Source organism: Nicotiana tabacum, chromosome 2, assembly GCF_000715075.1.
Source record: "Nicotiana tabacum cultivar K326 chromosome 2, ASM71507v2, whole genome shotgun sequence".
NCBI classification, from domain to species: domain Eukaryota; kingdom Viridiplantae; phylum Streptophyta; class Magnoliopsida; order Solanales; family Solanaceae; genus Nicotiana; species Nicotiana tabacum.
In genome coordinates, this window is record NC_134081.1 from 84,121,429 (window position 1) to 84,193,517 (window position 72,089).

The 72,089-nt window shown below is 38.7% G+C and overlaps 1 long non-coding RNA gene across 1 annotated transcript; it reads right to left on the reverse strand.

Moving 5' to 3' along the window:
- Positions 1-34,951: 34,951 nt before the first annotated feature.
- LOC107798285 (uncharacterized) lies at positions 34,952-36,496 on the reverse strand. The gene is made up of 2 exons (XR_012698469.1): positions 36,136-36,496; positions 34,952-35,664 (listed from the first exon to the last, which is right to left on the reverse strand). It is a non-coding gene; the product is annotated as an uncharacterized LOC107798285 (long non-coding RNA).
- Between the last annotated feature and the right edge of the window lie 35,593 nt (positions 36,497-72,089).

Consider the following 72,089-nt stretch of genomic DNA (forward strand, 5'->3'; position numbering starts at 1 on the left):
GCACTACTTTTTTCTATTTTGAGAGAAAAGTGCTCCTAATTCAAGAGAATTAACGGATATACTTCAAGGACGACTATACCCTAATTTTGTCGATAAACTTTGATGTTAAGAAGACTTCTTTACCTTATTCAATAAGTAAAGGAATTATTATTGTTTCTTGATCTTAAAAGATTAAAGAGATTTGATTCTTCAACTTCTTGCTATTTGCTCTTGCTATTAACTCTCACTGTCATCTTAAGTTCTAAAATATGTTGTTAATGTTACGTAGGAAATTAAAACAACAGTAGAAGTTTGCTTTAGGATAAAGTTAATCAAAGCCTTTATTACTGTACTCCGAACAAAGACTTCTATTCCCCAATTCTTTTGTTAAAAAAACCGAAAGAGATGATTGTGTATTGTCAGTAGAGAACAAGTATCAGCATAAACACAGTTTAAAAAAAGACCTAATGGTTTAACTCATAGTCGGGGCGAGATTGAGGTCCCCCTACACCAAGAATATTGCAATATCGTATCAAAGGCTGTTGCCTTGCCTATAGGCTATAGTTTTAGTAGTCTATCTTATATTAGTAAGAAATCATTGCAGTGATATTCTTTTTGAATATGAAAAAATAGCATACTCATCCGAAAAGTGTATCTCCTAGGAAGAAAGAACTAGAAGATCTTCTTATATTAGCAGCAAATCATTGCTTCAATATTTTTTTTCAAGATGAGAAAATAACATCCTCAACCAACAAGGGGTGTGTGTACGCATTGACTCCTAGCTACCCTCTTTTCTTGCACGTCAATTTATATATATAAATAGTAATCATGTGTTTGGTATGGATCGAAAGCATTTTTAATGGAAAATGGAGTATGTTTTATGTTTCAATTACCTTATAGGAAACTATCATATTCTAATTATTGGATATCAACTTTTTTAGTAATTGAATATTTAAAAAAATCAAAAGTAATTTCATTAAGAACAATAGTTTTCAGAAAAATGTTTTGCAGCACAATAAACACAATATAAACAAAAAAGAATGAAATAAAAAAGGAGTGGGAAAAAAAAAATCAAAGGTGCGTAATGAAGTGGGTGGTGAACATTAAAAAGAGCAGGACAAAAAAGCAAAGGCAAATGATGTACTGTGAGTAAGATTAGGCTATGTTATAGGGATTGTCATTGATTCTTTGTTCGTAAATGGAAACGCTAAAAAGGCCGACTTCTCTCTGTTCATGTAATATTTGCAGTAACTCGTATAGCCCGTAAAGGAATAAAACAAAAAAACAATGTCTGTCCTTGTGTCCTGCATCCCTATCTACCTTTAAGAAAATAAACCCTTCACAACTCTCAACTAACTTCAAGTACTTACAATTTACTGGAGCATTATTTACTTTTCAATTTTTGAACTTATCACGCTAATTAACCCTCCGTAGTGAAGAATATAACACAACTTTTTAGTAACAACGTACTGTACTAATTTTTTTAAGGGCCGTTTGATACATGGGATAAGGATAATAATATCGGGATAGAATTTGAGATTATATTTATTATAGGTGTATAAGTCGAAATTTACTACGGAACATTTAGGGCGAGAAGGCATTGAGGAAAAATCAGTTGAGGTCGATCAGGAGATGGCGAAACTCGTGGTCGAGATGTTCATAACAATCGAGGACGAAGTCTGCAGAAGAACTCGTAACGGCTAGTTTTTAGAATAGGACAATAGAGGGAATTCAGGAGAATATTCTCCGTACATGTACTATTAGGGTTTACCAGGGGTGTATCACATATAATGAGGAAAAAGATAAGGACAAAGGGTTATGTAAAATGGAGCTGATAAGAATATTTTGGCTGAAAAAAGATTTTCTCTCTAGAAAAGATACAAACGTCACTTTTTTATTAAGATCCTTGTTAATATTATTTCACATTTTTCCATCAGATCTGAGAATAATTCGAACTGTCTTAGAGTCACTCATTATTGTCAAGGGGAACAATCATCTAATCTATTCTTTATTGGGTGAATCACTCCCCATATTTACTTAAATGTCTTCTATTGTTATTTATTACAAGTTACTCTTCCATTATTGCTCATACTTTATGAATATTTAATGCTTGTTATTGTCAACCTCTTATTGGATCAGTCCCACCTTATTCACGCTCTGAGGATTTGCATATGGAGATATTATTATTAACTAGGTTTAATCCATTATTACATACAAATAATAGTTTCAACCAAAAGTTATACTTTTTGATCAAACAATAGGTATTAACTAATTTCGGAGTAAATTTTTCATTAAAATTGTGGGATAGCTAATCCCCTTAGTATATCCTGAAATATTCCATCTCGACATAAGATGCATATGCCCCCCATTCTTAAGTTGCTAGAGATACTCCTAAAATATCTAACCACACATCAAAGACGTTGAAGGACTCTTCTACAATTAAATTGTCAAATATCAATCCATACATTTCAATCTCAAATTAGTTTAAGGTAATCATATTCAGATCTCTGTTCTGCTATAATAAATAATAAATACTAGCTTATTAGACCTACAAGCAAATACGGAAAAATATGGAAAGACGAGAGAGTGGAGTATATTTTGTAGGCAGGGGTTATGCACAAATCCCCAGAATTCAATTTCCATGCAGGGGGAGAAATCTGGGTCAGAGAGCTCCAAAATCCACCATGTCTGCTCTTAAACAGTAGTCCATATTAGCAAAGGAATCCGCTATCCCAATATTGCTCCGATCCGGTACCAATTAATTAAACCCGATCCATTTTCTCGACGTCGCTGTTGCTGGATCTGGATCAGCCGCCTATACTAAGCCATCGAAATCGAATATTTTGCACCTCGTACGACTAAGATATACAATCCGCTAGGTAGATAGAGGGGACCATATCGACTTTAGACCTGCGGTCCCCCCCCCCCCCAAAACCCACCCACCTTAGGTGCCTGGCTAGGTCGTGACTCAGATTCTCTTCCGTTAAATGATGAGGTTTTCTTCTGTTTTTACTGCAAATCTAGAAAGCTGAGAGACCTTATGCCCCCATCTACTTTGGCTGTGAGGTGGAGAGCTTTATTTGTTCAGAACATCCCCCAGTTGTCAGTTGCCGTGGCCAGGTCGGCGCTGTGCTAAGCCCATGAGTAAGAAATTTTGGTATTCTAGTCTTGTAGATCTATTTCACTATCTGTAATTACAAGCATGATCTTCTTGTTCACACAAACCTATAACTAGCTTTTGGTAGCTCACGCAGTTTGAGTTTCGGCTTCTCTGTCGTACTCCATATTGTAAGGGGCTCTGGCCATGGTTTTAGAATGCTACAGCTACAAAGGGTGCTAAACTGTTGATATAATTGGTTTAGAACATTTAAAATAAGCTAATTACTAGTTAATGAATTATCCACTTAATTAGCCTCCGATCCTGTATTATTGTAGTAAGAAATAATAGGCGGATTTTTAAATCGTGTGAGAAACTTTTTAATCTCGAAGCGCACATGAAGTTTATTTAATCTTTATCATATGGCGCAAAGCTTTTTTACATGTCCATACTAGGAATAATCTTTTGCAATTTCTTATTTGTTTGCTTAAATGATAATATGCCACGCAGGCAGTATATGCAAAAGAAATTAACTAAGTATTGTATATAAAATGGTAGCAAACCGAAATTTTTAATTCTTTCTGATAGCTTTAAAAGCTGATTTTTTAATTAATACGAACTAGATTAAAAATCTCACGTATATCGTTATTGAATTAAATTAACCCCATGTTCATAATGGCTCATTTTAAGAAAACAATTAAGTCATGAGAATTAGTGATAGTTTACTAGTGTTATTTCGAAAAAGGCTGTTGTAAACGCTCATTGGACTGAATAGGAAAAAGTAGGTAGATATTAAGGTAGCACACTGGCATCTCTAGCATGGACCACTTATATTAGCCTTCCCTCTTCTATTTAGGACAAACTTACATGTTCAATTCTAAGGTCATGACACGTACCAAACAATTTGTTACACAAATTGGTGTGTGATTTATTTACACCGCGTTTCAGGCTTTCATAAATAATGTTGAAGAGAGGAGGGTTGTTAAGGCTGTGAGTGGTTTTCCCATAAGAATGCCCAGATCATAGAGCAACTGTTGGCCTCTGCACTTCTGCTTCTTGCTTTGAACCCTTATCTACTTATAGCATGTAATAAGCCGCAAGATCCTACTCGCGGTCCTCTCTACCTCAGTACTTTTTTTTTTCTCCACTACTGGTTTCTCTGTTTCTTTTGTCCGCTTAAGGAGACACAAATCTGAGTTACAGATTCATATCTGCATCTGCAAAATCCTTCTCTTTCTTGCATTATCAAGATTCTTACCCTCTCCCTGTTTACCACGCCCTGTCACATTAATATTGGCTTTCAGTACCACATTGAGTCCAATTGAGTTGCATATACAAAGTAGGTAACAGCCAAGAATTAATTGGGGGTGAAGGATTATATATTGACAAAAAATATTATGTACTCCATTATAAAGCATATATCAAGACCAACCAATGACACAAGTTATCTCACTACAAGCAATATAAGCATTCACAAAATTAATGAAAACTCTGGGACAGGGGAGGGCTATTGGTGTAATTTCTTCAATTAGTTACTGAATCTCAATGAAGCAGGTGCCTTGAGAATACATTATCAACGAGATATCATACAAATGAAGGGGGAAAAAGACCCTATTAGCAAAAAAAAAAATTTGAGACGTGGGCTGCCTAACCTGAGTTCATTTGCTCCGAATATGGCCCATCTTACATTTGCACACATGTTACCAACTTGAACTTCTGAGAAATTTTGTTATTCAACTTTGAATACATTACGCAAAAGTCATTTTTTCTTCTTTTTGTTACGTAAAAATCATTCAATTTTGTATTCATTACTCAAAAGTCAATTTTCTTTCTTTTGTTGCACAAAAATCATTTTACTTTGCTCTATTTATCACAAAAGTTACATTAGCCAGATTTGATAATACTTTATTTGAAAAGTCTATTATGCCCTTGACATTATAAATCCTCTCACTTACGTAACACTTTCCATATTACATACGATTTAATATATTTTCATCTAGGTATTTTACTTATAATTAAAATAACTTTATATTATTTTATTTATTATTTTTTATAATATATTCCATGCATTTAATTTTTTCATGGCACTCAATTTGTTTAATCATATTCAAACATGAACATATTTTAAATATAAAAACAATAAAAATATTTATCTTTTAATATTTATTTGAAATAATAAAAATAGATTTTTTTTAACAAATGATAGTTTTTTTTATAGTTAATAAGAATTTTAGAAAAAGTTTCAAAGATATTTTTGTTTAATATTAAGTTTTTTAAAGCTTTATCTGTTAATATTATTTATTTAAAAGTATTAATCCGATGTGTCATTGTGCTAAATGTAAGTATTTTATTTATTGGATTAATGGGTATGGTTTGGCTGATAAACCAGTGAGCTTTGATTTTATAATTTTTATTAAAAATATTTTATTAAGCATGGTTAAGAACGTGGACTTGAGATTTGTTCACGGCAATTGTTACCGACAAATTTAATAATCTTATATATTTTAAAAATTAATGTTAAGAAAAAATTAAATGTATGAATATATTATAAAAATAATAAATAAAATAATATTAAGTTATTTTACTTATATGTATAATTTCTGGGTAAAAGTACATTACATAGCATATAATATATAAGGTATTGCATAAATGGGAAGATTTATAATGTCAAGGGCATAATAGACTTTTTAGGTGAAAGGTTTGTAAAATCTGGTCAAAGTGACTATTGTGATAACTAGAGCATAGTAAAATAATTTTTGTGTAATAAAAGAAAGAAAAATAATTTTTGGGTAATGAACATAAAATTGAATGATTTTTACGTAACAGGTCTTAAGAGAGAAACTCCCTCCCTTCTCTCAACTCATCAACACCTTCTTCACGCCTTGTTCAATGACCAATCCAATCCTTGACAATCCTTCACAGATGCGCACCCTTCCCGTTCCCCCGAAGCCACTAGATATATCTAGTCCATCAACTTCCTTGAATCCTTCACCAAGCTTCAAAGACAAGCTCCTCACAAAGCGTTGCAACAAGGACCCTGATTCATTAATGGATACTACTTAATAGTACAAAAATGGGAAACCAACTTCGTTGCCAGCCAAGCTAAACAAACATTATCCGCCGTCTGGCTAAGAGTACCAGAATTACCAACAAAATTCTATGATGGAACGATCCTTAAAAAGATCGGTAATTTGATTGGAAGACTCCTAAAGATTGATGCTTGCACTAGTGCTACTCTGAGAGGTAGATACACAAGGCTCTGTGTTGAAGTCCCGTTAGAACATCCAGTTAAATCGCATATATACATCGGTTCTCACAAGCAGCCTATAGTGTATGAAAGTGAATATCTATTTTATAAAGGATGCGGCAAAATTGGTCACACTCGACAACATTGTCCAAACCTACTAGAGAAGGGAAAACAAATCCTCACCGACCACATAAGAGGATCATGCCCACCATCCAAAATACTAGACAATAGGGACACCAAACAGGAATGGCTTACAATGTCCTTTTCAAGGAAAAAGAAGGGTCTCTTGCGCAGGTATAACCAGGAACAAAGAGTGAACCAGGATCAATCTACCATACCTATTAATGAAGGTATTAATGTTATGATTTATGAGGCAACATCAGGTAAGTACATTAATACCCAAAAGTTAAATTTTAAACCAAAAGCAATTACTTCATCTCTGAGTCTTAGCAATAATAGTGATCACATTAATAACAAAGGTTCACATGTCATATATCACCAACAGTTCAAAATCCAAACACATAATAAATTTTCGACCCTTCCCATGCAGGAAGAATATTCTAATTATTCCCAGGGAACTCCAATCGTTGCTCCCTCCACGCGCGCCCACTCACCCTCGCCTTTGTTAATTCCAAAAGAACCAACTCTTAACGTTCCGTCATATGGCCAAAACGTGGCTAAGGTTGATATTTCCCCACCAATAGGCCCTAATAGTGATGTAATGATATTATCCCCTACTACTAGTAATGACAGCTCAGTTATTACTAATAAACCTCCTTTAGAGACCACTAAAACCATCTGCGCCGCCAATATATCCATTCCATCCAATGCATGCATTCAACACTTGGCAAATCCTATTGGACAAGTAGACATGCAAGTTGATACACTATAATTTAACCTTACATATACTCATATTATTTCTCCCATGCAAACCAAATCTATCCCTACTGATTCCCTATCATACCCTGATCCCCACGCCCTTCTTTCACCTCATAATGACGGGCTTATTAATTCCCCTAAACAGGAGATCAAATTGACTAGTCCTTCTAACTCATCAGTTAACTCGAAACCCCTCAATGGACAACCGAGCACCACCACCTCCACTGTTTCCGACACCACTTCCCCCACTAATTGCACCCAACATCCCAGTGTATGCAACCCAAACAATCCCACCTTCTGAACCACCTCTATCGTGGATCGGGCAGGGCATGCAAGGACAAGCAGTGTTCTTCAATCTAAGCATCAATGGACAGGAGATAATTTTTATCATCCAAAACCAAAACTTCCTTGCACAACTGATAACCGAGGGAATAATACTAGCAATGGACAACTACATGAATCACATGTGGATGGCCAATGTTCTAGACCCATTAGCTCCGGCAATAGCCCCAACTCTCTTCTACAACATGCATGCCCAATGGACACTACCACATCACTTCAACCTTCTCCTAAACATGAATCAAGTCTTCAACCTACCCTTTTTCACTCCACATGAGACAATCAACACAAATCCCTTGTTCTTTCCATGGCAACCTCAACAAACCCAAGCTCCACAAACACCCCAGATGCCCATGCAGATGGACAATCCACAACCTGCTCCTCCACAAGCACAAGGAGAAATGGAAGCGCACATAACCTCTTCACAGAAATCTCAAGTCTGCGAAGAGCAGCCCTTATGATATTCCCAGAATTGGAGGACAAAAAATACATACACCGCTACCCCATAGCTCTCTACAAGTTCTCCCTCCACATTCGTCTACCTCTCAACACTGCGATAGCAAAATATGCAGTAGTGATGAGTTCATCCTTGAGAGGCTTCCAATTCCCTCTACTGTAGAGCCAGAATAATTTATCTCATCAAACAAATCCCCAAACCATGAATAGACCCACAAGCTTTGTCATCTGGAACATTAAGGGAGTCAATAATGACAATTTTAGGCACAACTTCAGGGAATTAATTAACACGTATAATCCCTGCATGGTCGCTCTTCTAGAAACTAGGATGGAAAGTCATACTACTCTAAGAGACGACTTCAACTTGTCTGACGTGATCGAAGTCCCTGCCCAAGGTAGGTCGGGAGGTCTAGTTATCCTTTGGCAAGATAATGTTGTGGCTGTCACCCGTATATCTCAGTCCCCTCAAGACATTGAAGCCATGATCCAATTTAATCGATTCCCAACCTTAGTTATTTAGTACCATTTATGCTAGTACGTTAGTGGTAAATCGTAATCTACTATGGAATCACATTAGAACTATTTATGATAATTATAAGGGTCCCTAGTTTATGGGAGGCGACTTCAATGACATTATGAGTCAAGAAGAGATATGGGGTGGTAGACCGTTAAATAGAACTAGATCCTCTAAGCTTTGAGCCTCTATTAATTACTGTAATCTCATTGACCTAGGATTTAAAGGCAGTCGTTACACTTGGTCAAATCATAGAAGGAGAAGTCATGGTTTAATATTAGAAAGGCTTGATCGTTGTTTGGCCAATGATGCATGGCTACAACAGTACCCCCAGGCATCAGTCTTGCACCTCCCAAAAACACACTCTGACCATAACCCACTCCTTGTTAATCTCACCCAACCACATACCAGACCTATAGATAGATCATTCCATTTAGAATCCTATTGGTGCACTCATCCTGATTTTACCTCAATTGTTTATAATAGTTGGCAGGGTAAGGAATTCGCAGAAGCCACTCAATTTTTCAAACATAATGTTATCAACTGGAGTAAGAATACATTTGGGAATATTTTTGTCATGACCCAAAATCTACCTAGTCGTGATGGCACATAACCCAACTTGTCAGGTAAGCCAATTAATAACTATCCAATTCGATTAATATTTAACTGACTTTAATACACTCCCCAAGGACTGGTAGTACAAATCATGAGCTTCTAAGACTAAAAATTATAAAACTGGTGTGACATAAAAATACATCATATGTCTGAAATATACATGAACAGATTAAAAATTCTAAAGCTACCATGAACAAGAGGCAGCAAATGGCTGGAACGCATGTACATTTTCACATCCATCTCCCGTCGTACGCAGAACATCAACATCAAAAATCTGCATGTGAGGTGCAAAAGTGTAGTATAATTACAACCGACCCCATGTACTTAATAAGTAACAAACCTAACCTTAGTTGAAAGTAGTGACGAGCTGGAACACGGTCAAGTCCAACAACAGCTCATAACAATATAACAAAAGTGGTACATGAAATAACTCATAAATAAAATGTTCAGCTCGTTCACAGTTCCAGAAAATAGACATGTTTTTCAAGTATAAAAGTGAAAACCCAAATCTTTTACCGAAAACACCAAAATATGAGTAAGTTTGCAAAATTGTGATTTGTCCTTCCAAAATTGTTCAACAGGTAAACGTCCTATTATCAAATGGCATGAGGAAAAGTACATCTATATGCCTACAAGTAAATGTACATGTGAAGTCATGAATGACGCAATATCGTATAGCATGAGAAAAATACATCTCTATGACTGTATGTCAAGTGTGCATGTCAATGCGATACAACTCAGTAATAAAACCATATGTATACTCTCAGAGTATCATTTCGCTCAGTCCTCCCAATCGCTCGGCACTCGCACTCAGTAGGTACCTGCGCTCACTAGGGGTGTGTGCAGACTCCGGAGGGGCTCCTTCAGCCCAAGTGCTATAATCCGCACAGACAACTCACGTGCTATAGTATCAATATCTGGATCCACACTGACAAATCACGTGTTGCACGGACAACTCACGTACTATAGTATCAATATCTAAATCCGCACGGACAACTCACGTGTTATAGTATCAATAACTTAAAATCAGGCCCTCGGTCTCACTCAGTCATCAATCTCTCCAGTCTCTTGGGCACACAATTGTCATGAAACTAGCCCAAAAATAATGATATGATGTATCAATAAATAACAACAGAGACTGAGATATGAAATTGCAATGTAAGCAAATAACTCAACAGTAGTAATGACCACAATAGGTCCCAACAAGATAAGTATATAGTCTGGATATGGTTTCTAACATGAATTACAGCTCGATAATTCTAGTACGTAGAGATTTCATGATTACAGATAAGTTCAGGTAACTACACAGTACCAAGAAATAATGGAGTCACAGTTAACACGGTGCATGCCCACACGCCCGTCACCTAACATGTGTGTCACCTCAACACCAAATACATAACACGTATAATCAGGGTTCATGCCCTCAGCTCCAAGATTAGAAGAGTTACTTATCTTGAACAAGCCGAGTCCAATATCGAGCAAGCTAACAATGCTCCAGAAATTTCATTATGCGCGTATCAACTTCCGAACGACTCGAATCTAGTCACAATTAATTCGATTCAGTCAACACAAATTATAGGAATTAATTCCATATAAAAATATTAATTTTCCAACAAAATTCAAAATTGTACTCAAAAATTATCCGTGGGGCCCGCGTCTCGGAACCCAACAAAAGTTATAAAATATGAATGCTCATTCAACCACGAGTCCAACCATACAAATTTATCAAATTCCGACAACAACTCGACCTTCAAATCCCTAAATATCATTTTCAAATCCCTAGGCCCAAATCCTATAATTTTACCTCAAAAATACGTAATCTAGTCGAAATACTCAATGATAATCCAATATTATTGACTAAAAATAATCACAAGTGACTCACCTCAAGTTTTTCCATGAATTCTCTCTGAAAATAGCCCCAAAACCGTGTTGGAAATGTCCAAAAATGGTAAAAATTCAGAACCCCTTCGAAATGTATACTGCCCAGGGGTTCCGCACCTGTGACTCACTTAGCTCCTTCTGCGGCCTCGCAGGTGCCAGAAACCAACCGCTTCTGCGGTTTGCTAAGGCCTTCAGTGCCTCCACTTCTGCACCCCAAAAGCTGCTTCTGCGGGCTCGCATTTGCGAGGCTCAATCCGCTTCTGCGGAGCTTGCGCTTCTGCGCCCATCCGTCCGCATCTGCGATCACGCACGTGTGGAATTTTCCCTCGCACCTTCGGCCATTGCCCACTCTCCCTTTACCGCTTCTGCACTCCCAGGCTCGCTTCTGCGAACTTGCACATGCGAGCCCATTTCCTCAGGTGAGATTGCATTAGTAGGCAACAACAAGTTTTAATTATTCTAAGTCCAAATTTGATCCGTTAAACATCTGAAACTCACCCAAGGCCCACGGGACCTCAACCAAATACACCAACAAGTCCTAAAATATCATACGAACTTGGTCGAACCTCTAAATCACATCAAACAACGCTAAAATCACGAATTATACCCCAATTCAAGCTTAATGAAACTAAGAATTTTTAACTTCTACATTCGATGTCGGAACCTATGAAATCAAGTCCGATTGACCTCAAATTTTGCACACAAGTCATAAATAACATAACGGTCGTATTCCAATTTCTAGAATCGGATTCCGACCCCGATATCAAAAATTCAACTCCCCGGTCAAACTTCCAAACTTAAATTTCCACTTTAGCCAATCCATGCCTAATTTAACTAAGGACGCCCAAATAATTTTTCGGATACGCTTCTAAGTCCAAAATCACCATACGGAGCTATTGGAATCATCAAAACTCTATTCCAGGGTCGTTTACGCATAAGTTAACATCTGGTCAACTATTTCAACTTAAGCTTTAAATCTCGGAACTAAGTGTTCTAATTCATTTTGTAACCTCACCGACGATTCACATAATTATAATAGAATGCGGGATAAGCAGTAAGCGGGGAAACGGGACTGTAATACTCAAAATGACCTGCTGGGTCGTTACATTCTCCCCTACTTAAATATATGTTCGTCTTCGAACGTGTCAAGAGTTGTTCCTAAGCCTTTAAATCACTGTTCCACCATACCATACACATACCCGGGGGTGATCCTACGTCACCCTATTTTATACAGGCCTGACGACATAACATAATTGAGGATCATTAATTCAACCTTAGCCCATAAACCTTGGAATTCAATTTCCAACATTCAGAATTTCTTTTCAAGACCCGAATCTCACATCTACACACTGTATAAGTCTGAACAAACTGTATCAAGCCATAGCCAAAACCGAAGATGTAATCACATGATATACCACACAATTCGCATACTCGTAGCAATAATTTCTAATCACCATAGCTGCTTAAAAACAAACTCGATACTGGTGATAAACCTCATATCAAATAAAACCTCGTTCAAAAAACTCTGTACACTGCCGATAATGAAAGAAAACACGCGGAATCTCATAACCACTTATCATATCAACAAGTCATGGAGCTCTCTCGCCCTAACCAGAACCATAATTACTTTATAAGCCGACTTTCAATATTATTCTCCCAAATATACCGTAATCAAATTTGATAGTACCCATCATAGGTACAATGACCTTATATTATCAAATATGACTATTCCACAGACATGCCACACCAATATAACTCAAGCCACAAACTGCACAATCCGTGCGTCCAAAAATAGGAAATGTCTTGAAGAAGAGAACCATTTCGCAAGTTCCACAAGCACCACTACAATCGTAATGCTATGAGCTCATCATACATAGTAGAACCAAAACACACGAATCTAAAAAATGGATTATATCCCGACGTAACCCTGTTGCAATGCGTGACCCCATCCAAATCCAAACACTGGTCCATATGAAATACCCCTAGCTACCATGCTCAAGGCCAACAACCGTGCGCAATTTGACATCAAGTTTCCAAGGTGCATAACTATTACCACGGATAAGTAGATAGCACAATATACCACAGTCCGGAGAGAACATAACCAAGTGCACAATCAATCATTCATCACCCAGATATCCATCTCGCTTAAATTCCTCTATAAGGCCCGAACAGAACCGCACTATGTGTGCTTATAACCAACAAATCACAACCCCTCGTAGTGTAGAGAAGTAACACATAGATCATATCAGAGCACGAATAAGATTCGCTCTAACCGAATGGCATATCCCCCAACAATAGTAGTATGGAGTTGACCAATCCAACCCGATGTAGAATACACATCCTCATTGGGCCTACCAATGGACCCCAAATCAGCTCTGGTCACCCACAAATAGATACATACTCCTCTGAAAGTCCACAATGACCTAACCGTAACATATACTATCATCTTGCTAGCTTTGGCCACATTTTCACAGTTCACAGTCACGATACAATCTACTTCTGAGAACTCCCAGTCTCCCAAATTTATAGAACACACAAATCACCATATCTGCTCCCAACTCCACCGCCCGAACGTCTAACACATCTCTCATACACAATCATCCCACGAGGAATACTTCTATAATTATTTCATGCCACATAGCAAATAATTTGAATATCTGCAGTCTATCAATCGGGCGAATACCGCGATACCAACGAAATATCCGTAGGTCCAAAACACAGTGTGCCCTTTTTTGAATGTACACTCTGCTCGGGTAATACCACTAGTGCCAATATTTGAAATTGTTTGTTCTCCATAAACTCATTACCTCCCCTTGAAACTGAATCATATACTTGCACATGCAAATCCCAATCTCCCTCCACTCACCGCCTTTATTAGGCCATCCTGTGAAAACACGAAATCCTCATTAACACTCTGAGTCATGAGCAAATATACATACCCGGTTAGTTAGAAACCTTACATTTGCTCCCATACAGGAGGAAATCACAATACATAACATGTTCCTCTCGCCGGTAGGACATATCCATCTTAAACCGTGATAGAAACCATCGAGAACTCTTCAAAACCCATTTGCACATAACCAAGCTATCAGAACTGAATTCCTCTAACTCGACCAAGCCACACAGGTTTCCAAATCTGAGAGTATTGCCACCAAAATATCTGTAGAGCCTCACCACATCATAATCACCCAAAAGAACCGAGCATACCATTACCATACTGGTCTAGCCTACTACCCAGTTGTCCTATTTTCTCCGAGTTTCTTCTAAATTACCCTCAAGTTGACACTTCTCCTTGTCAGAACACTACGATCCTTATCCAAAGCTTACTATAAGACACCCTTAACATAAAACCATACCGCCTTAAGGCCCATAAGCCGTTGTATTCTTCTTAAGCACCCCATAAATACCACAACCGAGACATCCACTCTGAAGGACCTTATGCGAATTTAAAAATTTTCCTCTTCACTTTCTTATATTAATATGTAGAATTCATAGTCATACAGAATTACCGCAAGTCCTAGCACCATCCAGTGTAAATAAGTGATTCTAGCGATATACGAATCCGAAAAAATTTCAATTGCCACTTATACATTTTTGAATCCATTAGCACCTTCTCGAGAGCCACCCACTTTGCTCAAATCTAAATTGTACGGCCCAAACGGGTCGAAAGACACATGCCCTATTAGCATAACAACACCTAAAGTAGTAATCTTGCCTTAGAACCACCAATCAAATTCATAATATATGCGCACTACATCCTTCAAATAACAACTTAATCATTCCATGATTTTCATATTTTCAAAAAGAGTAATGCTACCCGTATTCAGGAATTTCCTTACTCGAGTCATCCTCGATCTCAACCTCTACAAGTCATAACTAACACACAAATATGCCTCAGACCAAAACTAAAATTTAACATATAAACATCAAATTAAACCATCAGCAGCAGGCTCCCCCACTTGGCTCAAAGTGATGGTAGGCTAGAAACCCGTGTTTTAGTCGGTTATTGCACTCTAATTCACTACACTTTACTTATGCTGAGCTTTAATTAGTAGTGTTTTACACTTATTGGATATTTTATGCCGTGTAAGAATGATTCCGGGTTATTTAGATGTTACAGAGAAAATTCGAGCTATTTGGAACTTTGAAGTCTGAGTAGAAGCCCAAGGGATTAAATCAGGATCACGTTCGGGGGTCGAGTACCAGGTCCGGATGTCAAAAATTGGAGAAACGAACTTACTTTGAGAAAACTACACAGTCGCGCCGCATGGGGTGGCGTTGCTGTGCAAAATGTGCCCAGAATGTAATGTGCCCAGAATTATCCATAAGCGCGCCCCATGGGGCGGCGTGGCATGCGGCGCGATAGTGCAAAAATGTTAGAGTCTGTTCCCAATTCCGCTAAAAAGGGTATTTTCGTCCGGGGTTTTTTGGGGGATAGTTAAATACACGGGAAAGACACCATTTCTGGACTTTTGACATACATTAGACCAAAGGAAGCTAAGGAGAAGAGGGACAAGCAAGAGCACAAGGATTTCATCCTTCCTTCCTCACTCAAGATCCAGGTTTGGATTGTATTTATGTTTTTCTATACTTTTATTTCATTTGTGAAAAACTTCTCCATGTCTATGGAGTAGAACCATTTAGGTTTTGATGGATTTAGTGTATTAATGGTTGTTTGTAGATTATAACTCTAATTTTATGTATTTGAATCGTTTTGGGAAGATTAAATTGTTGCATCTATGTTCACTTGTTCTTTTAATCGAGATAGGCATAACTTGTGATATATTTGTACTATATTATTGGTTGTGTTCATAGATTCTTCGAAGTAATCAAAAGAGCCTAGTTGAAAACCTAGTTAAGAGGATAATCGAAAAAGGTTCTCCTAAAGACCAATCCATTTCGAATTCTTGCATATCTTCACCGAGCTTAAATTGGTTCATATTGTGAGGTTGAGACTTAATCGAGAGAGGAGTTTCTACTAAATAATTGTACTGATAATTAATTGAATTCGAGAGACTCACTTGAACATTAGAAGTCAATTATCTAAAGTTAGATCCCGAACAATTGTCTTGCACCTATCTTATCAACCCATATTTTCTCCCACTGATAACTCCCTTACTTACCTTTGTTGCGATTGTCATTAGTCAATAGCTATATATTTTAGATTATTTATTATATAAACCTCAACTGTTGATCCTTATGAATAGCAATCTAGCTACAAACTATGATAATATTATTTAAATCCAATTCCTGTGGATACGATAATTTTACTATACTATCTTTGACTAGCGAGTACAATTTAAGTATGTATTTTGCGCTCGTCAAATTTTGGAGTCATTGCCGGGAATTGGATATCAATAGTGTTTGAAGTAGTTTGTAGTGCTAATCCAGGAATTAGCTTTTAATTTTTCTTTTATTTGTAGTTTGTTTGGTTAACTTCTATTCAAGATTTTTTTTTTGGTTGAAGAAATCTCGAAGAGCATATTCTTGTTATTGAACTCTAAATGATGTGAAGATGGAGTACAACCAGCCTAAGAAAATGGTTAGAGAGTTTGCAGCTGAATATTATCAGTGGTGTGCTACGTGTTTTAAATGCGGTGGAAATCATCTATGGGTTGATTGTCAAGCAAGTAGGTATTCTTCCTATGGTTCATCTTTTGAACACTCTCACTTTGTCTCTAGTCCGTACAGGTATGAGGATTCATATGGGTACAATTATGACTCTGGTTGGGATGAATACCCTTATTATGACTCGAATGAAAGCGAAGTGAGACAATCACCTCAAGAGGAGAATAGTAGTTTAGAAGAGATTATGTATAAGTTTATAAATAAGGTAGAAGAAAAATTTATACAAGATGATGAAGCCACTAACAACCTAACAATGCAAGTGAATCAATTAGTAAATAGACTTAGCTCGTTGCATTGTGATGGTGAATATATGGAAGATATACCGTGTGAAAATGAGCCTACCCGAGATAATGAACATCTACCGAGAGAGTTTTCTACTTTGCAAGAGGACTCTGTTTCAACTGAAATGATTGAAAATGATGCTTTGGTTGATTATGAAGCAATACAAGAAGAGTTCAAACCCTCATCCACCTATCCACAATTATAATTTTTAGTGGAAGAGAATGAGGAACAAATGGTCTTGGACTTACCAGAGGAGTACTCATATGACCCTTCTTCTTCATTTTCTTATTCTAACCTTGATCATGTGGATTTTAATTTTGGGGATTTACATGAATATGCATGGATTGATCTTGTAAATGAATGTAGAAACAAGTTGAGGATGATCCTACAAGAACAATCCACCACTCAAAATGAGCCCAAGAAAGAAAGAAAAGAGCGGTTCTTTCAAATATCCTTAAAGGACTTTGGCCTAATGAGCTCCATACAGAATCCCAAGGAGCGAAAACGAAAAATGAATTCAGAATTAGGGGTGGAGTTCACAAGTTCTCGGCAACGGAAAAAGTCCAGGGGGTTTTCTTTACCTTTTGCTTTTTATTTGTGTAACATGGGGACATGCCACAATTTAAAGTGTGGGGAGGGGATGTAAATATGTAAATAACTGTTTGTTTCCGTTTCTTGTGTATATTTTCGTTTCTTTTGATTGAAATTTTTAAAGTCGAAAAAAATATTATTTTCTTTAGGTAGTATAATAATCCCCCCTTGGTTTTCTTTGTGCCATGGTTCTTTTCCAAGGGTTTTGCTTGAACCAGGTATAGTTAGTTTTTCTTTTAGGAGTAGGAGATCTTGTGTTGTGATTTTAAATGAAAGCAATATCTCTTAACTTTATTATGCCTTGAGAATAGTAAGTGCTTTAGTTGTGACGCTTATGCTCAATTTTTGACTCTTGTATAAGTACCTTAAATTGTATGATCTTAACTTTGCTTAACTGCTTTGACTAGAGTGTCTCGATGAGTCCGATCCTGAATGAGTTATTTGCCATGTGTGTGAGAGGTTTCGTGTATTCTGTGCATTACATTTGATGTCTAGAACTTGCCACATGTGTTTGCAAAGCGAAATAGTAATTTTATTCACTCTTGGAAGTGATGTAGGCGTTTCTTTGTAGAGTCAGTTATATGTTGTTATCCACCTAATTGTTATGTATCCTAGTTGACTCCTTTGAGACCGTAATCCTATTCCTTTGAAAACTACATTACAAGCCTTATCCAATTGTTTGAATTGACCATCTATTTGAACCTTCTTACCTCTCACGAGCACTTGAAATTATTATGATCTTTGTAAAAGTTAAAGTGTGGGGTGTGGGTTTGTCTTTTGAGTGGAACTCTTGAAATAAGGAGAAAGGTGCACTGTTTTGAAAAAATATAAAATAAGAGCCACTTGAATTGAAAAAGAAAATGAAAAAATAGTTGGATGGTTGCGAAAAAAGATTCCTTGATAGTGGTATTTCTTGATGTAATTGTGCGTAAAGAAGTAGGGAGTTGACATTTATTGACGTGAAGGTAGAGTTATGGTTTGACATAAGTATGGAGTTTTAAATGGTTAAATTGTATGTATTAAAGTTCTTAGGGAGGTGTAGTCACGTTTATATCAAATATATCATACTCATCCCGCAGCTTACATTACAACCATATAAAGTCATACTTGATCATTGACTGAATGAGCTCAATTAGTAGAGTAGTACATTATGGGCAAGCCTATGGTGCATCTTTTGTGGCATATGAATGTTGTTTCTGAGAGTGAGTGAATTCTTTCTATCTTGAGTTCCTAATTATTCATAACTTTTATTGTGTGTGGAACTACTTTCTATTGTTGGGTAAGGGCACTTGATTCATGAAAGAAAGGTATTGTCATTGACCTTTGTGTTAGAGTAAGTGAGCGAGTTGTGAAAACATGCGTGGTGCTTTTGAGTTAAATCTTGAGGCGAGGATGTTACGTTATTGTGCTTAATCTGTTCTATTATTCTTGGTATGATGAGTCAGGAGAGTTGTTTAAAAAAGGTCATGTCTATGTGAAGTGTAGTTTGATTGCTCGAGGACAAGTAATGGTTTAAGTGTGGGGTGTTGATGGTAGGCCAGAAACTCATGTTTTAGTCGATTATTGCACTCAAATTCACTGCACTTTACTTATGCTGAGCTTTAATTAGTAGTGTTTTATACTTATTATGTGTTTTATGCCGTGTAGGAATGATTCCGGGTTATTTAGATGTTGCGGAGTAAATTCGAACTATTTGGAGCTTTGAAGTCTGAGTATAAGCCAAAGGGATTAAACCGGGATCGCGTTTGGGGGTCGAGTACGAAGTCCGGATGTCAAAAATTAGAGAAACGAACTTACTCTGAGAAAACTACACAGCCGCACCGCATGGGGCGGCGCGACTGTGCAAAATGTGCCCAAAATGTGTTTTCCAAATTGTTCTGGAATTATCCACAAGCTCGCCGCATGGGGCGGCGCGACATGCGATGCGGTAGTGAAAAAATGTTAGAGTATGTTCCCAATTCCGCTAAAAAGGGGTATTTTCGTCCGGGGTTTATTTAGGGGATAGTTAAATACACGGGAAAGACACCATTTCTCGACTTTTGACATACCTTAGACCTAAGGAAACTAAGGAGAAGAGGGAGAATCAAGAGCACAAGGATTTCATCCTTCCTTCCTCACTCAAGATCCGAGTTTGGATTGCATTTATGTTTTCCTATACTTTTATTTCATTTGTGAAGAACTTCTCCAAGTCTATGGAGTAGAACCATTTGGGTTTTGATGGATTTGGTGTATTGATGGTTGTTTGTAGATTATAACTCTATTTTCATGTATTTAAATTGTTTTGGGAAGATTAAATTTTTGCATCTATGTTCACTTGTTCTTGTAATCGAGATAGGCATAACTTGTGATATATTTGCACTATATTTTTGGTTGAGTTCATAGATTCTTCGAAGTAATCGAAAGAGGCTAGTTGAATTCTTGATTAAACCTAGTTAGGAGGATAATCGAAAGAGGTTCTCCTAAAGACCAATCCATTTCGAATTCTTGCATATCTTCACCGAGCTTAAATTGGTTCATATTGTGAGGTTGAGACTTAATCGAGAGAGGAGTTTCTACTAAACAATTATACTGATAATTAATTGAATTCGAGAAACTCACTTGAACATTAGAAGTCAATTATCTAGAGTTAGATCCTGAACAATTATCTTGCACCTATCTTATCAACCCATATTTTCTCCCATTAATAACTCTCTTGTTTACCTTTGTTGCGATTGTCATTAGTCAATAGCTGTAGATTTTAGATTATTTATTATATAAACCTCAACTGTTGATCCTCCTGAATAGCAATCTAGCTACAAACTACGATAATATTATTTTAATTCAATCCCTGTGGATACGATAATTTTTCTATACTATCTTTGACTAGAGAGCACAATTTAAGTGTGTGTTTTGCGCTCGTCACAAAGCCATAAAACAAAACATTCCATAACTCACAATACCCATACTCTATTACTGTCATAATACCGCAGTCAATTCAATGGAAATTATTCTTAAGCTCATGCAACACCAATCATAAGATACCTTAATCATCCACTAAACTTACATTTATTCTCTTGACAGTCAAGTCAACTTTCTCAACCGGATTCAAATTCAAATCTCAACACATACACCCCGCTGGTAGATAAGAAACTCTCCACTCAACATTATAAGGAACACACTTACGTAGATTACTCCGCAGGAGATAACCCACCTGTTTAGCCTCAAATTGGCATCTTGTTATACCCTTTCGCAGCCACAATTTCTATGCAATAACTAAATCTTTCTGAGTCTGAACTCATCAACATAACATGAAAATCTAATTAGATCCACAATTAAACTGCATGATAGATCCTTCAACATACTCACAATTCGAGACCGCACATCACATCAAACGAAAATCAAGCACCCAATGGCCCTCTTTACATTCCAAGAAAACACTTCTCGTCATATCCAAACCATCTTAACACATCTCGCAATCACATCATACTTATCATATAGCCATTTGATCGCTCATCGAGCCATAAGTTCCACTCAGAGGGACACTACCGGACATATGAGTCCAAATGTACAAGTTACAACTGAAGCTACCGAGCCTAAGCTGCGTTCTAAACCGGGCCTCAAATCCTCCAGACTAGCCCATCACCAAAACACAGAATACACATTTCGAACCCCGTTCATGGAATCACAAGACGGCGATGCACAGTTGATACCGAGCACTCACATGCCCACACGAATGCGTGGAAGGAATTCAAACAGTTATGTTTCAAGCTTAATCAATTCCGCACGATAAGGAAAGAAAGATGGAAAATTATCCTAAATGCCATGCAGCCTCTCGAAGATAAGTATGGACATCATCATACTGATCCGCAAGACTCTGTTAAACACTAGCTCATGACTTGTAGAACCTATGAACCTAGGGCTCTGATACCACCTTGTCACGACCCAAAATCCACCTAGTCATGATGGTACCTAACCTAACCCGTCAGGTAAGCTAACTAACAACTATCCAATTCAATTAATATTTAGTTGACTCTAATACACTCCCCAAGGATTGGTAGTACAAATCATAAGCTTCTAAGATTAGAAATTACAAAACTCGTGTGAAATAAAAATACGTCATCTGTCTGAAATATACATAAACAGATTAAAAATTCTAAAGCTACCAAGAACAAGAGGCAGTAAATGGCTGGAACATAGGTACTTCTTCAGATCCAGCTCCCGCCGCACGCAGCAACATCAACATCAAAAATCTGCATGCAAGGTGCAGGAGTGTAGTATGGGTACAACCGACCCCATGTACTCAATAAGTAACAAACATAACCTTAGGTTGAAAGTAGTGACGAGCTGGAACACGGTCAAGTCCAACAATAGCTCATAGCAATATAACAAAAGTGGTAGAGGAAATAACTTAGAAATAAAATGTTCAGCTCGTTCACAGTTCCAGAAAATAGACATGCTTTTCAAGTATAAAAGTGAAAATCCAAATCCTTTACCGAAAACACCAAAATATGAGTAAGTTTGCAAAATCGTGATTTTTCCTTCCAAACCTGTTCAACAGGTAAACGTCCCATTATCAAATGGCATGAGGAAAAGTATATCTCTATGCCTACATGTCAATGTGCATGTGAAGTCATGAATGTCGCAATATCATATAGCATGAGGAAAATATATCTTTATGACTGTATGTCAAGTGTGCATGTCAATGCGATGCAACTCAATAATAAAACCATATGCATACTCTCAGAGTATCATTTCGCTCAGTCCTCCCAGTCACTCAGTCCTCCCATTCACTCAGTCCTCACGGTCACTTAGTCCTGCCAATCACTCGGCATTGGCACTCAGTAGGTACCTGCGCTCACTGGGGGTGTGTGCAGACTCCGGAGAGGCTCCTTTAGCCCAAGCGCTATAATCCGCACGGATAAATCATGTGCTGTACGGACAACTCACATGCTATAGTATTAGTATTCGTATCCACATGGACAACTCACGTGCTGCACGGACAACTCACATACTATAGTATCAATATCTGGATCTGCATGGATAACTCACGTGCTACACGGACAACTCACGTTCTATAGTATCAATAACTCAAAATCAGGCCCTCAACCTCACTCAGTCATCAATCTCTCCAGTCTCTCAGGCTCATAATGTCATGAAACTAGCCCAAAAATGATAATAACAACAGAGACTGAGATATGAAATTGCAATATAAGCAGATAACTAAATAGCAGTAATGACCACAATGGATCCCAACAGGATACTATCACGACCCAAACCGATGGGCCATGACGAGTGCCCGAGCCTACCTGTCGAACACCCCTAAGCATACATCTAAGATAACACATGAAATAAGTGTAGGAAATGAATAATGTCTGGCAGTAAACTACTGAATTGTGTGAACAACATACGCGATAAAACGTGCCCAAAAGACATATGTACATATATATACAAAATACGGTAGGGCGAGGCGACAAGGCCACATACTATCCGACTATACATGACTATCTACAGACCTCTAATAGAGTGTACATCTGTATAAGGAACAAGACGGGCCCCTGTCATACCCATATATGTATACAAAAATATCGTACCAAAACCCAAAAGCAACTCCTAATCAAATGGAGCACATCAACTCTCGTTGAGCAAGGATCCTAAGAAGGGGGACCGTCAACCTGTCTACCTGCACCTGCAGGCATGAAACGCAGGTCCCAAAAAATAGGGGCATCAGTATGAATAATGTACCGAGTATGTAAGGCATGTAACTCAGTACATAGAAGACATAAAAGAAGTATGGAGTAAAGGAATCTGCCTGTAAGCGTAAATAACTTTGTGAATCCTAAAATATTTATAATGTCATGCATATGCGTATAAATATCATATCATGCATAGGTATATGCGTACATAACGTTATCAAGCTTCTGAGGGCATCCTATCATATCATCTCGGCCTCAGTGGGTGAAATCATCAACGTATACCAACTGATCAGGTGGTGGCGTGTTTATAACGACGTAACCTTTCCCCATATCTCATATACATATAATACACACACACACACACACACACACACACACACACATATATATATATATATATATATATATATATATATATATATATATATATATATATATATATATGGGTCAATGTACATATATAAATGAATGCAATGAAAAGTAAGTCAATAAGATCTCTCGGAATGTCATAAAATCAATATGCCTTCGGATAAATTTTATCAACTACATATTTTTCTGAGACCCATGAACATAAGATATAATAATAAGACACATTGAGAGTCAAGAACATAGGCACCCCTAGTGCTTCTATGAATAAAGGCATTTATGAAAGTTGTGCGTTTGCTCGTTTCATTTGTATCATAGGGATAATGCCAAAAGGAAAGAAGGGATAGCTTTAACATACCTGAGCCGATTCACTTAACAATCCCTCTAACCCATGTCTTTTGCGATAAAACACGTAACGGCGGCTCGAAATAGGAAAAAATTCATATGATATTCTTGAGAAAGATTGTACCGTACTCCCTTAGAATTTGCAACTCACGCTGCTATAGTATTATGTAGTTTCGTATGAATTCTTTTGTGGATCCATCCGTTACTTAGAAAAGCATAAACATCACACTTTAATGATGTAGGAAGATTTCTTATCATTTTAGTTTGTGGGCCCCACTTTTTTGGATTACTTTGCCAAAAATCCCTTAAATATGCCACCTAGCCACATAAGCCAAAGAGTCATTATTTGGTCTTAGCAAATATAACCCCTTGCTTCCGCGTGGGGGTGATGTTTCCACCAAATACTTATCCATCCATTTCTAATTAATTTGTTAACTTTCCACTAAAATCAATAATTAACCCTTACCAATATAATTAGGTACTATCCTAATTTACTTAAAATACTAATCACTTTTAACATACTTTATACACCTTACTCTCATGGTCATGTGGTACATTGTATGGCACTAGTCCATAAATATGGGGTATTATAGCTTGGACCGTATTTTATCCCAAATTGTCAAACTTCAACAAAACTCATTTTCTTCGATTTGTTTACCCTCTAACCTTCACGGCACTTACTTATCTCCTGTTATAAATAAAATAATTACCTATATCCTCAAAATTAATCTAATTACTGAGCTTACATTGATCAACTTACGACGAAACTTTAACGTTCAAAATTGCGAAATGTAACATCCTTCCCCCTTTAGAAACATTCTTCCTTGAATGTTAACTCTTAGAGACTTGCGAAAATTTTGCCAAAATCTCTTCTATAAACTGAACTACTTACTAACAACTTGCCACGCAGCATACCAACTAATACAAGGCCATACAGGGCCATATTCATCAACAACGACAATGGCCTCACACGACCAATGACAATAACTAATACAAGAATCCATACACGCACCTTAAGGTTGTGATGTCTCAGTCTGATCCTCCTATGGAAGAGAAAACAAGTGAGGATACCTAGACTTCAGGTCTTCTTCAGCTTCCCAAGTCATTTCTTCCACATTATTATTTCTCCAAAGTACTTTAACCGAAGCTACGTCCTTAGTTCTAAATCTCCGAACCTGTCTATCTAGTATAGCAATGGGATCTTTCTCATATGATAACTGCTTTGTGAGCTAAACATCATCAACTGGCATTATTCTAGAAGTTTCTCCGATACACTTACGGAGCATAGACACATGAAAGACTGGATGTATAGACTACAAGTCAGAAGGCAAGTCTAACTCATATGCTAGCTGGCCTACCTTGCGTATGATCTTATATGGTCCAATGTACCGAGGGATAAGTTTTCCTTTCTTACCGAACCTCATAACTCCTTTCATCGATGATAACTTGAGGAATACCCAGTTGTCAACCTGAAACTCCAAGTCTCGTCGTCAATTATCCGCATAAGACTTCTAATGGCTTTGAGCTGCTAATAGTTTTTCTTGTATAAGCTTAATCTTCTCGACTTCCTATTGTACCAACTCTGGTCCTACTAACTTAGTTTCCCCAACATCGAACTATCCGATAAGTGACCTACACTTCCGTCCGTAAAGAGCTTCGTATGGAGCTAGCTGAATACTGGAATAATAGTTATTATTCTACGTGAACTCAACAAGTGGCAGATGATCATCCCAGCTACCCTTGAAGTGTATCACACAAGCCCGTAACATATCCTCAAGTGTCTGAATAGTACACTCAGCCTGTCCGTCTGTCTGGGGATGAAATATTGTACTAAGATTTACCTGAGTCCCCAATACTTTTTGGAAGGACCTCTAGAAATTAGCTGTAAACTGAGCACCTCTATCCGATATAATAGATATAGGGACACCATGAAGTCGTACTATCTCCTTAATGTAAAGCCTTGCATAATCCTCTGCTGAATATGTAATCCTAACAGGCAGAAAATGGGCTGATTTTGTAAGTCTATCAACAATCACCCATATAGATCGAACTTACGCTGGGTACGAGGTAAGCCTATGATGAAATCCATATTAATTACTTCCCACTTCCAAGTCAGAATCTCTGTAGCCTGCACTAATCCACCGGGTTTTTGATGCTCAATATTAACCTGCTGGCAGTTAGGGCACTAAGCAACAAACTCCGCTATATCCTTTTTCATTTCGTCCCACCAATATATTTCCCTAATATCATGATACATCTTTGTTGCTCCTGTATGAACAGAATAATAAGAATAGTGAGTCTCTCCCACAACCTGCCAGCGCAACCCTGCAACATTAGGGACACGTAATCGTCCTCGATATCTGAGGACCCCATCTCCTGTAATCTCAAATGGTGTCTTCTCTTTCTGAGGGGCTGTATCTCTGTAATGAGCTAACACAGGATCCTCGTACTGGAGTCCCTTCACTTCAGTTACTAGAGAGGATGTTGTCGTGTCCTGAATAGTAACTCTGGTATCACCTGAGTCCAGTAATCGAACTCCAAGACTAGCTAGCTGATGAATCTCATGGACTATCTCACTCTTCTCTGGCTGTAAATATGACAGGCTACCCATAGATCTACAGCTGAGGGAATCGGCTACTACATTTTCCTTCCCCGGATGGTATAAAATATCAACGTCATAGTATTTTAGTAGCTCCAACCATCTCCTTTGGAGTAAATTCAATTCCTTTTGCTTTAAGATATACTGAAGGCTCTTATGATCCGTATAGATATCAACATGAATGCCACACAAATAGTGCCTCCACATCTTTAGTGCATGAATCACCACGGCTAACTCTAAATCGTGGGTCGGGTAATTCTTCTCGTGATTTCTTAGTTGTCTAGAAGCATAAGCTATAACCTTACCATGTTGCATCAGTACACAACCCAATCCAACGCCCGAAGCGTCACAATATATAGCATAACCATCGGTTCCCACTGGGAGTATTAGAACCGATGCTGAAGTTAATTTGCCCTTCAATGCCTAGAAACTCCACTCGCAAGCATTAGTCCATTGAAACTTAGCTCTCTTCTGAGTCAACTTTGTCAATAGTGCTGAAAGAAAAGAAAACCCCTCTACGAATCTCCTGTAATAACCTGCTAAACCGAGGAAGCTACAAACCTCTGTCAGTGTCGTGGGTCTAGGCCAAGTCTTCACTGCCTCAATCTTTTGGGTATCAACCTGGATACCCTCACCTGAAATAATATGCCCAATGAAAGCTATAGAATTCAACCAGAATTCACATTTAGAGAGTTTTGCGTACAACTTCTCTTTTTGTAGAACTCTAAGCACCGTACGCAAATGATCTGCATGCTCAGCCTCTGAACAGGAGTAAACCAATATATCATCGATAAATACAATCATAAAAAAATCAAGAAAGGGTCTGAACGCACGGTTCATCAAGTCCATGAATACTGCTGGGGCGTTGGTCAAACCGAATGACATAACACGAAACTCAAAGTGCCCGTATCTGGTCCTGAATGCTATCTTCGAAATATCTTTCTCCTTAACCCTTACCTGATGGTACCCAGACCTCAAGTCTATCTTTGAGAAACATTTGGCACCCTGCAACTGATCAAATAAAATATCAATCTCGGGGGTGGGTACTTATTCTTGATCATCACCTTATTCAACTGTTTGTAATCAATACATAGTCGCAAGGAACCATCTTTCTTCCTCACAAATAACATGGGTGCTCCCCACGGTGATGTACTAGGTTTAATAAATCCTTTTTCAAGCAAATCCCTTAGTTGTTCTTTCAACTCTCTCAGCCTGCCCGACATGCTGCTTACCACACTGAGCACATCGTGGCAAGGGTGGCCTCATCTAACTTGACTCACCCCTATACTGAGAACTAGAGGCCCTGAAACTCTTACTGGGCCCTGAATATGCGAAACGATCAAATCTCTTACCGGCAAACTGAGGGAGTGCACTAGCCGATGGCTGGGCGGAATACCTCGGGTACTGCTGTCTCTGACCACCTCGAAACTCACCAGAAGGACCTGAAGATCTCGCTTTCTTACTCTGGCCCCTATCATGCTCACTATCGGCCCTTTGCTTCTGCTTACGCTCATCTACACCCTGAGTGTATGCCTGAATACGAGAAATATCCATGCATGGCTAAGTGAGACCGACATACAGTCGTTAAGCAAGTGCGTCTCCAACCTCATCACGAACCGGTGAACCCGATCATCCATCCTATCTACAATAGTGGGAGCATACCTAGCCAAAGAATCAAACTGAAGGTTGTACTCTTGAACACTCATATTACCCTGCCGAAGGGTCAAGAACCTATCAATTCTGGCCCGTCTAAGTTCTGGTGGAAGATAATGACGAAGAAAAGCCTCTGTAAACTCCTGTCATACCACTGGAGGGGCATCCTCACCTCTGGACAACTCCCAAGAATCGTACCAATTAACTGCGACATCCCAAAGTCTATAGAAAGCTAGCTCAACTGACTTAGTCGCAATGGCCTTCATTACCTTCAAAGTCCTCTACATCCTATCAATAAATACCTGAGGGTCCTCGTTTGGATCTGCTCCAGTGAATGAGGGTCCAAATTAATGAAATCACAAACCCTCGCATTGATGGACCTATCTGAATGACCAATACCTATTTCCTGACGCCGAGATTGTGCGGCTACTAATCGAGTCAATAGCTGAATAACATCTCTCATCTCCTGACCTAGTGCATCTAGCTGAGGAGCTGGGTGTACAGCGGCCGGTGCTGGAGCTGGTGCCCCTCGGAGCTCCTTTGGAGATGGCGGGGTATGTGAAGTCTTAGATGGAATCTCACTAAAAGACTCTCCCCGAGCCCTCGTAACTCGTGGCGCTCGACTAGCAGTCTTATCAGCCACAGACTTGCCCTTTTGGGCGGCTGTAGCCTTCGGAGGCTTCGCTGAAAACATAACATATCATTAGGAAAATGAATCCTTATTTCGCACGATCTAAGATAAGAAGGGAGGATAACATCCTATATGTCATGTAGCCTTATGTTTATAAATGTGGTGCACAACACACTCATAAACAAGACTCTACTAGACACGGTCTATAGACAACCCTAGGGCAGAACTGCTCTGATACCACTTTTGTCACGACCCAAACTGATGGGCCACGACGAGTGCCCGAGCCTGCATGTCGAACATCCCTAAGCATACGTCTAAGATAAAACATGAAATACGTGTAGGAAATGCATAACGTCTGGCAGTAAACTACTAAATTGTGTAAATAACATACGCGAGAAAACGTGCTCAAAAGACATATGTACATATATATATACAGAATACGGTAGGGTGAGCCGACAAGGCCACATACTATCCGACTATACATGACTGTCTACAGACCTCTAATATAGTATACATCTGTATAAAGGATGGGGCTAGGCCCTGTCATACCCATATATATATACAAACATATCGTACCAAAACCCAAAAGCAACTCCGGATCAAATGGAGCACACCAACTCTCGTTGAGCAAGGATCCTAAGAAGGGGGACCATCATCCTGTCTACATGAACCTGCGGGCATGAAACGCAGGCCTCAGGAAATATGGGCGTCAGTACGAATAATGTACCGAGTATGTAAGGTATGAAAATCAGTACATAGAAGACATAAAATAAGTATGGAGTAAAGGAATCCGCCTGTAAGCCTAAATAATTTTGTAAATCCTGAAATATTTATAATGTCATGCATGTGCGTATAAATGTCATATCATGCATAGGTATATGCGTACATAACGTCATCAAGTCTCTGAGGGCATCCCATCATATCATCTCGGCCTCAGTAGGCGAAATCATCAGCGTATACTAGCTGATCAGGTGGTGCTGCGTATATAACGTTGTAACCTTTTGAGGGCATCCCATCATATCATCTTGGCCTCAGTGAGCAAAATTATCAACGTATACCAACTGATCAGGTGGTGGTGCGTATATAATATTATAACCTTTCCACACATCCCATATACATATAATATATGTGTATATAATGCCATCTGGTCATGGGTCAATATACATGTATAAATGAATGTAATGTATACGAAAGTAAGTCGATAAGATTTCTCAGAATGTCATTAGATCAATCTGCCTTCGGTTACTATCATGAAATAAACTTCATCAACTTATGTATTATCTGAGACCCATGAAAAGAAATAATAATACACGTGGGGAATCAAGAACATAGGCACCCCTAGTACTTCTATGAATAGAGGCATTTATGAAAGTTGTGTGTTTGCTCGTTTCATTTGTATCATAGGGATCATGCCAAAAGGAAATAAGGGATAGCCTTAACATACTTGAGTCAATTCTTTTAACAATCCCTCTAACCCACGTCTTTTGCAAAAAAAGACGTAACAATGGATCGAAATAGGGAAAAATTCTTATGATATTCTTGAGAAAGATTGTACTGTACTCCCTTAGAATTTGCAACTCACGCTGCTATAGCATTATGTAGTTTCGTATAAATTCTTTTATGGCTCCATCCGTTACTTAGCAAAACATAAACATCACACTTTAATGATGTAGGAAGATTTCTTATCATTGTGGTTTGTGGGCCCCACTTCGTGGATTACTTTGCCAAGCATCCGCTAACTATGCCACCTAGCCACATAAGCCAAAGAGTCACTATTTGGTCTTAGCAAATATAACCCCTTCCTGCCACGTGGGGGTGATGTTTCCACCAAATACTTATCCATCAATTTCTAATTAATTTGTTAACTTCCCACTAAAATCAATAATTAACCCCTTACCAACATAATTAGGTACTATCCTAATTTATTTAAAATACTAATTACTTTTAACATACTTTATACATCTTACTATCATGGTCATGTGGTATATTATATGATACTAATCCATAAATACGGGGTATTATAGCTTGGACCTTATTTTATCCCAAATTGTCAAACTTCAATGAAACTCATTTTCTTCGATTTGTTTACCCTATAACCTTCACGGCATTTACTTATCACCTGTTATAAATAACATAATTACCTATATCCTCAAAATTAATCTCATTCCCGAGCTTACGTTGATCAACTTACGATGAAACTTTAACGTACGAAAATGCGAAATGTAACAGATAACTGCAGACTTCTAAATAATTTTTCGGATACACCCCTTAGTCCAAAATCACCATACGGAGCTATTGGAATCATCAAAACTCTATTCTGGGATCGTTTACATATGAGTCAATATCCAGTCAACTATTTCAACTTATGCTTTAAATCTTGGAACTAAGTGTTCCAATTTATTTTGAAACCTCACCGACGAGTCACATAATTATAATAGAATACAAGATAAGCAGTAAATGGTGAAACAGGACTGTAATACTCAAAACAACCGGCCGGATCATTATAATTTTTCATCAAAAGAAAAAACTCCTAGCTAGACTTAACGGTATCCAACAATCTTGTCACTACCCTACTAGTATTTTTCTCCAAAATCTGGAACAAAGCCTCTCACTTGAATACAACACCCTTGCTTACTTCCAGTCTGCTTTTTCTACAAGCCATATATCCACTAATTGGAAAGATATCAACAAGAGTCCTACGAGTTTCAACACTACTGACCTTTCTAACCTAGATAGACCCCTAGGTGACCAAGAAATTATATCTGCTTTATTATCCTTCAAGCCCTTTAAGTCCCCAGGACCGGATGGATTCCATCCTTTCTTTTACCAAAATAACTAGAATATTGTAGGGCCCTCAATTACTAAGCTTTGTCATGAAATATTTAGGACCCAATCAATTCCCAACTTTATTAATAAAATCTACTTATGCCTCATCCCCAAGTTTCATAATGCTAACAATCTCAAAAATATTTGGACTATTGGACTTTGCAATATTATTTACAAGATCATTACAAAAATTATTGTCAATTGTATTAAGCCCTTGCTGGACAAAATCATTGGTCCTTACCAAGATAGCTTTCTTAAAGGGCGTAAACCGTGTGATAATGCAATCATCATCCAAGAAATCATTGGTCATATTCAAAAACTTAAAGGTTCTAGAGGTAAACTCAACCTTAAAATAGATCTCGTAAAAGCTTTTGACAGACTTGAATGGTCCTTTGTCTATCGTGCCCTAAAATTTTTCAAATTCCCTCCAAACATCACTAGATTAATTATGAGTTGTAGCACTATAGCAGTGCTTGTAAATGGAGCCAAAACTAACTTCTTTGCTCCAACTAGGGGCATCCGGCAAGGAGATCCCATGTCCCCGTATATCTTTATTCTATGCATGGAGCTACTATCAGTCTATATTAACCACCAAGTCGATGTTGGCCTTTGGTACCCCATAAAATTATGTCCCACTGGTCCCCAACTATCACATCTCTTCTTTGCAGATGATCAATCACTCGTGTCTAACGCCACTACTGAGTCTGCTAACTCAATTCATCATTGCCTTACTCACTTATGCTCTCTCTCTGGATAAAAGATCAATATCTCTGAGTCCAAAATTCTCTTCTCCAAAACCTGTGATAATTCTATCACTAAAGCCATTACTTCTAAATTTAATATCAATTCTACTGACACTTTTAGTAAATATTTAGGTTTTCCTATATTAAATAAGAGGCCAAAAGCATCTGACGTCCAATACATTATTGACAACATGCGAAGCAAACTTTCGGGATGAAAAACCAACTTCCCTGCCCCATTGGGAAGTATGACCCTTACTCCAGCAACTTTGAACACTATTCCAAACCACTCCATGCAATATATTTAACTCCCCACAAAAACCCTTAAGCAAATAGAAAATAGACAAAATCCACCGAGTTTTTATATGGGGTTCTACTAATAGCCGTAAAACAACTCCACTACCTTAGTTGGAAAAATATCACTCGTTCGAAAACTCAAGGAGGTCTTGGACTTAGACCGGCTTCCCAAACAAATACAGCTTTTTTAGCTAGCCTCTCCTGGAGACTCTATATGAAGCCAAACTCCCTATGGGCTACCACTCTTATCACCAAATATGGTAGAGGTAATTGTTCCCACAAAAACTCCTTTATTTGGCAGAATATTCTGCGTGGCTAGAACATTTGCTCCCAAGGGTTAGCCTGGGTAGTAGGCAACGACAAGCATATTGACCTCTGGAATTCAAAATAGATTCCTCACTCAAATAGACTACGCTCCATTATCTACAGACCGTTACACCACTCAGAACTTAATTCCAAAGTTGAGTCTTTAGGCCAAAACAATAATTGGAACTGCTTTAACATCTCCTTTGAAATTCCGAAGGACATTAAAAATAAGACCATGTCCATCCATTTCCCAACTACTTCTAATTGCACTGACACCCCTATCTGGTCGCTTAACATCAATGGAATATTCACTATTAAATCCGTCTACAAGCTTCTCCAGCAAGACACTCATACTAGACATTCCTTCCAATGAATCTGGAAGCTTCATTCCCTTAATAAGATCAAATTTTTCCTATGACAATGTCTCCACGATAGAATTCCTACTCGTGCTTATCTACACAGACTAGGAATTATTGACAGTGCTATTTGTCCAATGTGTAAAAATGGGAACGAATCAGCCAAACATATCTTTATCGAATGCCCCATCGCCCTTATTTTTTGGAATTCTATAGGGATAGATATGAACAACCTCTCCTCCCCCGATGACCACCGGTTATTAAGCATAAAGAACATCAATGCACAGCTCCACCTTCCCCAAGTAACCTGGATCTTCTTTTTCCCTTTTGCACTTTGGCATATTTGGCTAAACAGGAACCGTAATATCTTTAAAAATCGTTCAAACCCAATTCACATCCAAACTTTGATAATGCATGTGCAAGATTTCATCCTTATAGCTAATAAAGTCACGAGCATGCTACATCTATGTTCCATCCATATTAAATGGTACCCACCCATAGCTGGCTGCTTTAAGCTCAACATTGATGGTGCTTTCAAGAGCAGTGACACTCAAGGAGGCGTAGGAGGAGTGATAAGAGATGACCAAGGCAACTGGAACTTGGATTTACTAAAGCAACTTATGGACACAACCATACACACATGGAACTCTTTGCTCTTCACTCAAGCCTTCAATTGGCCTAACAAATGAGCATACTCCCATTGGAAGTAGAAACCGATTCTACGGAAATCCTACACTTGTTACAAAATAATTATCCGACTTACACAAACATTCTCTCTGATTGTAGGTACTTGATGAAGAAGTTGGGGAATCCAGCACTCCACTATAGCTTTCGTGAATGCAACGAAGTGGCGCACCTTTTGGCTCAACATGGAAGTAAGAACTTACTAGTCAGCCAACTCCACATCCTACCAGCGACGCCAAATTTTGGTTTCTGTTACACTACAAAGGGACAAAGATGGTCATGTAATATCTAAGAAAGTTTCCTCTGGTACTTGTAACATATTAGCACAACTAGGTAATGCTTGTATTATTAGAAACTTCAGGGACATTAGCCCTTGTCCTCATGTAATATCTACCTAGTATTAATGATATTTTCCTTCTTGCCAAAAAAAAAGTGATTTTTGGGTAATGAATACAAAATTGAATGACCACCCATAAAATTTACTCTGAACTTCTCAACTACTTGATAGTTGAGATTAATGAAATCTTCAAACCATTGTAACATTTTATTTCTCTCGCTTAGGGAATAGAAGTTACTATGAAATTATAAAATTTCCATTATCGAAGCATCTAATACGGATCACCTAATTACATGAAGCAGAAGTCATATATAGGATATTATGATGTACCAAAAGAATATTTTACTCTAGTAAACCTAAAGTTGGTAATGGTAAGAAGCCGTAACATGTAAAGAGGACTTCAATTACTTTTCTGGTTCTTTTAAAATATTACTAGCATATAAAATAAACAAACGAACTACATCTAAAATATAATATAAAAATCACCTCTTTCACTAATCTATTATTCTAATTTGTTACCGTTTCTTAGCTATTCAAAATGTTAGCCTCTTAGGTGGTGTTTCTTCCTCTTTTAATAGCACAGTTTAATAGCATAATAGCATATAATTAAGATGACAAGAGAAGTACTACATCTATGCAAATTTTTTGTTTCTTCTTCGTATCATTCTGTAACATATTGTACAATTTAACAATACGACAAATAAGGCCATTGCAATTGCACAGGCTTACATGATATAATGAAAAAGTAAGAAAAAGGATAGGATGGATAGGAGAATATATCTAATTAAGTAGGGACATATATACTTCTTTGTACTACAACAATCGATTATGAGATCTTTCAAAAAACCCTTCCACGATAACATTTCTCTTGTCCTCTTTCGAGTCAATGCGTTTGAAACAACGAGGGGCAAAGTATAACCATGTTGAAGTGCAAACAATGGCAAAAACTTTCCCAAAAAAGATCATAACCAATAAACAAATTAATAGAGAATAGATTCCAACGTTCTTGTTGTAACGTAAGGCAATTTCTTTTTCTTTTATATTGTCATAAACTTGCATATTGTTCACTGATTTCGATTTGTGAAAAGATGGGAATTGCTTTCTCTGCGATGTAGATCTCGAAGATGCACAAGAAGAAGATGGAGGAGATGAAGAGGTTGAAGTTGAAGACGTAAATAAGGAAGAATCATCCGAGCTTATTCTGGAGTTCCCATCTATATTTGAGAAATTCTTTGATGAAGACCTTGATTCATTCATAGAATAAAATATCTTCTCCAACTTTAATGACAACTTCTTACTTGATCCAAATGAATACTTTGGCTCTTTCTTCTGACTCTTCTTCCCCTACGAAACAATTTAATTTGATTGTTTCACCAAATTAATAATTGAAAATGATAACAGCTTAAACCAAAGCAAATTGAAATCAAGAAAAGAGGCATGATATACATACAAATAACGTACGTATCTTATCGAGAAATTCATATATATGATTAAGCAACAAAAACAATATCACGAGTAGCATATCAATCCAACTCGAATCCATTACCTAGTTACTCTATTGCTAACAATGTAATAAAATTACAATTATGGTGCTCCGGGGCTTTGGTCTAGTGATAACTGATAAGAGTGCAACATATAATGTGTACGCGATTGGTGCATGTCATATGCCCAGAGTTTCAAACAATAATAGTAATAATTATGGTCGATAAAAGGATAACGCAAAAACAATTGCATACATATTCAGTAATTCTTCATTTTCTGGACAAAATTTTCTAATTTTCTTTTGTTTCATTCTATGTTTTCCCCTAGACTTACCAATGCTGTCTCGGAAAACACATATTTGAGTGCATCAGAGAAACTTCTGCAAAAGACATTCTCCTTTCGGCTTTGCCGAAAGTTTTTGGTGAAATCTTTGGCCAACATTGAGTCCAACTTTTCTTGTGATCTTACACGCTTCAAGGATGGATCTTTCGACTTATATGCATGACTCCGTTTTATAATGGTGTCATCGTTGAAATTTACGGGTCTACAACAATTGAAAAACCTATTCCTCCCTCGATTTTTCGTTGATTTTGCCACGCCCATCACCAAAGTGTAAAACATATATAGAACCAGATGGGCGCTGCAACGAGGAAGGAGATAGGAATAGAAAGACAAAAAGGTCTCTGGACTAATAATGTCGTCAATTTAGGAAAGATAAAGAGCGCCAACATGTGTTCCATCGGGGATATCCGATAAAACTGGAACGATATAGAGGAATAAAAATAGGGGAGAGGCAATAAAGGAATATGACTCTACATGTGTATAATTTTGACGGCTTATAGAAAAATAAGGCTCACGTTATATTAAATTCGCAATGTCTAATGTGCTGTATTATAATTTGCTCGATGTTTGTTTTTTGTGTTAACTTGCTCTTATTTTTATATTTCAAATGTTTTGTTCTATGCGTGGTCTATGTTAACTTTATCACAACCTTGTTTAATCTAATTATCGTCCAAAGCAATAATCCTCTGCAACTTTTTACGTTCATGACCACTTATACAATATTTTGAAGTTGTTCAGTTTTATCAACTCAAAAAAGATATACAAACATGATATACGAACTGAGGCGGAGTGACTTTATATATATATATATATATATATATATATATATATATATATATATATATATATATATATATATATATATATATATATATATATATATATATATATATATATATATATATATATATATATATATATATATATATATATATATATATATATATATATATATATATATATATATATATATATATATATATATATATATATATATATATATAGCGCGCAAGTTTCCTCTCTTACTGGTTAATGTTGGTTTGAAACCCAGCTTGAGCTTTTCCTCCTTCCTATTTTATTTCTTTGAATTCAATATAACTTAGTATTTAATAGCAAATTAGTTTATTTTTTTGTCTTTTTCGAAAATCAGTTATAGCTTAGTACTATTATATAATAGTCAACTTAATTAATTTTATTCTTGTATAGGGTAAAATATGCTATGCTACGTGGCCGCCCAAAAGAGGGACACGTGGAACCTAAGACGGGATAGCCAAAACCGAAGACAACGGTCCCGTATGTCACCGGAAAGTATAACGCTCATAAGGATGCAATAAATATTCTTCCCCCGGTAGCATTTAATGGAGAATATTTCGCAGTATTAAGAGCGGCGGTCTATTACAGAGAATTTAGAATTTATATTTACCATTTCATCTTCATCAATGACCCTCATAATTGACATTAAAGAATGGCACGATCCTAGGACCTCCTTCCCTAGACACATCTATAAATAGTGAGCTCGATTATCATTGTAAGGACATGAATTTTCCGGCAAACTAATACTACAATCTACTCAAAGCTCTAATCAATTTTACCTTCTTATTTTATGTTCTTATTCTTATTACTGTTGCACCCGGAGGCTTCACTACTAGAGTCTTTATTTTTGTCATTTTGTCTTCCTATCAAGGCTAAGTGTTATATATTTCTTCAATTATCTTGTTATTTCAGGATCGAATTAATTCACTTATCTAGAAACCACGTATAAATTCATTTGTACCGTATTACGGGTAAACAGTTTGGTGCCCACCGTGGGGCCTAGACAATTGTGCAATTAAGTTGATCCTTGCCTTTTTTACTAACGTGTTTTGATTTTTTTTGTGTTAGAAAAAATCATAAGAAATGATAGATAACAGTGTTAACAACACACACAATCCCGAGGTTTGAGAGGATCAACCTTATTTCGAGGACTCAATCAGTGACACCCACAACGAGGGGAATGACGTCACGCCGGTGCATGACAAGCAATATCCTCGATATTTTCGGGAGACAACTCCCGATGATGCTGAGGAGGAACATGTCGTTGACGCGGTAAGGGTCCTACAAGAACAACAGGCGATCATTCTAGGCTACCTCACGCGACAGGATAAGGTTATGACGGAGTTGAAGCAGGCGCTGTCGGGGGCTTCGAATAATGCGAATAGACGAGATTCGGTTCCTCCCGATGCTCCCGCGAATCAAACAATGCAGAGGGGCGAAGTTGGCTCCGATGGAGCTGGGAGGAGCGGATCTGGACCCAATAACGAAAACGATCCCTTCAAGAATGAACTCTTATGATTTATGAGGGAACTGAACGCCCGCATGGACCAAATCTCGGGCGCACCACCGGTGCTGAAAGGTCCGGACTCAAAGAAGTATACTCAGTTGCCATACAAGCCAAGTTAGGCACCAGAATTAATTCCGGAGCAATTTAAAATGCATGATGTGCCAAAGTATGACAGAACTTCAAACCCTCAGGAGCATATTACCACCTATACAATTGCGGTGAAGGGAAATGATTTAGCTCCTCACGAAATTGAATCTATTTTGCTGAAGAAATTTGGAGAGACTCTCACGAGGAGAGCCTTGATGTGGTATTCACTATTGCCCAAGCATTTCATAGACTCCTTTGAGATGATCGCAGACTCTTTTATCAAGGATCATAACGGGGCCAGAAAAGTACAGACCTGAAAGGCTGACATATTCACGATGGCGCAAAGAGAGTCCGAGTTTCTACGAGAGTTTGTTACCTGATTCCAGAAGGAGAGAATATTGCTCCTGGTTGTCCCGGATGAATGGGCGGTTGAAGCATTCACCAAGGGACTAAATCCCAAAAGTTGAGACACTTCCCGAAAATTGAGGAAAGCCTGTTTGAGTTTCAAGCAACAACATGGGCGGATGTCCACAACCGGGTACGAATCAAAAATAAGGATCGAAGATTATCAAGTTGGCTTTCCATCATCGACAAAAGGATGGGAGAAGAACAGAGAAAAATCAAAATATGATTTCGACACGGACAGACGGTCTTCGAGGGACCGATTTTTGCCCCAAGAATGGACCGAAGGCCGCGGCAGAGGCTTCCGGTCAACGGACAGGTTCGCCATCGACAGAAGGACTGATCGCGGTCAGAGGTGTGGGATCCTTCATACCCCAAGCTGTCAGAATACAATTTCAATGTTAGTGTAGTGGAGTTGGTGTCAGCCATGAGAAACATCAAAGAAGCTCGCTTCCCAAAACCAATGAGATCTGATCCTAGCTAGAGGGATCCCAATTTGTGGTGTGAATACCACGGGACGAATGTCCACCGAACAGGGGACTGCCGACACCTCCGGGAAGAAATGGCAACACTGTTGAAGAATGGTGATCTGAGAGAATTCTTGAGTGACCGAGCTAAGAACAATTATGGTCATAATCGGGACAACGCGGAACCCTCGAAAGCAAGAGAAGATTCCCTGCGCCAAACGATCAACATGATCTTCGGGTGGAATGCGATACACGAGTCACCTTTTCGGCACCAAAAAAGACAAAAGTATCAATAACCCATAGTTAGGGGTGTTCATGGTTCAGTTTGGATCGGTTTTCCCTAAAAAGAAACCAAATCAAGTAAGTTAGTTTTTCAAATATTGGAACCAAACCAAACCATTAATTTGATTTTTTATCGATTCGGTGTATGTCAGTTTTTGTCGGTTTTCGGTTATTTATTAGTTTTTTCTTAAATATGAGATATACACTACCAAACACATATTTCGACGACTACATTTTTAACATAATACTGTCAAACCAATTGCTCTTTGAAAATTCTATCATTTAGCAAAGATATATTGATTATAATTGAATCAAATAGTGATGAATAATTTTAGGAATCAATTAAAAATAAATTATTTTTAACGTGAAATAAATTCTTGTATTTAGCAAAAGAAAATTACTAATCAAACTAGAATGTAAAGGCAAAGAACTAGATTATTATAATAGCAAAGAACTAGATTAAAAGAGCAAACTATTAAAATATAACTTAAAATTTTAGAAACTTGGTATAAAAATATACATATATATAGGTATAATAATAAATTTTAAATAGCTACTTCTATATTCGATTTGGTTCGATTTTTTCGGTTATTTTTTTATTAAAACCAAAATCAAATCAAATTTGATCGGTTGGTAAAATTCAAAACCAAAACCAAATCAAACCAAAAGAGTATCGGGTTTTTAGTCGGTTTGGTTCGGTTTTTCGGATTTTTATGAACACTCCTACCCATAGCAAAAGGAAGTCACCGGAGATGATATCACTTTCACGGAGGAGGACGCAGACGGATTGATGCTGCCGCACAACGACGCACTGGTAATTTCTTTAAATGTGCTAGATCTAAAGTTTAAACGTGTTCTAGTGGATCCAGGAAGTTCGGCCAATATCATACAATGGAGAGTATTTGAGCAAGCTAAACTCACCGGAAGCTAAACTCATCGGATTCAACCTCGCGAGCGTGACAACCCGAGGAAAGATTTTGTTACCCACAAGCGCCGAAGGAGTAATGAAAACAACTCTTTTCGAAGTGGTAGATGGTGATATGGGATATAACATTATTCTGGGAAGGCCATTGTCACGACCCAAAATCCAACTAGCCATGATGGCACCTAACCTCACCCTCTAGGTAAGCCAAATAACACAATCTGATTCAATTAATATTTAACTGACTCTAATACACTCCCCAAGGAGTGGTAGTACAAATCATGAGCTTCTAAGATTAGAATTTACAAAACTGGTGTGGAATAAAAATACATCATTTGTCTGAAATATACATGAACATATTAAAAATTCTAAAGTTACCATGAACAAGAGGCAGCAATGACTGGAATACAGGTACATCTTCAAATCCAGCTCCCATCGTATACAGCTACATCAGCATGAGAAATCTGCACACAAGGTACAGAAGTGTAGTATGAGTACAACTGACCACATAAACTCAATAAGTAACAAACCTAACCTTAGCTTGAAAGTAGTGACGAGCTGGGATAAGGGTCAAAGTCCAACTCCAATAACTAGTAACAATTCATAACAATATAATTTAAAGCAACACAAGTAATAACTCAATAGTAAAATGCTCAGCTCGTATAAAATTGCGGAAAATAAATATTTTCTTTTCAATATAACAGTAAAACTCAAACCCTTTGCCGAAAGTCACCGAAAATATGAGTAAGTCTGAAACCTATGATTTTTCTCAAAACTTTAACGACAAATAAGAAATGTCATTATCAGATAGCATGAGGGAAAATACTTCTCTATGCTTACATATCAAGTATGCATGTCTAATGCAATGCAGCACAATGATAAACTCATGTACTCACACTCTCAGAGTACTCAATCACTCAGCACTGCATATGGCCAATCCAACCCAAGGAAGATCCATCCCAAATATATATACATAATAGCTGACATCCAGTCACTCAGTACTGTATATGGTCAATCTAGCCCAGGGAACTTCATCCCAAATATAAATAAATAAGGCAGCTCCATGCCCAGGGAACTCCATCCCAAATATAAATAAGGCAACTCCATGCCCAGGGAACTCCATCCTAAATATAAATAAATACATAAATAAATAAATAAGGCAACTCCATGCCCAGGGAACTCCATCCCATAAGTGAATATATATATGTCAACTCCATCCCAAATATAATATCCATTGCGCTCACTGTGGGGGTGCAGACTCTGGAGGGGATCCTTCAGCCCAAGCGCTATAATAAGCCAATCTGGCCTACTGCGGTGTGCAGCCAGATCCCATAATAATAAAGTATATAAATTTAATATGGCATATTGCGGCGTGCAATCTGATCCCATAAATATCCTCAAAATCAGGCCCTCGGCCTCACTCAATCATCAATCTCTCCAGTCTCTCGGGCTCAAAATGTCATGAAAATCAGCCCAAATATAATAATATGATGTATCAATAATTAGCAATAGAGACTGAGATATGATATGAAATGAATGAACATGACTGAGTATGAAATTATAATTTAAATAAATAATCCAACAATAATATGACCTCTGTTGGTCTCAATAATAACGGCATATAGCCTCATCATGATTTTTAACATGATTCTCAGCTCAATTTCTTTAACACATGAAAGTACATGGATAATGCCAAAATTATTTGATTACAAAATTCTACGGAATCAATTACGTCACAAATTTCCACGGTGCACGTCCACACGCCTGTCACCTAGCATGTGTGTCACCTCCAAACAATTCATATAACACATAATTCAGGGATGCATACCCTCAGCTCCAAGTTTAGAAATGTTACTTACCTCAAACCGTGCAATTCTTTATTCCAATAAAAAATTTCCTCACGATTCGGCATCCGAATGCCTTGAATCTAGTCACAAATAATTCGATACAATCAAAACGACGTGTAGGAATCAATTCCATATGAAAATGCTAAATTTCACAATAAATTCAAAAAAGTCAACAAAAAGTTAATAGTGGGACCCACATCTCGGAACCTGACAAAAGTTACAAAATATGAACGCTCATTCGATCACGAGTCCAACCACACCAAATTTACCAAATTCCGATATCAACTTGACCTTCAAATCCTCAAATCCTATTTTCAAATCCCTAGGCCCAAATTCTTGAATTACACCTCAAAAACACATAAACTAGTCGGAATATTTGATGATAATTCAATATTATTGACTAACAATGATCACAAGTGACTTACCTCAAGATTTCCCATCACTAAAGGTCCGCACCAGAACCTGCTTGCACCAGCAAAAAGGCTCTAACTCCATCATACGAACTCGGAATTCGACGATTCTTATTCCTATGAGTCACAAATAATAATACAAACCTAGTCATTCAATCTAAACCCAATTCGGAGTTTATTTTCTCAATGTGATACCAATTTCGCTCGTTAAACAATTAACTCATGTTTCGCGCAAAAAACTCAATCGCAACTTGATAAAATTAGACCAAACATTCCAGATCATTCCTATAATTCATTATCAAACTCCCATAAGTCTCGAAATCGAATTTCGATCTCTAGAACTAAAAATGGACCTTTGGATCATTATATGCTTATGCTCAAAACACCAAACTCTTCCAAAACTCATCCGAGCCCCATGGGACCCCAACCAAGTATACTAACAAGTCCCATAACATGACACGAACTTAGTCAATGCCTCAAATTACATTAAACAACACTAAAACACGAATCGCACCCCAATTCAAGTTTAATGAAAACTAACGAATTCCAAATTCTACATTCGATGCCGAAACCTATCAAATCAAGTCCGATTGACCTCAACTTTTGCACACAAGTCATACATGACATAAAGGACCTATCAAAATTTCCAGAACTGGATTCCGACCCCGATATCAATAAAGCCAACTCCCGATCAAACTTCCAAACCTTCCATTTCTAACTTTCGCCATTTCAAGCCAAAATCAACTACGGACTTCCAAATAAATATTCGGACATACTCCTAAGTCCAAAATTACCATACGGAGCTATTGGAACTATCAAAATTCTATTCCAGAGTCTTTTGTACAAATGTCAAACTTTGGTCAACTCTTTTTATTTAAACTTCTAAATAAGGATTGTTCTTTCAATTTAATCACGAATCATCCGAAAATCAAAGCCGACAATTCACACAAGTCATAATACACATTACGAAGCTGCTCAAGATTTCAAATTATTGAACTAGATGTAAATGCTCAAAATGATAAGTCGGGTCGTTACAACCATGGTTGCACGAGATGAAAGTTGTACCTTCAATATATCATCAATTGCTGAAGTTTCCAACGCCCGAAGGAGTTAAGCAGATAAGGTGTGACCAACCGGAGGTAAGGGAGATGAATGCAATTTCAATATCTAGTAGCAAAGGAAAGGAACACGCGGCATAGCAATTACAGGAACCGGCGCCCGCTCCCAAACTAGATGAAGTTAGCCCGGGGGCAGAAACTTTAGAATTTTATCAGGTGCCAAGGTATTTCCAGGTTCCAGAAGATACGGATGCAACGAAATCCACAACGAAAGATCTTGAGCAAGTTGCATTGTTCGAAGAGTTCTTAGAAAGGATATTCCAATTGGGGACATGACTGCACCCCGAGCTCAGGTCTGGCTTTATTAAATTTCTTAAATTGTCAATTGTTTTGCATGGTCGCATGTGGATATGACATGTATCCCGATGGAGGTAGTCGTACATAAGTTAAGTTTGGATCCCAACATACCTCCGGTAAGACAAAAAAAATGCCCTATTGCCGAAGCCGGGAATAAATTCGTTAAGGAAGAGGTAACTCGCTTACTTAATATCGGTTCGATCCAAGAGGTAAAGTATCCAGACTGGCTAGCTAATGTAGTAGTAGTTCCTAAGAAGATAAATTTTGCATGTGTGTAGATTATAAAAATTTGAATAAGGCATGCCCGAAAGACTCGTTCCCACTGCCAAACATCGATCAAATGAATGATGATACGGCCGCGCACGAGTTAATGAGTTTCCTCGATGCTTATTTCGGGTACAATCAAATTAAGACAAACCCAGAGGATCAGGAAATGAATCCGTTTATAACGCATTTCGGTACATATTGTTATAATGTGATGCCCTTTGAGTTGAAAAACGCCGGAGCCACTTATCAACGGCTCGTGAACAAGATGTTTGAAAAATAAATAGGAAAAACTATGGAAGTTTATATAGACGATATGCTCGTTAAGTCTTTAAATGCAGGTGATCATCTTAAACATCTGCAAGAAACTTTTGACATCCTAATAAAGCATAATATGAAACTTAACCCCGAGAAATACATGTTTGGGGTCAGCTCTAGTAAGTTTCTAGGATTTCTAGTATCGCAAAGGGGAATTAAGATAAACCCCGATAATATCAAGGCCATCGAAGACATCCGAGACCAATTGTCAAATGTGAAGGAAGTCCAAAGACTCACAGGGAGATTGGCAGCTTTGAGCAGGTTCATTTCCCGGTCATCAGAAAAATGTCGTCGTTTCTTCGCACATCTCAAAAAGAAAAATAATTTCAAATAGATCCAGGAGTGCCAGAAGGCTTTGAGAGATTTGAAAAGGTACTTGTCAAGCCCTTTGTTGCTTTCGAAACCAAAAGAAGGTGAAATATTATTAGTCTACCTCACGGTCTCTGAAGTCGCAAAAAGTGCAGCTTTAGTCTGTGAGGACGATGGTAAGCAATCTCCTATTTATTGCGTTAGTAAAATTTTAATGGGAGCAGAAACTCGCTACCCATATTTGTATAAACTGTCCTTAGCTCTCGTAGTCGCCGCTCGAAAGCTGAGGCCTGATCTCGTCCAAGTCACACCTCTATTCGGAGTTGTAAAATGGTCGATTGCAATAACAATACCCAACAAGGAGTCGGGATCAAATCCAGAGGGAGTTGATATGGGATTAGTGGTATATATTTGGATAAAGCACATAAAGTATCTTGGTTGCACTTCCACGAATATGGTTTTGTTTTTACTTCTAAAATTACGTTAAGGATTACAATTCTAAAGATATAAAACTAGAGAATATTATTTGTGGATGGTTTTCAAATATATACAAAATCCTAGGGGTATGACCTTTACCTAGGTGTTTGCCTAACGGGTTGTAAACTGTAAAGCTTGTTTTGTTGGACGGGGTGTATTATAGCAATCGATACTCAAATACCCACTCAATACCTCTCGGTAAGAGAGTAATTTTGCTCAATCTGGCTTTCTCAAGTCCAAATGGGTTTTGAACAAAATAGTTGATAATATGCTCAAGTCGGGTTTTACTATCTCTAGGTTCAACCATTTAATTGGGACTATGAATCTCTTGATTTTATCCCAAATTCTTGTTATCCAAGTTTTCCTAGACTAAGTCTCTCTTTCTCAAGTTGAGACCAAGTCAAATAGGCATAAACTAATATTTGCAACCATTAATTCTATAATTAAAGGCAAGAACAAGGCTAAATAATAAATACTCAACCATAAACAAGCCATAAATAAAATACCCATTAGGTTCACACACTAGGGTTGGGTCACAACCCTAGTTAGATATCTAGCTACTCGTAATGGGTATAAAAGATAATAAAGAAGAAAAGATAATAAAACTCATATTGCAAGATTAAAAGATAAAAATCCAATGTTAAATCACCAAAGTAAGCTAAAGTTGCACAAAGAGGCAAGTAAAAACGACTACAGGGCTTTCAATCTTCAAAACTTGACCTAATTTCGTGAAAGTAGTCTATTTATACAAAGCTGGAATTTTCGGACAAAATTACCCTTTCGGAGGTTCTGCGGCCGCACAATTATATGTGTGGTCCGCACTTCTCTTCAGATCTTGACAGGAGTTGACTCTGCAGCCACACAATTCTGAACTGCAGCCGTATCTCTCATGTTCTGCGGTCCGCACAATTCTGGGTGCGGCCGCACTGGGCTCTTCTGCGGACCGCACAATTTCTGAGTGTGGTCGCGGCCGCACAATTATTGTGCGATCCGCATTTCTTCTAGAGCTTGAAATGAAACTCTCTGAACTTTGGCTCTTACGTAGCTTCTGTGGCCGCACAATAATTGTGCAGTCCGCACTTTGCACTGGGGCTCTGTTGATTTTCTTTCACATTCTGTGGCCGCAGATAGAAATTTACGGTCCGCCCTTGAGCTTCTGTGCCTGATTTTTGTCTGTGTTCAGATCACTCCTCCTTGAGTTGGATTTCATCTTAGTGGATCATTTTCCAATACTCCTGCAGGTAAGCATATTTCATCAGTTTTCGGGAATATAATTAGACACATTTGGACTAAAACTAAAGCTAAAAGACGCTAATAAGTAGTCAAAATTCCCACTTATCAACTCCCCCAAACTTAAGCTTTTGCATGTCCTCAAGAAAATAAGGTAATTCTCACCTCCACAAGATAAGAGCTATTCTAGCTAATCTAAGGTGAATCAAACACACATCAATAGGAACTAACAATTACCCACAACACTTACGAATTATCAACAAGGCAATGATTTTAAGTTTTAAGCACAAATAGTTTTAATGTGACACTAGAGCATCAAGAGTTGACTTTACTCATCAAGGAAGTTCGCTCTTTCATGTAAGTCATTGTGGATCCCAAACTCCTCCTCCTTTACTCTCCGTTAGCATATCTCACTTAAGAATGTAACACTCACTTCAAGGATTTGTGAAAAGTTCGCTCATCTCTCTCAAAAGAATGTCACAAGTACGGCTCTAAGTACCATATGATTGCCCCTCATGTAAATCACCACTAATGTAAGTTCACTCGGCGTGAAATCACGTAGGGATTTTTTGGAATGTAATGAAGGCTTTTGAACTAAGGTAGGAAATGTTTGAATAGAACGGGTTCATCTTTCCTTAAGCACTCCATTTTCTCTTTTTGGCTCATGCTTTGCCGACTCTTTGATTCATTTTCTTTTTCCTTAGGGGAACTTGAGAGACTTAACATCACTCTTTCTTGGTCATGATATTCATTTTCTCCTTCTTTATTTTCTCCATGCTTTGCAATTTTTCTTTTCTTTGAATCCCTTCAACTTTTCAATTTATTCCTTTGCCTTTCCTTTTCTTCATTTCTTTTCTCTTTTTGTACCTTGATACCACTTTCAAATTTCTCGTCTCTCCCCCAAACTTATGTTTTAGTAAATTGTTTTCAAGAGTGTTAAGGAAAGCTCGGGTGCCAAGAGAGGGTCACTACAAAACGGGTAAAGGCTTGTAACATGGTTATCAAATGAGAAAGGTTTTAGGATCAAAAGGGTTGACTAGGGATAAAAATATTGGTGGTTCATGGAAAATTTCAAAACGGGTCAAGGAGAGCCTACAATCACTTCTCAAGCCAAACAAAACTTAGAATTTCGCCTAGAAACACATTCGGGGCAAGTTCTAGACCATTCGCACGGGTACTTGGACTTGCAACAAAACATCTCACCTCTCAAACAGCCGGATTGTTCGAGAGGATAGAGTCGAGGGCCCACAACAACCATATTCGATATTGAAAATCACTAATGGTTCAACTAAACCACTCGATGATTGCTTAAGTCAACACAAGAGTCAAAAGGTCACTAACTAGAGCTATTTCTTTCCAAGAACTTATTTTTAATCATAAGCATGTAGTTAAGTGTGTTGGTACCAAGTGAAGCATGCTTGGCTCTTCTAGTTCGACTCAATTAGGTCCCCTTATTCATTATTACTATTGTTCTTACCTAAACATCAAAAACGGACTCAGTCCCTTAAGAAGGTTATCACGCCATCCATCGTTGGGAAGAGTCCGGTTCACACAACAAAACCAAAGGCTTATTGATCACTTAAACATGAAAAGAAACTACTAAATTAAAAAGAAATTATTAAAGTAAATAAGAAGTTATTAGACTAAACATTGACTACTGAGAATACAAAATAAAGAAGTTATGAAGTAAACTGCTGAAAGCATAAATGAATATACAAATTGAGAAAGGGAAAGAGAATATATACATCAATAGAGAGAGAAGAAAATGTACATAATGAAAGTAAAAATAAAAATAGAATGTTATCAGTTATTATAGGCCAATGTCAAATGTCAAATCAAAATAGGGTCCACCCCCTGAATAAAAATAAAGCATTGTCCTCAATGCTTAACAAAATAAAAACAAGGAAGGGAAAGAGTAGAGAGGACTCCCTATGTGGTCTTAGTGTCCATGGAAGCATCACCTCCCTCAGGCTCCTCCAACTGGATCTCATCATCCCTTGCTCGGGGAGTAGCTGGGTTGGTGAACATCTATATCAGTGCCTCAGCAGTGTGGGCAGTGAGGTCTGGCTCCTCTGACTGGCCAGTTGGTGCCACTGGTGCTGATGGTGCTGCTCGGTCTACTGGTACTGCTGGAGCTGTCTCCATTAGTAAGTCAAACGGAAGGTCTCCAGCGGCTGCTATCTTGGTCACCTCTTGTCTCAACCTGTCAACTGATTTCTTCGATGCCTGAGATTTCCTCATCTTCTTCACCTGTTTCCCAAGCTCCTCAATTGCTCCCCCATGTACCACCAAGGTGTCCATGATGGTCTTCTGATTCTCCAATATTTTCTTCAAAGTTTCCTCCACTGACGGAGGAATCTGGGGTGCTGGGGTAGAAGTCTGAACTGCAACGACACTAGATAGGTCAAACAGTTTTGCAGTAGCTGTCTGCATCTAGTTGTTGAGACTCGCTAGTGTCTGGGAGACTCGCAGCGCATAGAGTGGATAAGTAGAGGAGGAAGGCGTTGATACTGATGGCCCTGAAGATGGAGTTGGAGGTATGGTAGTTGTATCAATGGAAGGCCCGGCTGCTGTGAAAGGCATAGCTACTGTAGAAGGCATGGCAGCTGAATCTGCAACTACCACCGACGGCTCATCAGACTGGCCTACGGTAGTAGTCGACTTACCCTTGTTCTTGGGGTTCCTTGGGTCCTTCAGAGAGTAGAAAGAGAAGGGCTGATTAGCCCTAATCTTCGTATCAAAGCTCTTGGGCTCCACCCCCGCATCCATGAGATACTCCGTGATAGTGTTGGGATATGGATAAGAGCTTTTACCATGCCTAACAACCAGAGACATGTTGGCCGACATGATGGCACCCACATTGATTGGGTACCCGGCCAAGATGGAAGCAACTAAGACTGCCTGAGGGATTGGGAGATTGTTTTCATTCTGGCTTGGGTCTATGCGACAGCACACAGATGTTTGCCACCCTTTTGCTTCAAAGTTAAGGGTGTTCCGCTGAATGGGAACCCTTGCTGTGATTCATGGTGGTGGTGGTCCCGGAGCTGCCAGAATCTCAGCTAGCCATGGGCGAGCTGCATCGCCCATAGCCAGCTTTTCCAAGTATTGCATCGGCTCCACATCCTCCAACCTTAGGTATGCGTTCAGGGTAGTTTGGTCAAATCTCACTTTCAAGTTCCTCACTTTCGTCACTTTGGTCCCCTTCTTGACGTGTGCCACATTGGCATAAAATTCCTGGACTAAGTGCTCTTTGGCATCTACTACACTTTGAGTGAACCATGTCCACCCGTTTCTCTCCCGAAACTGTTTTGCCACATTTGGATTGTATCTATACAAGTCTTTCAATAGAAACTGATGCACAAGTGTGAGCGATCTCTGAGGCCACCACTCTCGGAACCTGTTGAATGCAGTCAGGCTCGCAAACCTATCTTCCCAAACTTTTTTCTTCTTCGATCTCTCGAGGACGACAACTCGGGTATCACCCCTCGACCGTCATCTGGAATATCATCATCATCAAGTGTGACTGGTGCGGCGGGGCATGAGTAGATGAGGGTTCTGAACCCTGATTGTTCCCTTTCAACCACTTAGAAGTACTCTCAGAAGAGGTAGGCTCATCTCTCATTCGGTATCTGTCCTGGGGCAGTTGTGGTTGTGATTGCACTGCAGGCTGCCTTTGCACTGAGTCTCCCTCCGATGCTTCCCTATACGGGGCATATGAACTTGATTTGGAGGGCTCCGACTGTCTACCTCGGCCTATTGTTGCCTTCTTACTGATCATTTTTGGAAGGCGAGGGGTAAGGTGTTTTTGCCTCTGCCTCTGGAAGGTTCACCCTTCCCCTTGGATGTATCACCTCGTCCCCGTGATCTAACCATTGTCTGTAATACACAGCAACAAGAATGAGTTATAGTTCAAATTCAAAGTATCAAACAGTTGTAGACTAATAGTATACACGTTGGGGGAAGTGCGGTCCGCACATTTTTGGATGCGACCGCAGATGGGCTTGTGCAGACTGCACAATTTTGGAAGTGCAGCCGCACTGATGGTTCTGCGGTCCACACAATTTTAAGTGCGACCATACAATTGAAGTGTGGTCCACACAATTGAAGTGCAGTCCGCACAATTTTGGGTGCGACCGCATATTGAAACTTCAAAAATGACAACTCTCTGAAGACGAAGAATTGCTTGATCTACGGCCGCACACACTTTTCTGCGGCCGCGATTGAATTTCTGCGGACCGCACAATTTTAAGTGTGGTCCGCACAATCATTCTATACCAAATGTCCTAGCCTACTGATCTGCGGACCGCACAATTCCTTGTGCGGCTGCACAATTCAAAAATTCATCGGGGAGATTCTTAGGGTTTCTAATTCACGCACAATTTAGACATGGTAGTAGCAATTTAGACATGATACACATTTTACCCATCCCCTAAATAGCAAATAGAAAGTTACCCACACAAATTTAAGCTCACATGATGATGAATTTGACATTGGGCCTAAAACTAACTAAACTAATTATGAACAAAATTAAGAAAATTGAAAATTTTAAAGATGAATTGAACATACCAGTGATGTAGTGATACTAAGGAAGAATCAAAAATGATAAAATGAGTGCTAGATGCGTGAATCAGTTGAGTGCACTGTATTTTCCTTTGTGTTAATTGTTCAGAGTTCGTAAACTTTGAAAAGTAGTAAGGAGGAACTATTTATAGTTGACCGGTTAGGGCAAGAGTTCAAGAGATGAGCGGCCACACAATTTTGTGTGTGGTCCGCACTCTTTTACATGTTACAAATTACCCTTTTGATGATCTGCGGTCCGCACATTTTTTAGTGTGGTCGTAGATTTTTGTGCGGACTCTGCATTTCCTTGTGCGGCCGCACCTTGGCCATTTCTCTGACATGCACAACTTCAGATAGTTTATAATTTTTTATCTCCAGTTGTACGGCCGCAACAAGAATTGTGCGGCCGCAGATCCCTTTCTGTTGTGGCCTTCAAAATTGTGCGATCCGCACTTTTTTCACACTTAGCCACTTTGCATGAGCACAGTTCCTGCAAAGCACACTCATTCCTGCAACACAATTCAAAACCAGTTAGCACAAAACAAGACTTATCTAAAGAAGAATAAAAAAGGAAAAGAAAAAGAAACATGGGTTGCCTCCCAAGAAGCACCTGATTTAATATTGCGGCACGACGCAGATTACCATCAATCACTTAAAATGAATCACTGCCACTACATGGCCATCACCAACTTTTCCTAGATAGTGCTTCACTCGGTGACCATTGACTCTAAACACTTCATCATTTTTATTCTTCAAGTCCAATGCACCAAAGGGTGTCACACTCACAACTTCAAACGGGCCACTCCATTTAGACTTTAACTTTCCTGGAAACATCCGTAACCGAGAATTGAACAATAACACAAGATCACCTTCTTTAAACTCCTTGTTCCGAATGTACTTGTTATGGAGGTGCTTCATCTTATCCTTGTATAAGGATGAACTTGTATATGTATGGTACCGAAATTTATCTAGCTCATTCAATTGTGCCACCCTTAAGTTGGAGGCAACATCTCACTCAAGATTTAGCTTCTTCAAAGCCCATATGGCCCTGTGCTCAAGTTCCACCGGAAGGTGACAAGATTTCCCAAACACTAACCGGTATGGAGCCATCCCAATCGGTGTTTTGTAAGCCATCCTATAAGCCCATAAAGCATCATCAAGTTTCTTTGACCAATCCGTCTGGTTGGCATTCACTATTTTTGACAAAATACTCTTGATCTCCCGGTTAGAGACTTCAACTTGTCCGTTTGCTTGAGGGTGATAGGGGGTCGTGACTTTGTGGGTGACACCATACCTGCTAAGCAAGGTATCAAAAGCTTTGTTGCAAAAATATGACCCTTCATCGCTTATAATGGCCCACGGAGTACAAAACCTTGTGAAGATTTTCTTTTTTAAAAATGCCACCACACTTCTAGCTTCATTGTTGGGTAGAGCAACGGCATCAACCCATTTTGACACATAATCCACAGCTACCAAAATGTAGGTGTTCTCACAAGAGCTTACAAACGGTCCCATGAAATCAATACCCCACACATCAAAAATATCAATTTCCAAGATGGTGGTGAGGGGCATCTTATTCTTCTTTGAAATCCCACCGGCCCTTTGACATTCATCACAATGCTTGAACAGATCACTTGCGTCCTTGTAGAGAGTAGGCCAATGGAATTCACAACTCAACACTTTGGTCGTCGTTCTTGCTCCCCCATGGTGACCACCGTAGGGTGAAGAATGACAAGCCCCAATAATTTTAACTTGTTCCTCCTCCGGCACACATCTTTTAATCACGCCATCGGTACAAATCTGGAAGAGGTATAGTTCATCCCAATAATAGTCTAGGCAATCCTGTTTGAGCTTTTTCCTCTAGTTTGGAGAGAACTCATCCGGTACAATACCACTCACAAGATAATTTGCTAAATCAGTGAATCATGGCATCTCGGTCATTGAAATGTCTAGAAGTTGCTCGTCGGGGAAGGACTCATTGATTTCAAGGCCGCCATGTGGCCTCCCCTTCTCCCCTAAGCAAGACAAGTGGTCTGCTACTTGACTTTCACTTCTTATGCGGTCTTGGATGTCTAGATCAAACTCTTGCAATAAAAGAACCCATCTCATTAACCGAGCCTTTGAATCTTTCTTGCTCATAAGGTACCGAAGTGTCGCATGATCCATGTGGAAAATCACCTTTGTACCCATCAAGTACGGGCGGAACTTCTCCATAGCAAAAGCAATAGCAAGGAGTTCTTTTTCTGTCACAGTGTAATTGACTTGGGCATCATTCATGGTCTCACTAGCATAGTAGACCGTATGAAAGATCTTGTTGACACGTTGCCCCAAAACTGCTCTGACTGCCACATCACTAGCGTCACACATGAGCTCAAAAGGCAAGCTCCAATTCGGGGCGGTGATAATAGGGGTAGTTGTCAATTTGAACTTGAGCAATTCAAATGCCTTCATGCAATCCTCATTGAAATGGAATTTGGCATCTTTCTCCAAAATCTTACACAAGGGGTTCACCACTTTGGAAAAAACCCTGATGAAACGCCGGTAGAACCCCGCATGACCCAAGAAACTTCTCACTCCCTTCACGGATATTGGAGGTGGAAGTTTAGAAATCACCTCTATTTTCGCCATGTGGACCTCAATGCCATTCTTTGAAATTTTGTGGCCAAGGACAATGCCTTCCTCAACCATGAAATGACATTTCTCCCAATTCAACACCAAGTTCGTCTCTTCACATCTTGTCAAGACTTTATCTAAGTTTTTCAAGCAATCATCAAAAGAATTCCCGACCACCGAAAAGTCATCCATGAAGACTTCAAGGAAATCCTCCACCATGTCCGTAAAGATAGCCATCATATACCTTTGAAAAGTCGTCGGTGCATTACATAACCCAAATGGCATTCGCGATAATGCGAAAGTACCATAAGGACATGTGAAAGTAGTCTTCTCTTGATCCTCCGGAGCAATAAGAATTTGATTGTAGCCGGAATACCCATCAAGGAAACAATAGAAAGCACGGCCGGCCAACCTATCAAGCATTTGATATAGGAAGGGAAGTGGGAAATGATCCTTCCTTGTGACTTTGTTGAGCTTTAGATAGTCCATACACACTCTCCACCTGGTCACCGTTCTTGTATTAATCAACTCATTCTTGTCATTGGTAACCACCATCTTTCCCCTTTTATTTGGGACACATTGCACCGGAGAGGTCCACGAACTATCGGAAATGGAGTAAATAACCCCTGCATCTAACCACTTTATGATATCCTTTTTGAACACCTCTTGCATTGCTTCATTTAGCCTCCTTTTATGTTCAATGAAGGGTTTGGAATCTTCCTCAAAATTAATCTTGTGCATGCAAAATGCGGGGCTTATTCCCTGAATATCTGCCAATGTCTATCCAATAGCTTTCTTCCTCTTTTGTAGCACCGCCAATGTGGAGTCTACCAGAACGTTAGTCAAACAAGAGGAAAGAATAATCGGTAAAGTAGAACAAGGGCAAAGGAATTCATACCAGAGATACGGAGGCAATGGCTTTAACTCCAAATTGGGAGGCTCCTTGATTGAGGGCTTTATTGGAGGAGTCTTCCGATTTTCAAGATCCAAAGACAATTTGCGAGGTCCATAAGTGTACGACCTCATTCCTTGCAATGAGTTCACGCATTACACATAGCCATCTATCTCGTCATCGTCAAGGTAAAGCAAAACGGCCTCCAATGTATCATCAACATTCATCGTGGCACTAGTATCATCAATAATCACATCGGTCACCAAGTACACAAACGAACACACTTCAGTGCTATTCGGTTGCCTCATAGATTTGCACACATGGAAAACTACCTTTTCATCATCTACTCAGAAAGATAGTTCATTGGTTTCCACATCAACAAGATCCTTCCTCGTAGCAAGGAAAGGTCTACCCAGAATAATCGGCACCTCATAGTCTACTTCATAATCAAGAATCACAAAATTCGTCGGGAAAATGCATTTATCCACACGAACCAACACATCATCAATTATACCCAACGGTGTCTTCATGGTACGATCTAACATTTGTAATCTCATGGATGTGGGTCTTGGTTGACCAATTCCCAAAGTCTTGACAACCGAATAGGGCATCAAATTGATACTTGCCCCAAGATCACAAAGAGCTTTAGCAAAGTTGGCACTTCCAATGGTACAATGGATTGTGAAAGCGTCGGGATCTTCCAATTTAAGAGCCATTGAGTGCACAATTGCACTCACTTGATGAGTCATCTTTATAGTTTCATAATTCATTGACCGCTTCTTTGTCACCAAGTCCTTCATGAACTTTGCATAACTGGGCATTTGCTCCAAAGCCTCAACCAATGGCACATTAATAGATAGACTCTTCATCATGTCAATGAACTTTTTAAATTGATTCTCGCTATTTTGCTTGGCAAGCCTTTGAGGATATGGAGGAGGAGGCCTTGGCATTGGTACCTTAGCCTTTGGCACTACCGGTTTCGGTATTTCAACAATGTACTTCCTAGACGGGTTCACTTATTCTTGAGTCTCCTCCACATTGTTATCAATATCAATTCTTACTTCATCATTTGCTTGCACCACACTGTTCGAGATCTCATCTTCTTGTACCACTTGCTCATCATCCACGATTTTCCTTTGACTTGAGGTGGGTGCATTCCCACCTTTTCCATTCCTTGTAGTCACGGTCATGGCATGTCCCGTGTTGTTCCTACCTTTTAGATTCACCACCGTGTCACTTGGTAGTGCCCTCTTAGGACGAGTGTTTAAAGCTTGCGAGATTTGCCTCAATTGAACATCCAAATTGCGAATTGAAGTATTGTGAGAGACTAGTTGAGCATCGGAGTCAGCATTCTTCTCCATCATTTGTTTGAACATGTTCTCAATTTGACCCATCTCATTGTTGGAAGAGCTTGGACCCTGGGAAGGATAAGGAGGCGGGTTACTCGTATTGATACAACGGGGGCCTTTGAAAGCCTGACCCCCAATTTCTTTGGTTATTGTTCCATCCCCCTTGGTTGTCGCCTCCCCTATATCCTTGACTATAGCCACTCCAATTGCCTTGGTTATTTTGACCATTCCAATTTCCTTGATTGTTTTGATTGTTCCAATTCCCTTAGTTGTTTTGATTGTTCCAATTCCCTTGATTACCATGAGGTCACCATTGTTGTTGATTCGGGCCTTGAGAGTTGTTTCTTTGCCCTTGGAAGTTGTTCACATATTGTACTTCCTTCTTTTGGTCGTTGTAAGATTCATCTTGATCAAATCCACTATCTTCTTACACATAATGTTTCACACGGTTTTGCACTTGAGGACCCTTTTGCCTTCTCTTGTTTACCATCATATTAACTCCCCCAATTACATTGACTTGCTTAAGACCTTGCACTTGTTGAAGTTGAGCCTTAAATAATTGATTCATTGTGGTGGTCAACTTGGCAATTGCTTGCCCATGATCATGCAATTCTTTATGTAGGTGAATCACGTTTGGATCACCTTGAGGAACATTTGCTCTACTTTGCCATGCCGATGAAGTATCTGCCATTTCATCTAAGATCTTACAAGCTTCCGCATATGGCGTTGTCATGAAATTTCCACCACCAAGTTGGTTGACCATGCATTGATTGGTAGTATTGATTCGTCTGTAGAAAGTTTGTTGAATCATAGCCTCCGTCATGTCATTGTTTGGGCACTCTTTAACCATAGTTCGGTACCTCTCCCATATTTTATGCAATGTCTCATTGGGTTCTTGTTTGAATGCTAGAATCTTGTCTCTAAGAGTAGCCATAGGAGAAAAGAACTTGGAAATAAATCTCTCCGCCAATTCATCCCATGTATGGATAGAATGGTTGGCAACCTTTCTAACCAATTCAAGGCTTTCCCCCGTAGAGAGAAAGGAAATAGCCTCAACCTTAAAGCATCATCGGAGACGTTTGTCTGTTTACTCCCCCAGCAAGTATCCACAAACCCTTTCAAGTGTCTGTACGCATTTTGATTCGGAGCCCCGGTGAAGAATCCTCGTTGCTCTAGCAATGTGAACTTAAAATTTGTGATTTGAAAGTTGCCCGCCCTAATGCGGGACGGGACTATGGCACTTGCATACCCTTCATTTGGCAACACCCGGTATGGAGCCGCTCTTGGTGGATTTGGGGGTGGAACGGGATGCTGTCTTGAGGCAGTCGGCCTCGTCTATTTGCTTGAGGTTCAAGAGGAACCTCTTCAACTTGGTCATCTTCCACGTCCACATCCCCCAAAGGCATGTTTCCGAGAGGATCATTGTTGTTGAGATACATTATTTCACCTACAATTCTTTCACCAAAAAGATTAGTAACACGGAAGGAAAAGAAGATAATTCACACACAAAACCAAATATATAGCTAAATCTGTTTTTAGCTCCCCGGCAACGGCACCAAAAATTGATCTCACCCAAGTCACACCTCTATTCGGGATTGTGAAACGGTCGATTGCAATAATAATACCCAACAAAGAGTCAGGATTGAATCCACAGGGAGCTGAGATGGGATTAGTGGTATATATTTGGATAAAGCACGTGAAATATCTTGTTTTGCACTTCCACAAATATGGTTTTGTTTTTACTTCTAAAATTACGTTAAAGATTACAATTCTAAAGATATAAAACTAGAGAATATTGTTTGTGGATGGTTTTCAAATATATAAAAAGTCCTAGGGGTATGACCTTCACCTAGGTGTTTGCCTAACGGGTTGTAAACTTTAAAGCTTGTTTTGTTGGTCGGGGTGTATTATAGCAATCAGCACTCAAATACCCCCTCAATACATCTCGGTAAGAGAGTGATTTTGCCCAATTTGGATAAGTCTAAATAGGTATTGAACAAAACAGTTGATAATATGCTCAAGTCGAATTTTACTATCTCTAGGTTTAATCCTTTAATTGGGACTATCAATCTCTTTATTTTATCCCAAATTCTTGTTAGCCAAGTTTTCCTAGACTAAGTATCTCTTTCTCAAGTAGAGACCAAGTCAAATAGGCATAAACTAATATTTGCAACCATTAATTCCACAATTAAAGGCAAGAACAAGGCTAAATAATAAACACCCAACCAAGCCATAAATCAAATACCTATTAGGTTCACACACTAGGGTTGGGTCACAACCCTAGTTAGAAATATAGCTACTCATAATGGGTATAGAAGAAAATAAAGAAGAAAAGATGATAAAAATCATATTGCAATATTAAAAGATAAAAATTCAATGTTAAATTACCAAAGTAAGCTAAAGTTGCTTAAAGACGCAAGTAAAAATGGCTACAGGACTTTCAATCTTCAAAACTTGACCTAATTTCGTAAAAGTAGTCTATTTATACAAAGCTGGAATTTTCAAAAACAATTGCCCTTCCGGAGGTTCTGCGGATGCACAATTATATGTGCGGTCTGCACTTCTCTTCAGATCTTGACAGGAGTTCACTCTGCGGCCGCACAATTCTGGACTGCGACTGTATCTCTCATGTTCTGCGGTCCGCACAATTCTGGGTGCGGCCGCACTGGGCTCTTTTGTGGACCGCACATTTCCTGAGTGCGGTCGCATAGCTGTTTCTACGGCCGCACAATTATTGTGCGGTCCGCATTTCTTCTTGAGCTTGAAATGAAACTCTCTGAACTTTGGCTCTTACGTAGCTTCTGCGGCCGCACAATAGATATGCAGTCCGCACTTTGCACTGGGCTCTGTTGATTTTCTTTCACATTTTGCGGCCGCATATAGAAATCTGCGGTTCGCACTTGAGCTTTTGTGCCTGATTTTTGTCCTTATTCAGATCACTCCTCCTTGAGTTGGATTTCATGGTAGTGGCTCATTTTCCAATACTCCTGCAGGTAAGCATATTTCATCAGTTTTCGTGAATACAATTAGACACCTTTGGACTAAAACTAAAACTAAAAGGCGCTAATAAGTAGTCAAAAATCCCACTTGACAAGGCCCTACTTCCAATGTCACCCGATAGCCGTGGTGACCACTTTCCCTTTGTGGAACATCCTTTACAAACTTGAGCTCTCGGGTAGATTGGCCAAATGGGCCGTCAAAATGAGTGAGTTCGACATAGAATATAAACCAAGGATTGCAATTAAGTCACAAGTCTTGGCTGACTTTGTGGCCGATTTCAGTCCGGGACTACTGCCTCTGGCAACCAAAGAGGTAGTAATGGTGTCGGAATCGACATCGGGGGTTTGGACCTTATTTACGGACGGAGCTTCCAACGTAATAGGGTTCGGACTTGGTATAGTATTAATCACGCCTTCGGGGGAAACCCTAAGGCAAGTCATCAGAATGATCCTTTTAACTAACAACGAAGCAGAGTATGAGGCTTTGATTGCAAGGCTCGAACTGGCCTGGGGACTTGATTCTGAGGTCGTCGAAATCAAATGCGACTCACATCTGGTGGTAAATCAAGTCTACAGGATCTTCGAAACCAAAGAGGAGCGCATGCAATAATACGTGGTAAAGGTCCAAGCTCTGTTGGCATAATTTCGGGAGTGGTCGATTACTCATAACCTGAGGGAAGATAACGCAGAAGCAGACGCATTGGCTAACCTTGGATCATCGACATAAATAAAGGGATCGGAGTCCGGGACAATAGTACAACTGATGAAATCAGTCCTGGATACAGATAGCTACTATGAAGTAAATGCGACTAATTTGGTCTGGGACTGGAGGAATGAAATCATTGATTATCTCGAGCACGAAAAGTTACCGGAAGACTCCAAAGTTTCTCGGGCGTTGCGTGCCCAAGCACCGCGATACAGCTTCAAGAGAGGCCAATTGTATAGAAAATCTTTCCAAGGCCCACTGGCCTGATGCTTGGGGGCATTCTAAGCTAACTATGTTATGCGATAAGTCCACGAAGGGATATGCGGTAATCATTCGGGCGCAGATTCCTTAGTGCAAAAATTTGTAAGGGCGGGATATTATTGGCCCCGCATGGAACAAGATGCCAAAGACTTCAAACGAAAGTGTAATAAGTGCCAATGCTACACACCACTGGTACCTCAACTGGAAGAACCGTTGCATTCGGTTTTGTCCCCATGGCCGTTCATGAAATGGGGGATGGACATCGTCGGGCCATTGTCGCCAGCCCCGGAAAGGTAAGATTTCTTTTGATTTTGACTGACTATTTTTCTAAGTGGGTGGAAGCAAGTCCTTATCAAAATATCGGCGAGTGTGAAATGGTGTATTTCTTGTGGGAAAATATAATTTGCAGAGTCGGAATACCAAAAGAGATATCATGCGATAATGGGCCACAATTTATCGGTGCAAAAGTCACAAAGTTCCTCGAAGATTTAAAAATAGAGAGGATCACATCTTCACCCTACCATCCGAGCGCAAATGGTGAAGCGGAGTCAACGAACAAAGTGATTATACAAAACCTCAAGAAAAGGTTGGAAGCGGATAAAGGTAATAGGCCCGAGGAATTACTCGGAGTTTTATGGGCGTACCGAACAACGACCAAATCGAGCACAAGAGAAACTCCATTTTCCCTTATGTACGGGGCAGAAGTTTTAATCCCGGTGGAAGTAGGGGAACCCACCTTGAGATATTCCCAAGAATATGAAGAATCAAAAAATGAAACAATGTTAGTCAACTTGGAGCTACTCGATGAGCGGAGGGACTTGGGCGTGTAAGAATGTCATCACATAAGAAGAGAATGGAGTGGTATTACAATCAAAGAGCCAACCTCTGTTATTTCAAAGTAGGAGACTTGGTCCTAAGGAAAGTAACTCAAAGCACCCGGGAGCTCAACGCAGGGAAGCTAGGTCCAACATGGGAAGGCCCCTACCGGGTTTCAACTGTCACCGAGAAAGGTTCATATGAATTGGAGAACCAAGATGGAGAAATGTTGCCCAGCAACTGGAGTGGCACACCTCAAAAGATATTATTGCTGACGAACATTACCTGAAATGAAAGTATGTGCTGCGCTCTTTTTCCCTTCATCCAATTTTTGTCTCAATTGGGTTTTTCTGGCAAGGTTTTTAACAAGGCAGCAACAGAAGGCATACTACGAAGAAAGCTCTAACAGCAACAATAAGACCTTTAATAGCAAGGCACACAAGCAAAGATCCACTCTGGGACGATTAGATAATCTTTTGCTCTAGAGCAAAATTCCCACCGGGAAGTTAAGTTTGCTATTGAGCAAATGTTACCCGACCGTTCACAAGTACAAACCACTAAAGGGTTGTTAGATAGTCCTTCGCTCGATAGCATGAATTCCTGAGGGGAAGTAAAGTGTGTCACTGAGTTAAGGATTATCTAGCAATTCATTAGTGGAATCCTCGAAGGTACAAGGCTTCTAGTGTTCCAATTTGCAATCTTTGCATTTGAACACTGGGGGAAACGATATGAGGATACGGAAACAACGACTGCCACGTTGACCGAGAAGCAAAAATCGAAAATATAGTTGTATCCTCGGGACCGGAGACTGCGAGACCAGCCCCATAGAAACAAGTTGTACAAGTTATCCACAAGTAATGGCAATTTCTTTTTTCAGCATAACAAAGGCTTGTGTACTTTTTGAAATTAGAAGGAATAAAATGAAGTCCTTTTGTTTTTATCTTGTTTCTTGTCTGAACGATGAATTAACTTTGTCATTTGAAAGTTAAACAAGTACTTCAAATGCTTGTGCCGTAATGAACAAGAGAAATCCTCTTCAAGAGCACCGTAAACATAAGAGGGTCCTCTCTTATAAAAACCCTCACATTAAAGGGTTGATTTCGGAAGAACTCATTACCGGAATCAAAATTCTTTCGGGAAAAATACACCCAAGGCTTCACATAATAAGACGCAAACAGTAAAACAAAATGCTTAAGCAAAAAGAAGAGAATGCAAAGATTAAAACTTGCATAAATGTTCAAACGAAGGAAAGACTCAAACAATACTTGAGCAAAAAGATGTTTTTATTAAGAATAACATGCCAAAATGGAACAGATACAAGAATTGGAAAAAGAAAGGAAAAGCTAAATTGTAGCATCTCTGGAACCCGGAGGAAGAGAAGTGTTCGTGCCCCCAGGGGAAGTGGATAGATCCGCCGATGGCTCAACATTTTGGCCTTCAACATTTTCGTCTTCCGATTCCTCTTCAGTTCTCGAAGTTTCGGAACCGGAAGAACCGAAAGCAGCAGGCTTTTCCGGGAGATCGTTTTTAGCAGCCAACTCAAGCTCATGGGCCTTAGCAATTTCAGCATCAAAGAAAAAACATATTGATTCCAACTTTGGCCTCTTCCAAGGTTTTTCTCCTCATGTTGTACATAGCATAAGTTTTCTCAACGACGAGGGAAGCCGCTCGAAGCTTAAGTTCTTCTTTGAGTTGGGTTACCTCGGCAGAAAGGCTTTCTCAGGCGGATCTAATGGATCTGAGGCTAACATCAAGGTCGCGGATAGTTGAAATAAAGAGCCTATTATGCTCGATAGTTTTCCTATACTTCTCCTCCAGTTGGGCATGTTTCTCCCCCGCAGTAGCAAGCTCTTCAGTTTTGGAGTTCAAGGCTACCTCTAAGTTAGTCAATATTTCAGCGGAGGCAGCCTCACGATCGGATGCAGCAAGAACAGCGTTATCAACTTCAATCCATTTGGCCTTAGCTTCTTCAAATTGAACCCTCAACGGGGCAATCTCTTGGCTAAAAGTCTCCACTTTTTTCTCGCTTTGCTGCAAAAGAGCCTTCAATAAAATGGCCTCAGTGGCTTTGGCTTTTAATTCTGAGAGGCGAGCAACACTTTGCTCCCGCTCTGCCAAAAACTGATCCCGTGCGGGGGGTAATTTCTTCCTTCTCACAAATCAACCTCTGAAGGCCCTCGGAAGCAAGAAAGTTGGCCTACAAAACAAGAAAGGCAAAACTCAGGCTATGTTCAGGAAAAAATAGAAGAAATAACAAATGAAGAAAGGAATGTACCGTTGCGACGTTGTTCAACAAATACTCTCCCGAGAGTGCCTGAATCTTTTCTCAATCTTTCTCTGAAGCCAAAGGCTTCAGATAATTAGCAAACTCCATCGGTTGGGATAGCAAGTTGCATCCGGTAGAGACCGAAAGAGTAACATTCATCCTCCTTTGTGGATCTTTAGAAGGGGAAGCATAATTTTGCCCCAAATTCCCATGAACTGGGGACTGGGGAAGAGGAACACCTTCTTCGTGGTTAGGTGCGACCGGTGGAGATGATGTAGCAATTGCTGGTGGAAGAGTGGATGAAGGTGGAAATGATATAGCAGTTGCTGGTGTTGGTGAAGATGGAGATGAAGCTGATGGAGTTGAAGAGTGAGAAGTAGCTGTAGCAACCGCAGTGTTGGTTGTTGGTTGCTCGCCAGCCGAGGAAGAAATAGACCCGGTACTCAGCCCCAAAATACTGGGTGCGACGACTGGGACACGGAAGCGAGAGTTGGCATTTTCCACCATATAGTATTCCCCCCATAGCGCCGAGATATCATCCTCAGATGGTGTAACTAACTCGACAGGTTGAGCATTCTGTTGAGTTGATGATGATCGTCGCCTTCTATGTAAAGAAGCTCCTCCATCACTAGCTTCCCGATCATCGTCGATTATCACAGTGTCTAAGACCGTCCCGAGAGGAGGGCTAGTCACCATATCTACCGGAGACGACTCGGGGGCAACAATCTTCGCCCTCTTATTTTTCTCCCCGGCTGTGGAGGAGGGTCGTATTTTGGGTTGTTTTCCCTCTGGCCGGGAACTCCGTAAAGAAACACTTATGCCCGAAGTAGGACCGGAGACACCTATTCGAGTAAGTGCCTCCTGAAGCAGCCTCGCCGCGTCAACAGAATCAGCCAAAACGTCCTCCTCGGGGACAACAACATAGCCCGCAGGTAGACCTGATTTTAGGGAAAAGATAGAAATGATCAATCAATTTCTTCACATAAAAAATTGAAACAAGGTGAGTCTGAGTTAGCATGGTTTTTGGTCTTCCACCTGTATTTAAGGGCCAGTTCTTTCCACTTACGGGTTTCAAGCGTAGTGACATCCAAGATCTTTAAGACCCACTGGTCCAACCCTTCAACCATCGGTGGGACCTATCGAGTTGCTGAAATAGGCGAAAGATGGAGGATCAATACGGGTATAGAAGAATACCTAATAAAAGAAATATTAATCAAGGTGCTTACAAGTGCGGTTCCATGCTTTCGGAAATGATGAAGTTATTGCCAGAATGATGTCGTTGGTGGAAGCTGCAATGAACCATTCCATCCACCCACGATCGTTGTCATCATCCATGCTAGATCCAGAGCATGGTGGCCATGTTTGCTGAAATTTATCATTCCCCCGCAGAAGATTTTGGGTGAATAAAGATTCATCACATGAGCTAAAGATAGCTCCTCTCCCGTCTCTTGGCATAAGCGCCGAAGACATGCAATCGTCCTCCACACAGAAGGACTTACTTATGCTAAACATACCTGATAGAGGAGGCAGAATTCCGCAATAACGGAGTCAAGCTTTCCACTCAAAGAGAACGCACCCAAAGTAAAGGGATACGTGTAAAACTATGTAAAACCCTCCTTGGGTAGGGTCATTCGCTCCGATAGATCAGAAGCAACAATATCCAAATCATGGCAGCAACAGTCTTCCTACATAACAGGAATACTGGAAGTATGGATGGAAAAAGGATATTTGCCAACAGCCCATGTGCGAGAGAGAGTTAAAGAAAACTTCTCTTCAAAGTCTTTTGTTGTAATAAGACTTCTAGGAATGATGGAATCCACCGTTGGAGGAGCAGCATCCTCAGCTTTGTTCTTGCCCTTTGAAGAGCTAATGTTCTTTGAACAAGAAGCTATTTGGATGAAAGAAAATCTTTTTTGTTTGAAGGGAGTTAAAGAAAAGTTTATTAACAACAAGAAAAATTCTAGAAAGCTTGGAAAATTATGGATTATAAGGGAAGAAGGTTGATGCGTATAAGTAAAAGTTTTGGCGGCTAAATTCATGGATATGATTACCTCGATAATCGGTAAAAGTTCTGTTGAATCATGGGATGACGCGTGTTCGGGGCATTAAATATGGAGAGACGTACGTCTAATCAACCGTCGGAAGCCTTCAGATGGGATCATAGTAAACCCCGCCAAAAGAGTACTTCTATCAACTTTTCGGTGACATAAAATTATGTCACCAAAAAGCAGGTGGACTATCTGTATAGGGTAAATTATGATATGCTACATGGCTACCCAAAAGAGAGACACGTAGAACCTAAGAAAGGGGATAGCCAAAACCGAAGGCAACGGTCCCGTCTGTCACCGGAAAGAATAACGCTCGTAAGAATGCAATAAATACTCTTCGTCCGGTAGAATTTAATGGAGAATATTCCGCAACATTAAGTACGTTGCCCGTTATAAGGAATTTGACATTTATGCTCACCGTTACATCTTCATCAATAGCCCTCATAATTGACATTAAAGAAGGGCACGGTCCTAGGACCTCCTTTCCTAGACGTAGCTATAAATAGTGAGCTCTGTTATCATTGTAAGGACACAAATTTTCTGGCAAACTAATACTACAATTAACTCAAAGCTCTAATCAATTTTACCTTTTTATTTTCTGTTCTTGTTCTTATTACTGTTGCGCTCGGAGGTTTCACTACTAGAGTCTTTATTTCTGTCATTTCTTCTTCCTATCAAGGCTAAGTGTTATATATTTCTTCAATTATCTTATTATTTCATGATCAAATTAATTCACTTGTCTAGAAATCACGTATAAATTCAACTGTACCATTTTACGGGTACACAATTCTTTTCCAAATTACTCCTTAAAATTAAAAGGCCCAAATTGCAACTTATCACTCCATAAATAAAAAAATATAAATTATTCTGCCACAACCTTCTTCAACAATTACTTGACAAAGTACCAGGCATACGTCAACTCTGACTCGACGATGGCAACTAAGAGTTTGAGACTCTTTTTCAGTTCTTTGACTACTAACACATCCTTAGTTTTGATTCTTTTGAGTAAGTCTTTGATAAATTTTAAAGTTTGAATAACCTTTTGATCACTGGCCCTTTTTATAACTAGAAATTTTAAAGTTCAAAATAGACTTAAATCAAACACATTTCCTTCCTATAGCACCCATTTTGCGAGTAAATCTCTCACTCTTTGTTCATGCTTTCTTTTTCTTTATAACTTCTTTTTGTTTATACTTTGATGATAAGTTATCGATCATAATCACTAAGTATTTTAAGGAGTTGCGCGTCAAATTTTATCGCTAGTAATTAACATATTGTGATTCTCCTATAGCGCTCAAATCTTGGATTCACCTATGAAAATAGATCTGTTACTCAAGCTCTGTCAAGAAATCTCACTACTAAAAAAGGCAATACTCCGACTAAAAATTTCCGACCGAAAACAGTAGTCAGAAATTTTCGTCTATTTCGATCGGAAAAGTTTAAAAAAAATATTATAGTTTTCTTAAATACTTTCGACCACTTTTCCGGCTAAACTAGTAGTAACAATTGGCGCAAAAATCTGAAAATTTCAATTCCGACCGAATCGGTCGGAAATAAAAGTCAATCTGTTTTTGCTTTGATATCTTGCGTTCGAATCGGACGTAACCCATTTTAAGAAAGTGTCTGACCAATTAACCAGCCTCTTGACCTTATTTGCGACCGAATCAGTCGAAATTTGAAATATTTAAATTTTAATTTCCGACCGAATCGGTCGAAAACCTTTTAATAACACCCCCATCGGCCCTTTTTCTATTTTACCCTTATTTTTCTTTCTCACTCACACTCAAACCTCCCCTCTCCCTCTCCCTCTCCCTCTCCTTCCCCCTACCCAGCCCGCTGCTGAACCGGAATCCCGTCACAGCAACACCGTCGTAGCAGCAACACTGACGCATCAGCGACCTCCTCTCTGGTATCTCCTGCTCACCGGCCCATCACGTACGTATTTCCCTCCCTCCTTTGCTTTTTTTTTTCAAATACACTGAATTTTCCCATTTTGTTGTACGTGTGATTTATAAAAAAAAAAAATTATTCTTAGCTAAATTAAACCTACAATTATTGGTAGTGGATTATATGTTGGTATATTAGAAGTGTCCTTTGAGAAGATTATAGAAATGAGTAGTGGAGACCCTAACTAATAATTTGACAGAAAATTCAACAATTGAAACAATTAGTATTGCTACTCCCAAGTATTGAAACAAGGTACAATTGAAAAAGATATATTTCAAGGATTTTCTTGATGCATATTGTGGGTTAACCTTACCAATTTGGGAATAATTTTGCTAACTAATTTGTGGAGTTCTTACATTTCTTTTAGGAATAAGACATAATTAATGAGATAATGGAGTTGTTTATTGAGTTCTTCACTGTTTTTAGTTTAAAAAAACTTACTGTGAATAGAAGAAAGTTCAAAGGGAAAGAAAAAGGTTAAAAAATGAGATGAATAACTCATGTAGATGGTAAGAACTTTACTTAAAATGGAAGACATGATAAAATTATGTCTAATATTGTATTTTCCATTATTAACAAGCAATGGAACTTAAGAGCCATAATTTAGTTCATTCACCTAGTTCTTTAATTTTTTAGAACCTTAATTAATTGAATTATATTTGAAAATATTTTAGAATTGCTATATATAGAATTTTTTTAAATAGCTTTTTTTCATTTTGGTTGGATAATTATATTTGTTATTCAATGCTCTTGCTAAATAGTATTATATTATTTAGACTTAACTCATATACAAATGTGAAAATGATTAGGTGAATACGCTAAAATGAAATAACATTTAACCTTTCAATATAAGACTATTTAAATGAAATAATATTTTACCTTTTTGTATAGATGGAATTTGCATATTGTAGATGAATGTATAATATGAATCATCCTAATCGTATAGGGTTAAGGGATGAATTTAAAGGAGTTGATGGATTTATTGTTAAGGCGAGGACATTTGATAATTTTTGAATTGAAGGGACAACAAGGTGCCCTTGTGTAAAATGTAAGTGTGTTAAGTTATTAGGAGAAGATGTTGTTACATGTCATCTTTCTAAAAGGGATTTATAAAAAAAAATTATTATGTGTGGACTGCTCATGGGGAGAATCTTGATAGCGTAAATGATGTTGATTTTCATAACTCTTTTGGTGTTGAGGAGGGTAGTCCCGTAGTGGAGAATAATGTTAAAAATTCTAGATTCAATAACATGATGAGGGATGCCTTTGAGATATTCTAGGGGGCTCAATCTGAACCAAATGATGAGGCTAAGCAGTTCTTCAAAGAGTTAGAGGAAGCTAGTTCTTTGCGGAGACTAAGAAGAAGAAGAAGAAGAAGAAGAAGAAGAAGAAGAAGAAGAAGAAGGAGGAGGATGGGTCGAACCGGGTGCTTCAGAAATATTTGTTGATCCCAAATCCAATACTATATTATTTTTTAGGATTATTTTATTTATATAATGTGTATCATTTTTATTTCAGAAAAAGTATCAGAATGATCTTGATGAATGGCGACAAACTCAGCCTGAAGGAACTCAGCCGGCTCCGGAGGATATGACTGCAATATGGACATATGCAGCAGGTGGCGTGAATAAAGGTATATATGTTATGTAACATTATCTATTTTAGTATTAGTTTGAAAGTTGTGTATTTATTTTCTTACTTATTTTACTTTTTTTTCTTTGTTTCTGGTGAAAATAAATAAAAGTCAAGCCTACAAGCTTGGAGTACAGCCATCCTCCAATCATCCAACAACATTATTCGCATGTGCATCAGTTTTCCAAGAAGACATGGAAGCTATGCGTCAAAAAATGGATCAAATATCGCAAGAATAGAGCGCAACTCAGACTTTGATCCAGAAATTATTAAAAAGGAAAAGCAAGAAAGGCAGTCAACCTGCAATAGAGGAATCGCACTCTCAGGAGGAGACTAAGTTTGAATAGGAGTAGCAATTTGAAAGTGGATGTTATATTTTAGAATTGAAGATAGATATGTTTAAATTATGATGTGAGTTAGTATTTTGATAATTGGTTGATCATAATTAGTGTTTGATTGGTTGATTTGTTATAAATATTGGTGTTTGTTTTGTTATAAATATTAGTGTTTGGAATTTTGATAAATGGTGGATGATAAATTAGGTGTTTGGTTGGTTGTTTTATTTGGCACGTGGCGTTGTAGAAAATACCGCAAAATTCTGCTAATTTTTTTCCAGATATGGGGGCTGATTTGAGACCGAATCAGTCACAAATCTTACCAGAAATTTTTCAGATTTGCGACCGATTCGGTCACAAATTATGAATTTCTGATTTTTTTTATTTAATTTATTCTCAAATTTTATGACAGTTTCGGTTGGGAAATTTAATTAAATATTAATTTTATTATTTAATTTTTCGATTGATTCGGTCGAAAAAATTAATTATGTATTTGTTTTATTATTTAAATTTTCAACTAAGGAAATTTACCAACTAATTCAGTCGCAAATCCCTTAAATTCAAGCGCTTCCTTGATTTTTCATTTTGCGACCAAATCGGTCAGAAACTTCCGACTAGTTCAGTCGCAAATTATTTTCGACCATGTATTTTTCGACCGACCTTTTTTGGTCGGAAAACTCGATTTGCGACCGTTTTGATGGTCTAAAATTAGCCTTTTTCTGGTGTTCTGCAACTTAATTGGCTATATGGTAGTTGTTTACCCTTAAAACGGATAACAATTGAATTTGTACGCGGTTTTAAGGATGTGTGGATTGATTCAACACAAGTAATCAAGAATGTTAGATAAACGAATTAAAGATAAAATGAATAAACAAACCAGTTGTGATGTTAAGGCCGGGCTCAAACTTAAGCTGAATAATAGTTTTATCCTCGACCGGGTCCTCGATTCGAAGCTAAACATATATAAAGAACAGTGATTAAAATAAAAACTTTTTAATAGCTAGAAAGTAGAAAAAAAATTATATTACCTTGATATACGTGTTACAATGTGTCTATTGAATAAAAAACTTTTCTTTTATATAGTAGGAGAGTTTCATCCCTAGTACAATTCTAAAAAGGGTAATAAAATCCTCCTTTCTCGTCAATTACTAATACACTATCGACATCGGGCGAGATCCGCACAGTGATATCTGGTTCGGTGCGGATATCATGGACCTCTGTTAGTCCTGTGCAACCGTTTGTAGTGCTTTCGAGGTCTTGGAGCTCGTTCCCGGTTCGGGGAGTATTGTCTTATCAGGCCCGGTGAAGAATACTCCGTTCCAGCCTCGATTCAAAGATTTCTCAAATTCATTCTATTTCTCAAATATTCATACTTTTTACTTCGTTTGACTTAACGGAAAATCGGGGTGTGTGCTAAACCCGAGTTCACCCGTATACAGTAGGAAAATGAGAATTTCATCTGTGATTGCAACTTTCTGATCTCTCCAAAAGGTGTTGGGGATTTCGCCGACACGCATTCACTAGTATTTTCGAATATATTTCTATTGCTAAAAATGTTGAACACCCATGCACTAGCATCAACATTTAGTTGGCCATCTGAATTTAACTTGAAAAAAAATTATAAGCAGCTGACGGGATAAATTTAATCAGTTTTGATGTTATTCTCGGCATCCACACTAACTATTATATCCCCTGGCTCCTCCCATGTAAATTTGAGTTGAGGAAGTGTCAAACTAGTCAAATCCTAAATCAGCTTATGTATCTTGTCGATTGATCTCTTTGTTGATATTTGCTCATTAGCATCATTCATAGCTTCATCTTCCAAGTCACCTAACATATTATAGTTAATAATTGGTAATTAAACTTGCATGAGTTGTCGTTGCACATGATACAAGCATTTAAGGTCCACCCCTTGAAATTGTTACTCCACGCCTTAAGAATTTCTATTATTGGGAGAGTGAACATAACTCGAAGCCAGTAGGAAGCCAAATAGGTGTGATGACCCGATAGGTCATCTATAGTTTTACCTTTTATTTCTGTGATTCGAGACCTTGAATAGCTCAGTTTAGTCTTCCTCGATTTGCGTTTTCGGAAGATTTTTATGTGAAAAATTGATGAAAATGTAAAATTGTGCTTTAAAACTCATTTGAGTTGATTTCGGTCAACGTTTGAGCAAACGGACCTGAATCAGTATTTTGACGGTCCATATAGGTCTGTATCGTGATTTGGGACTTAGGCGTATGCCCGGAATCGAATTCGGAAGTCCCTAGCTTGATTTAACATAATTTGTTGAAAATTAGAAGTTTAAAGGTTTAAAAAATTCCTAATTTTGATCGTAGGTTGTCTTTGTTGCTACCAAGTTCGGATTTTAATTCCGAAATTTGGTATAGGTTCATTTTAGTATTTATGACTTGTCTGCAAAATTTGGTACAAAACGGAGTTGATTTGACGTGATTCGGACGTCTAGTTGAAAAATTGAAAGTTCTTAAGTTTCTTTGAAAATCTCATTCGTTTTGGTGTCTGATTCGTAGTTCTAGGTATAATTTTGGTGTTTTTGCTAGCGAGTTTGTATGATATTTTTACACTTGTGTATATGTTTGTTTTAGAACCCCGAGGACTTTGGTGAGTTTCGGACGCGTGGCGGAGTGTTGAAAGAGTTAAAACTACAAGGGCTCTGTCAGGTTCGCATTTGCGAACAACTTCTTCGCAATTGCAAAGAGGGGCTGGAATAACAGGGATCGCAATTGCGATCAATTGGTCGCTTTTGCGAA